Consider the following 72,089-nt stretch of genomic DNA (forward strand, 5'->3'; position numbering starts at 1 on the left):
AATATATAAAAGACCACACCAGGAGCACCGGACGCAGAATACCACACCGGCCGATTCACAGGTGAAGTGTCGCCTCACCTGGAAAGACTGTCTGGGGCCCTGAATGGTGGTGAGGGAGGAAGTGTAAGGGCAGGTGTAGCACTTGTTCCGTTGTGTGGTCTTTTATATATTGGTGAGACCTGACACAGACTGGGAGACCGTTTCGCTGAACACCTATGCTCGGTCCACCAGAGAAAGCAGGATCTCCCAGTGGCCACACATTTTAATTCCACGTCCCATTCTGATATGTCTATCCATGGCCTCCTCTACTATCAAGATGAAGCCACACTCAGGTTGGAGGAACAACACCTCATATATCAGCTGGGTAGCCTCCAACCTGATGGCATCAACATTGACTTCTCTAACTTCCGTTAATGCCCCTCCTCCCCTTCTTACCCCATCCCTCATATATTTAGTTGTTTGTTTTTTCTTCCCTCTCTCTCTGCCTATCATTCTGCCTGTTCTCCATCTCCCTCTGCTGCTCCCCCTTTCTTTCTCCTGACACCTCTCATCCCATGATCCTTTCCCTTCTCCAGCTCTGTATCACTTTCGCCAATCACCTTTCCAGCTTTTAGTTTCATCCCACCCCCTCCGGTCTTCTCCTATCATTTCACATTTCTCCCTTCCCCCACTACTTTCAAGTCTCTTAGTATCCTTCCTTTCAGTTAGTCCTGACGAAGGGTCTCATCCCAAAACGTCGACAGTGCTTCTCCTTGTAGATGCTGCCTGACCTGTTGTGTTCCACCAGCATTTTGTGTGTGTTGTTTGAATTTCCAGCATTTGCAGATTTCCTCGTGAGTACTAAAAGGTCACAGAGTCACAGTTCATGCACCGAGTGAGGAGGGAAACTGATGGAGGTTTTTCAAAGCCAATCATTTTTTGAGAATAGGAGTTCCTCAGGGCAAAATCTTACAGTTGATTTATACTTGTGCATATGTGCTGCGCCGTAACCCTGAATTTCACTTCTGCGTCGCTCTACGCCATAGTGAGCATGCGTTGATGTGTGCCAAAACACTAGTTGGCTGGGGTTTCTATGCCACTGTGTTGAGTTTCTGCGTGAGAGACATGGATGAGGAAATGCATTGCAAACATTTTTGCACGTCGGCAGGTAGATTTGACAATTTGGTTCATCTATTTCGCATCGATGTACAGACATGACAGAGAAGGAGCAACTGGAAATGCGTAGGAGGAAATGCGATGCTACCAAGCGGACCAATCACAGTTGTTGTGGTCTGTCTCGCCGCGACACGCAAGTAACTTTTCTGGAGAGGTGCACATCACCCTACGGTGTAGGTATGGTGTAGGGTACATAATACTTACGGCATAGATGCGACGCACAATTATAAATCAGTCTTCAGCCTCAACCACTTCTTGAATGACTTTACCGCTCACAAGCTGACCTTCAGAAGCACGGCCACTTTGGCAGTAGGATATGGGAATTTACCTTTGTAATCAGAGACTAGAAAACTTCTCAGAAAGAGCTTAAATGTTTAAGTATGCCTATGTGCAACAAGATCTGGATAAAGCTTCGGTTTGTGCTAATGAGTGGGAAAAGACATTGAATGAACACAAATCAGGCAGCTCCATTAACATTTTACTAGATTCCAATTTCAAATCTCCAGCTTGAACATTCTGGGGGAGGTGGAAGGGTTTCACAGAGAGATAACAGCACGGATATAAGCCCTTCATCCCATTCAATTTACATGGTATCCATGGTTACACAACATGCACAAAATGCTGGAGGAGCTCAGCATGTCAGGCAGCATCTATAGGAATGAATAAACTGTCAACACTTCTTCAGGACTGAGAGGGAAGGGGGAAGATGCCAGAATAAAAAGGCTGGGGGAAGGGGGAAGGAGGACAGGTTGGAAGGTGATAGGTGAAGCCAGGTGGGTGGGAAAGGTCAAGGGCTGGAGAAGGAGGAATCTGATAGGAGAGGAGAGTGGACCATGAGAGAAAGGGAAGGAGGAAATGACCTGGGGGGGGGGGGGGTGGAAGGTGATTGGCAGGTGAGGAGATGTAAAAGGTCACAGTGGGGAATACAGGAAGGGTGGAGGGAGGGGGAATTTTTTTTAAACCAGAAGGAGAAATCGATACTCATGCTGTCAGGATGGAGACGACCCAGACAGAATGAAAGCTGTTGCTCCTCCACCCTGAGGGGGGCCTCATTTGGCACAAGAGGAGGCCATGGATCAACATGGTGGAATGGGAATAAAAACATTTGGCCTCTGGGAAGGTGTTTGATGAAGTTGTTCCCCAATTTACAACAGATCTCACCAATGTAGGGAAGGCTGCTTCGGGAGCACCGGACATAATAGGCAGCTCCAGCAGATTCGCAGGCGAAATGTTGCCTCACCTAGAAGGACTGTTTGGGCCCCTGAATGGAGGTGAGAGAGGGGATGTATTGCCACATTGCCACTTGCAATGGGAGGGAGATTAGCAGAGAAGGATGAGCGGACAAGGAAATTGCAGAGGAAGCAGTCTCTGCGGAAAGCTGGGGGGTGGGGTGGGAGGTAAAAATATGTTTAGTGGTGGGATCCCTTGGGAGATGATGGATGGAGATGGAGAATGATGTGTTGGATGCAGAGGTCATGGGATGGAGGTCAAGGACAAGAGGAACTGTATTACTGTTAAGGCGGTGGAAAGATGGAGTGAACGTGGATGAATGGGAAATGAGATGCGGGTGAGGGCAGCATCAATGGTGGACAGAGGAGAATCCCCTTCTTTGAAGATGGTGGATATCTCCAATGTCCTGAAATGGAAAGCCACAACTGGCAAAAGGTGCAGCAGAGTAGAAGGAACTGAGAAAGTGAATAGCCCATCTTTTTTAAATATATGTAGGTGACAGGGTGGGAAGTCGTTAACCATGGGAATCAGTAAGTTTATAAAAGATGTCAGTTGACAGTTTGTCTCCAGAGATGGAGGCAGACAGATGGAGAAAGGAGAGGGAGGTGTCAGAGATGGACCAAGTGAATTTAAGCACAAACAAGGGAAAGTCTGCAGATGCTGGAAATCCAAGACACTTAATTTAATACAAGAAATGTAAGTGAATTTAAGAGAAGGGTGGAAGTTAGATGCAAAGTTGATGGAACTGCCATGGGTGTATGAAGTAGTACCAATGCATTATTCCTCCCGCAACTCATTTTATTCTCCCCACATTCTCAAATCCCCACCTCTCTCCACCAGACTCTACTGCTCACCAACATAAAACCACAAGACCAAAAGACATAGGATCAGAATTAGGCCACTCGGCCAATTTGAGTCTGCGCCCCTATTCCATCATATCCTTCTAACCCCATTCTCCTGCCTTCTTCCTGTAACCTTTGACACCCTTACTAATCACTACCGCTTTAAATGTACCACAGATTCACCACCCTCTTGCGAAAGAAATTCCTTCTCACCTCTGTTCTAAATGGACTTCCCTCTATTCAGAGGCTCACTTACTATAGGAAACATCCTCTCTGCATCCACGCTAACTAAGCCTTTCAATATGCAATAAGTTTCAATGAGATCTTCTCCCCCCCCCCCCCGCCACCATTCTTCTAAATTCCAGCAACTACAGGCCCAGAGTCATCAAATGCTCCTCATATGTTAACCCTTCCATTCCCAGAATCATTCTCATGAACATCTTCTGGGCCCTCTCCAAAGCCACCACACCTTTCATTTTTCTTAGATAAGGGACCCAAAACTGCTCCCAATATTCCAAATATGGTCTGACCAATGCTTCCAAAGCCTCAGCATCACATCCTTGCTCTTGTATTCTAGTCCTCTCGAAATGCATGCTGACATTGCATTTGCCTTCCTTACCACCAACCCAGCTTGCAAGTTAAACTTTAGGGAATCCTGCACAAGGACTCCCAAGTCCCTTTGCACCTCTGATTTTTGAATTTGCTCCCAGTTTAGAAAATAGTCTACACCTTTATTCCTTCTACCGAAGTGCCTGACCATACACTTTCCAACACTATATTCTATCTGCCACTTCTTTGCCTATTCTCCCAATCTATCTAGGTCCTTCTGTAGACACCCTGCTTTCTCAACACCGATCTTTGTATCGTTTGCAAACTCAGTCACAAAACCATCAATTCCGTCATCAAAATTGCTGACATATAACATGAAAAAAGCAGTCCCAGTACCAACCCCTGCGCACACCAGTAGTCCCTGGAAGCCAATCAGAATAGGCCCCCCTTTATTCCGACTCTGCCTCCTGCCAGTCAGCAAATCATCTATCCATTCTAATATCTGTCTTGTAATATCATGGGTTCTTATCTTGTTAAGCAGCCTCATGTGTGGCATCTTGTCAAAGGCCCTCTGAAAATCCAGGTAAACAATATTCACTGACTCTCCTTTGTCTATTCTGCCTGTTATTTCCTCAAAGGGTTCCAGCAGATTTGTCAGGCAAGATTTCCCCTTAAGGAAACCATGCCCTCTTTGACTTGCTTTATCATGTGCTTCAAATTACCCCAAAACCTCAATAACGCACGGCAACATTTTCCCAACCATGGACATCAGGCTAACTGGCCTATAATTTCCTTTCTTCTGCCTCCCTTCCTTAAAGAGTGCAGTGACATTTGCAATTTTCCAGTCCTCCAGAACTATTCCAAAATCAAGTCATTCTTGAAAGATCATTACTAATACCTCCACAATCTCGATTGACTTCTATCAGAACCTTGGGGTGTGGTCTATCAGGTCCTGATGACTTTTCTACCTTCAGACCTTTCAGCTTCTCAAGCAACTGCTCAATAATACTCATTTCTGCCTTCTAACACTCTTGATTATCTGGCATACTGCTAGTGTCTTCAACAGTGAAGACTGTAGTAGTCTTCTTAAACTTCATCTACCACTACTTTGTCCCTCATTATTAACTCTCCAGCATCATTTTTCAGTGGTTGAATATCCACTCTTGGCTCTCTTCATATTTCTGAAAGATCTTTTGGTAACCTCTTTGATAGTATTGGCTAACTTACCTTCATATTTCATCTCTTCTCTCCTATTGCATTCATATTGCTTTCATATATTATAATTTTTGCTATATTATATTCCCTCCCTTTTGTTTTTATCCTGTCTAAGACTTCTCTTGTCAGCGACAGTTACCTCATCCTCCCTTTAGAATACTTTCTTCGAAATGCATCTATCTGCACTTTCTGAGTTGCCTCCAGAAACTCCAGTTGTTGCTGTTCTACCATTAGCCCTGCTAATGTCCCCTTCCAATCAAATTTGACCAGCTCCTCTTTCATGCCTCTTTAATTCCCTTTATTCCACTACAATACTGATAGATCTGACTTTATCTTCTCTCTCAAACTGCAGGGTGAATTATGATCACTGCCTCCTATGTGTTCCTTTACATGGCTCCCTAATCAAACATAGTAAAAGAAATGTACAGTGCCAAGTAATTTGGGATGTGAAACAAAAAAAAGACTGGAGTACCTTGGGAAATGCATTACAGGGTCAGAGCGAGAATATGCAAATACCACACAATTAGCATGAGAGGTCAGGACTGAACCTGGGTCAATGGATCTGTGAGGCAGCATCTCTATTTTGTGCACCACTATGTCTCTCATGGGGGGGGTATATGGATGGAGAAGTGGGGGGGGGGGGAGTCGTCTTTTAGCAATAGCTTTACTGACCAGCTAAGTAAATAACGTGGCTACAACAAGTTAGAATTTGTGTATAATGTAGAGACCTTCTAAGTTTACCTTTTGACTCCCTGGATTAGCTGCAGATTAGTATATAGTGGATGACGATTTCACTTGCCTGGATAATTGCAGCTCTAGCAACATTCAAAAAGATCTTATTCATCAAGTATAGAAGAGTACCCACCCCCAGCCAACACCTCAAACATTGCCTGCTCCGGGACTGACTAGCTGCGTCTGCAGTCCATAACTTCGGCAAGACGGACCACAATTCACTGAGATTTCTTCATAAGTCCCACAACCTCGGCCACCCAAGTCAAGGTAAAAGGAACAGAACACTTCATAATTTCATAGCCACTTCCTTTTCCTGGATAACACACCACTCAGTTGCTGCTCCTTCACCATCGGCGGGTTAGGGTACTGAAGTTTACCCGCACCGTTGCAAATGGGGCACGTTCACATGGGCTGCAGCCGTTCCACAAGATGGCTTTCTACCTCTCTCAACATCAAATAGAATGGTCAATACAGCCTGGTTTTGCAAATCATAGGGAGACACGAGATAATTGTAGTCATTACAAAGAATTTTGTTCCTCTTGGCCAAACCTGTGGACTATCGGAATGCAGATAAACTTTTTACTTTCACCTACCTCCGAGCTGCGCGCAATCAGAAGGACCGTGAGGTATAACTGTACAGTGAACCCCTTCGCCAAGTACATTACACATTGGCACTAAGAGCGATTAACCGACAATAGCGAAAAGGTGCGGGGGACGGAATACGTTCGGCTAAATCAACTATTATCAGCCGGTTTCCAAGCAGCAGTATCGACAAGTCTGGGTTTGCCATGCAGTTATTTAACGATGTAATTAGGTTAGGAGACACACACCGACCAACCAGTTGTTCCAGAGAGCAGAGGGAATACATTTAAAGATGATATAAGAGCACGTCCCTGCGTCATTCTGGCGTGGCCGTCTATCTTCTGTTTGCCGATAGAGCGAGGGATTTAAAAAAACTCCCCCCCACACACACACACACACATACACCTAATATTCCCCCCCCCCCAACCTACCATTAGAGAGCGAAGGCTAGCTTTCGGCCGGCGGAAGGCGGTGAGATGATTCCTGTTCGTGTGGTTTTGCTGCTGTTGGCAGCGTGTTCCTTTCGGTGCAGACAAGTAAATGGTAAGTGACTCCATTATCTTGGAGCTGAGCGAGTGGTTACTGTAAAGACGCAGGTGGCAGTATCGTATCCACAGGAGAAGGAAAGAATAGTCTTTAGAAATTGGCATGAACGAGTGGATCTGAACGGTTCGTGCTGTTTTCATGTTCCCTTTTGAAGCTGTAATGTTGAGTGATTTGTGGTCGTGACGGACTGCACATCTGAAATGGTCTTTGTTGTAACAGTCTCGAGGGCTTGTACACATTTCTTGCGTTCGTTTACTTTTGGCTGACAATCGCTTGTTACTTTTTTTTAAAAACTACACATAATCGTGCGGGAAAGCTTTTAGAATGATTAAGATACTGATAACTGTTGGACTGAAATGGGCAACCGCGAGACCATATTAAATGTTAATTTTAAATACATTTATAAAACATTCTAAAATTTGCTGATTTCAATCCTAGATTAAGATGCCAGAATTTTAATGTATTTCTTAGTACCGTACACGTTATTGTAATGGTTCCCACCTGCTGACGTTTATACCACCTCTTTTAACTTGGAATTGTCTGTCCCGGTTATTTGGGAAACTTAGCAAGTCTGAAAGGCAAATCCGTGAGGTGTGCCTGCTCCCTAACCTGAGTGGTGTGATGCAAGCCCTCGCCAGCGTTGCGATCTCCAATGAATAGATTGGGTTCCTAATTAGTCACAGGTACAAGACGTGAATGAACCAGTGCACATGTTGAAGTTGCTACAGTGGACTTGATGTGGGTGTGTGTCATTGATCACATTCAGGTCTTTCTTCGCAGTAAGGCACAAGGGAGTAAATGAAACCTGTTCACTGGTTTGCCCCTCCACCTGCCTTTTCAGCAACTTCTGAGTGTAATTAATGTAAACGCTTGGGGTCTAGTTTTGCTTTGTGCATGGTTTGCTTTTTGATAACAACGCTCAATTGGAGCGTTAAACTTTTAAGTATTTGCCCTGAACTTGAGGCTTGCCTCACTTTTGACCTTGTAAGTGTAGCTTCAAACGCGTCGCGACTGTCTCTTGAAATAAAAGGTTTGAGGCCTTAGATTTCTTGGCTGGAGTGAGAATATGTGAAATATGGGTCAGTACAGGCTGGGAGGCGGAACATGCCATTCTAGTCTAGTGTCCCACTTGTGGTGTAGCAAACCGCTGCACCGTGAAGGTTACCGTGTTGGACTCGATTCCTGCTTCTGTTATTTGATGCCATGAACCGCAGACCCGCCTCGGAAAGCGATTGGTCAGTGAATTGTACTAACCGTCCAATGGTAACTCGCGGTGCCACACTTCCTCCAGGGATTTTTATTGAAGCATGGCCTGTGCATAAACTTCATGAGGGTGTTATCCCCTGAATTCCCATTTCGCGCGAAACGGCACTTAGTCAGAACTACATTTTAGATTTGCCAAAGATCATTAATGACATTCACTTTAATATTTTTGCACTCTGTACAAACAGACCCTCGGACACAACCCGCTCCCTGGGCAATTCTTTGTTGCGGAATACAATTGCTGTAGGTAAATTAGGCCATCTTCATTCCCTTTGACTGTTTCAGTGCCGGTTGCAAATAACGAGTACTTAACTCAGACCTCTACTTAGCAGGTAAATAAAAGTTCACTTGCTCAATTAACTATATTCCCACGTGATTGTCGGTATAAAGAAAGGCTGATTATTTGAAGTTGCTGAGGATTATAATGACACGAAAAAATCGGAGTTTTTATTGAACATGAACAATGCCGGCAACCTAAGGGCAATGGCTAAAGAATTGATAAAGACAAATGGAGGCTTTCCCTTGTACATCAAATGAATAATCATCTTGCAGGCAATGATTCTCCATGCACTTCACAAGAGAGCAGCTGCATAGCTTGCCAGAAATGTTTCCCATTCCCAGATTGTGGAAGGGGTTAAAGGTCAATGCTTGCTACTTTAGGGCAGTTCCTTCAGCCCTTCATATGGGACTTCATGAAGAGCTGAAGGTGTAGACCAGAAACTGAGGATTGAACAGCCCCAGGAATGTTGCAATGGGAATAAAGCTGGCAGCAAAGTGAAGGTGCTAGCCCCCCCCCCCCCCCCAAAACACTGCTGAGTGGGATAGATGACCAGGAAAATATGCAAGTGTTGGAGAAACAAATACAAGTCCTTCAAAATAGCAGGGTGAGGGGTACAGTTGGGATGGCCACGTTTGTAAATGAGAATCAGGTTTATTGTCACTGACACTGTAAAATTTGTTGTTCTGTGGCAGTAGTGAAGACAAAAATACAGTGAGTTGCCATTTAAAAACAGTGCAGAACAGAAATGTGGAGATGGTGTTCATGGACTGTTTAGAAATGTGATGGTGGTGTGTTAGCTGTTACAATGTTGAGTGTGGGTCTTCAGGCTGCTGTACCTTGCTGATGGTAGCAATGAGAAGAGGGCATTTCTTGAGCAGTGAGGCTCCTTAAGGGTGGATGCTGCCTTCTTGAGGCAGCACCTTTTGAAGATTTCATCTTTGGTAGGGAGGCGTGTGATCACAACAGAGGTGGCTGAGTCTGCGACTCTGCAGCCTCTTTCGATGCTGTGCGTTGAAGCCTCCATACAACCAGTCAGAACGCTGTCCACTGTGCACCTGTAGAAATTTGCTAACCAGATCCAGAATGGCCTGGCACGAGACAGTGAACCTGGTCAGGTGTCAGATCTCTCTGGGTGACTATATCAGAGACGGTGACCACAACTCTCTGACCTTTGCCATAGGAATAGACAACATGGGGACATTGTGATGCAATTAGACAGGAACTTGGGAGTGTGAATTGGGAATAGATGTACTGGGACAAATGGGGCATGCATGATGGAACTGTGCAGGTTATTTAGGGAATACTTGCATGGAATTCTGGAGAGACATTTTAAGGGGACAGGAGGCAAATCTGGCGGTGGGGGGGAGGTCAGTTTTTATGCTGTCAGGTGGAGGTGGGGACATTACAGACATTTACGACTCTTGGACACATGGGTGATAGGAAAATGAAGGTCTATGTGGGCGGAAAGAATTAGACCTTGGAGTAGGGTAAAGGGTTGGCAGAACATTATGGGCTGAAGGGCCTGTACTGTGCTGTAACATTCTATGCTGAAGCTGCTGACCTTTTTCACCCATTGAGGATTCTCGTGTTCTTCCGACTTCCTTGTCCTGAAATCCACAATCAGTTCCTTGCTCTTGCTGTCATTGAATGCAAGGTTGTTGTGACCCCACTCAACCAGCTGCTCCATCTCACCCCTGTACACCACCTAACTGAGATTCTACCAGCAGGGGTGGTGTCAACAGCAAATTTATAGCTGGTGTCTGAGCTTTGCCTAGCTTTACAGTAAGGTGCAGAATGGTAGATGAAGCACAGTCCTTGGCGTGTGCCTGTGATTATCAGTGAAGAGAAGTTATTACTAATCTGCACTGACTGCTCTCTGAGGAAGTCAAGCATCCAGTTGCAGGAGAGTGGGGCTGGTGGGGGGGGGGGGGGAATACAGAGGCCCAGATTTTGAAGCTTGTTGAGTACTGAGGGGGTGATGGTGTTGAATAGCAAACTGTAGTGGATTAAACAGCAGCCTAATGTAGATATTGTTGTCCAGATGATCCAAGGCTGAGTGGAGATCAAGTCAGATTTTTGTCTGCTATGGATCTGTTGTGGTGGCAGGCAAATGACAGCAGCTCCAGGTCCTTGCTCAGGTAGTAAATTTGAGCCATGACTACCCCTTAAAGTGCTTCATCACGGTAGATGTGAGCAATAGTTGAGGTAGCTCACCCTGGTCTTGCACAAATAACCATTATAATATGTCATGAAACTTGGAGGTCGTAAGGAGGTTTTGGGCGGAACACGTGAAAGTGAGCGACATGGAAAGGACCAACCAAGAAACGTCTCTGGTTAGGAAGTACAGGTTGAGAACCCATTATTTCTGAAATGCCTGGGGCCTACAGTGTTTCGGACTTAATTTTTTTTTTGGATTTTGGAATATATAATGAGATGAGTTGGGATCACCATGCACAACTCTGAATTTGCGTGCCACCAGTAAGTAGTCTTTGTCTGACACTTGTACATCGCGCAAGTGCTTAATGGTGAAAATTATTGTATACTGTTAATAAAGAAATTATAATGTGTGCAGGATAACAGCAGCAGCATTGAGAGAACACCTGAATCAGCTGTTGAACAACATCAGCAGGCTTCAGTCTCCACCTACAATGCTGTGTTTAGATTAAAAGATCACAGTATTTGTTTTACTTAGGTTTTGCAATATGTAAGGTATAAAAACAATTAGTTGTAGACTTGCAAGCACGGAAAATTCTGAAGATGTTGGAAATCTGAAGCAACACATAAAATACTGGAGGAACAGCATCTATGGAAATGAATAAACAGTTGATGTTTCAGGCTGAGACCCTTCAAGTCTGGATAGGAAGGGAGGAGGTGCCAGGATGGAAAAAGGTGGGGTGAGGGGAAGGAGGAAGGCTAGAAGGTGACAGGTGAAGCAAGGTGGTTAGGAAAGCTAAATGTCTGAAGAGGAAGGAATCTAATAAGAGAAGGGAAAGGGAAGGAGGGTGGGGACTTGGTAAGAAAAGTTAAGAGGCCAGGGAAGGAATGGAGGAAAAGGGGAAGGAGAGAGTAGGTGAAATCAATATTCATGCCATCAGGTTGGAAGCTATTCAGGTAGAATATAAGGTGTTGCTGCTTCACCCTGATGGTGGCTTCATCTTAGCACAAGGATGCCATGGGTTGACATGTCAGAAATGGAATTGGAATTAAAATGTTTGGCCAAGATATAGACAAGATAATTTGGCAGATGGAGCAGAGGTGCTTGACGAAGCAGTCCCCCAATTTACGACAGGTCTCACCAATGTATAGGAGGTCACACTGAGCACTGGACACAATAGATGATCTCAGCAGATTTGCAGGTGAAGTGTTGCCTCACCTGGAAGGACTGTTTGGTGCCCTGAATGGAGGTGAGGTAGGAGGTGAATGGGCAGATGTGGCACTTTGGCTACTTGCAGGGATAAGTCCCGGGAGGGGGATTAGTGAGGAGGGACAAATGGTCAAGGGAATCACAGAGGGAGCAATCTCTGGACAGTGGAAAGAGGGAGGAGATAAAGATGTTTGGTGGTAGGATCCCAATGGTGGAAGTTGAAGAGAATTGTGTGTTTGACGCAGAGGCTCATGGGATGGTAGGTAAAGACTGGAGGACCAGATTGGCAGAGATGCAGGAACTACGAAAAGGGAAAAGCATTTTACAGGAGACAGTGGGAAGAAGTGTAGTCAAGATAACTGTAGACTTGTTCTGGTGTTCAGTTTTAATCAGTGATGATGAGTTTGCCAAGATCAATGAATTTCTGTATCTTCATAATCAGCAGTGCTTTAGCTTAAAAAATTTTTTTTTTAAGATTTTTTAAAATCTTTAAAAAATTAATGTCATGTCTTAAATTTCTGCATTCAGCCTGCTGAATATTCATAATTACTTTCAATTTTCAGTTCATTGTGATAAACTTGCTCGTTTCTGATCAGCAGACTGTTAAGTGGCATATTTTCACCTCACTGTTAAATCCATACTTTCAATACACGATCAAGATCTAATTTTTTCATCTTGTGCAGTTTTGCTGAAAATGATTTCATTAACTTGTGTTCATTATACGTAAAGACGCTTCTCAGAGCTGTCTGATGAGATCTGCGCATTGGTGGTGAACCTTCCCAGTGCCGTGTGGTATTTTCCATGTCCAGCGCTCAAAAATTTCAGATTCCAGAGATTTTCAGATTGTGTAATTTTGGATGGGGGGGGGGTACTAAACCTGTAGTATCAATAGAAACCCCACTGGCAGGGGGTTTGGAACAGGTCTGAAACCAAAGTAGTGCTGTTTCTGAGAACACCTCAGTCTGCAAGGATAACTGCTTTAACTCTCCCTCTTCTCTGGCTTTAACCATCTTTCAGTATTCCAATGGACCCAATCCTTTGAAACACAGTACAGTTATTTAAACTATTTTAAGTAAAACTATTGAATATGGCTTTCCTAGGCTGAACCAGAACGAGCTGGCTTTTAAAGTTTTTAACAGCAACAGTTTGCTTTGACATAACCTGAGTTTCTATCACTGACTTAAGATATTTATTGTGCTATGTCTCAGTTCTGGTTTTCATCTTTTTTGTTTGCAGCTCCAGACAGTCGGTAGCTAATAACTTTGCCAATCTCCATTTTGAATTTCATTTGCCACAATTTCCAGATGCCCGTCTACCAGTTTATTTTCCTTCTATTGCCTTAAAGTGACCAAATCTATTGGCCGTCTGGCCTGGTCAAGCTGGACCCAACCCATGTCATGTTAACTTCTTACAGGATGTGTGTAGTGCTTCTCTTTGGGAACCGGGCTACAGTGCCTTGTTGGCCTTGCTCTGGCATATTTGGGGTGGTGTAGTGGGCAATCAATGACCAAACTGCTCGTGATGGCAGCATGGTCCCTGCTCCATTAACCTGATGGCTCGCTTTTCCATTATTTCCAAACATCTTCATTTGATAGGTGTAGCTGATACAACTGTATTTCTATGCTATATTGACTGTCCTGTTGTACATGCTATTTATTACAAATTACTATAGATTGCACATTTAGATGGAGACGAAACGTAAAGTTTTTTGCTCCTTGTGTAGGGGAAGGATGTAAGTAATAAGTCAATTCAATTCAAAACAAATTTACCTTAATTCATTATAACTTCTAATAGATTTAAGTACGCAGATGATACTAAGGTAGGTGGCATTGTGGATAGTGAAGTAGGTTTTCAAAGTTTGCAGAGAGATTTAGGCCAGTTAGAAGAATGGGCTGAAAGATGGCAGATGGAGTTTAATGCTGATAAGTGTGAGGTGCTACATTTTGGTAGGAATAATCCAAATAGGACATACATGGTAAATGGTTAGGGCATTGAAGAATGCAATAGAACAGAGTGATCTAGGAATAATGGTGCCTGGTTCCCTGAAGATGGAATCTCATGTGGATAGGATGGTGAAGAAAGCTTTTGGTATGCTGGCCTTTATAAATCAGAGCATTGAGCATAGGAGTTGGGATGTAATGTTAAAATTGTACAAGGCATTGGTAGGGCCGAATTTGGAGTATTGTGTACAGTTCTGGTCACTGTATTATGGGAAAGATGTCAACAAAATAGAGAGAGTACAGAGAAGATGTACTAGAATGTTACCTGGAATGAAACTTGGGTTTCAGCACCTAAGTTACAGGGAAAGATTGAACAAGTTAGGTCTTTATTCTTTGGAGCGTAGAAAGTTAAGGGGAAATTTGATAGAGGTATTTAAAATTGAGGGGGATGGATAGAGTTGATGTGGATCGGCTTTTTCCATTGAGAGTAGGGGAGATTCAAACAAGAGGACATGTTTTGAGAGTTAGAGGGCAAAAGTTTAAGGGTAACACAAGGGGGGATTTCTTTAATGAGAGAGTGGTAGCTGTGTGGAATGAGCTTCCAATAGAAGTGGTAGAGGCAGGTTCGGTATTGTCATTTAAAGTAAATTTGGATAGGTATATGGACAGGAAAGGAACAGAGGTTATGGGCTGAGTGTGGGTGAGTGGGACTAGGTGAGAGTAAGTGTTCGGCACGGACTAGAAGGACCGAGATGTCCTGTTTCCGTGCTGTAATTGTTACCTGGTTATATGATATAAAGTTGTCTACAAATGAGGGACTCCACTGATGCTAACACAAGAGGGATGAGGTCAGTGTTTCTGTCCCCATGGTATATTATGGAACTGACTGGCAAAGCTGCCATCTGATTACTTTATGGTGCTTGCAGCAAGTGGACCCCGATTTCCGGGGCGGTTAGGAGCTGTCAGCATGTTCCAGAGCCAGTTTGAGATTAATTACCAATTAATAAGAATTAATTTCCTTTCTCTACTTGCATTTGTTATATAGAGCATGTCTAAATGCAAATGTGCTTTTATCAGTGAACACACAAGTTTATGAATAATGCCTAGTTATTAAGAATTTAAGTGCATTAAAATGAGCAACATAAAGTGATCAAGTGGCCTGCGGTACAAAAAATAATGCTAAGGCCAGCACTTGTTTTCGTTGAATTAGATGTTTAATTATAGTGTGTACCTTCTTTCTTACAAGGCTCTAAAGTATCCTGTGAGTCATCTCAATTTCAGTGCAGAAATGGCCGTTGCATCCCCACAGTGTGGAAATGTGATGGTGATGAAGATTGTAGTGATGGAAGTGACGAAAGTTCCTGTGGTAAGTCTGTAAACGAGTGGTTCACTTTTTGTGCTGGGCATTGGATTGAGACTCTCAGTTTGAAGCTATTGATATTCTAGTGTTTGTTTCCAATTGATACTGTGAGATACTTCTATGCAAGCTGATCCTTTTAATACAAAACTAATACTGAAGTTCATAAGTATTATCATTCAACCCTATGCATGTATGACAACCAAACGAAATAATGTTCCTGTAGGACCAAGGTGCAAAACATGGTACATATAGTCACATGCAGCTCTTGTAGTTACAATCCACGACATGCGTCACAAAATAATATTAACAAAAGTGCGAGATGCGTGGCCAAAAGATTGACTGATATGAAATGCAAGGAGCACGTTGATATAAGGCAGTATAATGTTACTGGCACTAAGGCATAGCAGCAGAATTAGACTGTTCAACCCATTGTGTCTGCTCTGCTATTCCATCAAGACTCTATTATTCCTAATGAAGAACCTATTAACCTCCAGTTTAACAATGACTTGGCCTCCACGGCGGTCCGACAAAGAATTCTACAAATTAACCATTCTCTGGCTAAAGAAATTCCTCCTTGTTTTTGTTCTAATGGACGTCCCTCTATTCTGAGGCTGTCTTCTGGTCTCAGACTCCCCCGTATAGAAAACGTGCTCTCTGCGCCCACTCTATCTAGCCCTTTCAATATTCAATAAGGTTTAATTAGGTCCCCCTTGTTCTTCTAAATTCCAGCAAGTACAGGCCCAAAGCCATGAAACAGTCCTCATATGTTAACCCTTTCATTGCAGAATCACTCTCCTGAACTACCTCTGGACCCTCTCCAATGCCAGCACATCCTTTTTTTGGATAAAGGGCCCAACACTGCTCATAATGCTCCAAGAGCGATCAGACCAATGCCTTAAAGCCTCAGCATTTCGTCCTTGCTCTTGTATTTTAGTCCTCTTGGAATGAATGTTAACATTGCATTTGCCTTCCTCACCACTGACTGAAGCTGCAAGATAACCTTTAGGGAATCTTGTTCCAAGGACTCCATTGCTCCTCTGGATTTTACTTTCTCCCTGTTTAGAAATGGTCTACAACTTTGTGCTTTCTACCAAAGTGCATAACCCTACACTTCTCGACACTATTCTTTCTGCCACGTCTGCCCGTTCTCCCAATCCAAGTCCAAATTTAAGATGTTGTTGAGCTTCAGCAGCACAGACTTGCTGACAGCAAGCACAACTATTAAGTACTTCATTAATCACCCTTTTTCTTGAAAACGATCACTGCAATCAATAGCCTGTGTCTTCCCTTTTGGAGATGAGCTTTTGAACCACCTGTGCAACCTGGCACTTCTGCAGCGTGAACTGAAGTCTCAAAGTCGCAGGATGGTTGTACCGTGGCGTATATGGGCCAAACCACGGGTGCAGAGCCTGGGCCCGAGAATGGGGAATGAGCCAATGTTTGGCTGCAGGAGTGGACTTGGAGGTGACTCAAAGCAGTAGAGCTGGCGTGAGGCAGTGTTGAGGAGGTGGGGTTAGGCTTGAGTGAGGAATAAGCTGAAGTTTGACTGTTCTAAGCACTGGGCTGAATTGGGAAGATTGGGTATGAACCAAACTGAGGCAGCAGGTTCTGGACCTGAGAGCATATTGAAGTGGCAAGGCCCAGGTCTGAGAGTAAGGATCAACCTGCTGTTCAGCTGATTTAAACACCGGGCCAGATTGAAAAGGTCAGTGTTGAGGCTGAAGGCGAGGGATGGGCCGGAGTAGAGCTCGCTGCTCTGTGAGGTTTACTTGTCCCTGTGCTCAACTGAGGCCAATTTGAATTTTAAGCTCTTCTACACACTCCCTGCTTCCTGAACACTCCCTGCCCCTCCACTATCTTGGTATCATTAGCAAACTTTGTCAAAAAGCAATTAATTCTGTCATCCAAATCAGTAACATAATATGAAAACAAACTGTCCCAACAATGACTCCTGCAGAACACCAGTAGTCACTGGCATTCAACCAGAATAGGGTCCCCTTTATTCTGAAATTGTCTCCTGCCAGTCAGCCAACCTTCAATCATGGTGGTATTTTTCCCATAATATTACGGGCTCTTGTGTTATTAAGCAGCCTCATGTGCGGCACCTTGTCAAAGGCCTTCTGAAAATCCACAGACTTTCCTTTGTCTTTTCTGCCTGTTATTTTCTCAAAGAATTCATGTAGATTTGTTGGGCAAGATTTCACCTTAGCTTTCCTCTGCCTGTCTCCTTTCTTGAGGAGTGGAGTGACAGCTGCAATTTTCCAGTTTTCTGGAACAATTCTAGAATCTAGTGGTTCTTGAAAGATCGTTAATGTCTCCACAATCTCTTCAGCTACCTCTTTCAGAACCCTGGGGCATAGTCCACTTGTTGCAGGTGATTTACCTATGTTCAGACCTTTCAGCTTCCAAGCACCTTCACTTCAGTGATAATAATTACACTTGTCTCTGCTCCCTGACTCTGGAAATTTCTGGTATACTGCCATAAAATACTTAAGTTTATCCAACATTTCATTGTTTCCCATTACTACCCCCTCAGTGTAGTTTTCCAGCAGGATGATATCCACTTTCACCTCTTTTACTCTTATTTTTATTTCTATCTATCTATCTGGTGGGTGGGGGGGAAGAGAGAGCTTTTGATATCTTGGGGAACTTGCCTTCATATTTCATCTTTTCTGTTTTTTTTCTAGTTGCCTCTTCTTAGTTTTTTTTTAAAAAACATTCCATTCGTCTACCTTCCCACTAATTTTTGTTTTCTTATTTGCCCTCTGTCATCTCCTTTTAGAATACCTCTGAGATGTACCTACCCTGTGCCTTCAGAGTTGTTCCCAGAAATTCCAGCCATTGTTCTGCTCTCTTCCCTGCTAGCATCCCCTCAAACCAGCTTTGACCAGCTCTTCTCAGTCGCCTGTGTAGTCCCCTTGCTCTACTACAATACTGATACATCTAACTTTAGCTTCTCCCTCTCAAATCACAGGGTAAGTTCCGTCATGATCACTGCTTCCTAGTGGTTTCTTACCTTGAGCTGTCTAATAAAATCTGCTTCATTACACAACACCCAATCCAGAATTGCCTCTTCCGTGGCGCATTTATCTTTTTTTTACCTTAGCCGCACCTCTCACTCCACCTACCTTCTGTCCTTGTGATTATAAGGTGTATCCTTTTGATGTTAACTTCCCAACTATAATCGTCTTTCAGCCATTACTTAGTGATGCCCACAATGCCAATCTCTAACTGCTTTACAAGATCATCTACCTTATTCTGTGTACTATGTGCATTCAAATACATGCTGTATTCATCATCCTTTTCAATTTTACCCCATGTTATACTTCAACTCCTCCCACTGATGGCAATTTTGCCTTATCATCTGCCTGTTCTTCCTCAGTCTCACTGCACACTGCATCTACCTGTCGAGCAGTTGCTCCATCCTCAGCCTTGTCACTCCAGTTCCCATCCCCTGTCAAATTAGTTTCCACCCTCCCCAACAGCTCTAGCAAACCTGCCCATAAGAATGTTAGTGCCCCTTGAGTTCAGGTGTAACATGTCCTTTCTGTACAAGCCATACTTTCCCCAGAAGAGATCCCAATGATCCAGAAATCTGAAACCATGTCCCCTGCACCAGTTCCTCAGCCAACTCATCTTAATCATGCCCTCACTGGAATGTAGCACAGGCAGCAAGCCAGAGATTACCACCCTCGAGGTCTTGTTTTCACCATTTCTACCTAATTATATTTTCTCTTCAGGACCTCATCCCTTTTCCTTCCGATGTCTTAGCTACCAATATATACTACAACTTCCAGCGGTTCACCCTTGCCCTTTAGAATGCTTTGGACCCAATCTGAGACATCCCTGACCCTGGCATCTAGGTGTCTCTTTCACATTCACAGAATCTCCTGCCTCTCCTCTAACTATAGAATCCCTTATCACTACAGCATGCCTTCCCCACCCCCTTCCCTTGTGAGCCACAGAGTCAGACCCAGTACCGGAGGCCCGATTATTGCAGCTTCCCTGGTAGGTTGACCCCGCCCACCCCCCCCCCCATAAAGTAATCCAAAGCAGTATACAGGTTTCCCCCACTATCTGAAGGTCGAGTGTACCTATGAAATGGTTTGTAAGCCGGAATGTTGTAAAGTGAAGAAAAAATTACCATTTATTTATATGGGAAAAATTTGTGAGCATTCACAGACCTGAAAAATAACCTACCAAATCATGCCAAATAACACATAAAACCTAAGTTAACAGTAACATATAGTAAAAGCAGGAATGATATGATTAATATACAGCCTATATATAGTAGGAATACTTTTGTGCAATCATTGCAGCACTGTCCACCGTAGTGATAATCTCACGCAAGCGCTCTCGGCAGAAACACTCGGCGCAAGAGCTCTCAGCAGAAGCAATCTCTCCGGTAACCTTTAAGCTATGAAGCTGCCAAATCAAACCAAGTAACACACAAAAACACACAGCCTATATAAAGTAGAAATAATGTATGTACACTGTAGTTTCACTTACTGATATTGGGAAGATAGCGAGCACACTGGTGTGTTAGGCTGAGTCATCAGAGGTTGGGGTGGTGGGAGGTAGAGGAGACTGGGATGTCATCTCACCGTCGTCTGTTTCCATCAGGGCAGGCAGGTCACCTTCTTCTATGTCTGCATGCCTTGATGTCGAAGGTCGAGGTTTGTCGTCTGCTGTGGCTGATGTGGAAGGCTTGAAAAACGACAGTATGCTTGACTGCTTAGCCTCGCACATTTTTGTATCATACAGTTCTTTGTAAGCACTCAAAACATCCTGCAAATATGCCCTAAACATACGCACCCTTTCAAAATTAAAGTCGTACTTTTCTGCAATCATTGCAGCATTGTCAATTGTAGCGAAAATGTCACGCAATTGCTTCACGTTCAGTTCCTGAATGACTTCACTTTTGGGCCGTTCACTACTGCGTTCGGTTTCGATTGTTATCCTTTCCTCCTGCAATTGCATCAGCTCATCATCTGTCAGTTCTTGGTCAAAGGATGCCAAAAACTCTTCAACATCATCTTTGTCAACTTCCACAAACCTTTAGCCAAATTCTCTATGTACTTACTTCATTCACTATGATCGAAATGCTTAATTATGCCTAGTTTTACGCTAAGTGTAACACGCTTACACACTCTTTTAGGCCTTCCGATGTCTTAGAACTCATCTTGCTAGCGGATACACAAAATAAATCAACATAAAGCACAGATGCACACAGGCACGTGTTTACACAATGCAGGCTAGAATGCAGTTCCAGGGGAGGAACTTGGCTGCTCGGCGCGTGCTGCCTTTTTTCGTAACAGTGAAGACACCTTCTGTTAGCGGAAACAGGTAACTAATGTAGGCCTTTTGTAACAGAGAGGTGTCATAAAGCGAACGTTCAGTAAAACGGGGGACACCTGAACTTATCCAAAGCAGTGTACTTATTATTGAGGGTAATGGCCACAGGTACACTCTGCACTGACTGTCTATTCCCTTTCACTCTCCTAACTTTTACCCAGCTACCTGCCTCCTGCAACTTGTGGGGTGACAACCTCCCTGTAGCTCCTACCTATCACCTCATTCTCCTGTATGAGCCAAACGTCTTCCTTGGCACAATCTCCAAGGAGCATCAGCCTGATGCACTTTATGTATGTGTAGTATCAGGGAGACTGGCAGTCTCCCAGAGTCACCATGCCTCACGCAAAGAACATGCCATTAACCCTAGATCTACTCTTAGTGCATTAATTATATACTATTAGACAAAGGGAGAAAAGAAATACAAGAAACTTGGAGCCTCTGCCTGTTCTTGCTATAGCCCCCACTCGAACACTGGCCCACTCCCACAATAGCTGCTCCACTTATGCTTTGTTTCTTTTTATTGGCTTTTGCTAAGTTACTAATAAGCAAGTGTCTCCAACTCTATCTGTGATCTCCTACTCTGTTACAATAAAATAAACAGTAGTATAAATGTGTAAAAGAGTGGCAATAAATGATGAAAAGTGACCAGTACAGGATGAGTATCTGAAATGGTGATTTACAAATCTAGACCCTGCAGCTAGGAGTTGGTAACTTGCAGAAAGAACTGAAGGTGGGTTAAGATTAAAGGTGATTGTTGCAGTGGAAGGTCTGAATCTGAGAAGTTGTAAATAATTACTCTGACAAGGGTAGTGTGGTAAATTAATGAAATTATCATGGTTTGCACGAAACAATACCCTTAAAGGAGTAGGTAGTCACTATATCAAACAGATGACGGGGTCATCAACATGACAACTCCTGTTTTCTATAAGTCACTCCTGATTTTTCCATGTAAGGGTTATAATCTAATGCTGATTGGGGTAGTTTCTTTAAATGCCTAATTTTAATTGCTGATCTTGAATATCTTGATTGGTTTTACAAATCACCCACTGGTTTATTTAAGAACTTGCATATTTAACCTCTTAAATTTCATCAGAGGGTTACTTACAGAATCAGTAGTTTGCCTGCAGCTTTGTAATTTACTTAACACTGATTTGAGTACTAATTCAAAGAAATCTTTCCTAAAATTATCTGAAGTCAATGCACATGTTTCTTGTCGAATATGAAATGTTTTGTATTATTTGGAGTTCCCTTCAAGGTGCTACTGGTAGACAGTGAGCAGTATTGCATTGATAACTGATGCAAATGGATTGCAGTGAACAACAATTTCCACCCCCCCCCCCCCCCAACTGAAATCTAAGGCTATGTCCACACCAGACCGGATAATTTTCAGAACGCCAGTTTCATGTAAAAACGATAGGCGTCCACACTATGTGTTTTAAAAAATATCTCTGTCCACGTTAAAAACGGAGATTTCAGCGAATCTCCTCCTACTGGGCATGTGCAGGACACATCTCCTGAAAACAAGTGACATGTTTGGTGTCAAATCTCGCTGTGAAAGTGTACATTTGTGCAGTTACAGACTAGAAAATCTTAAACGACAGACTGCTGTTGGCTCTCATGCAGGAGGACTTAAAACTTAAAACTAATACTGGAGTGTATGGAGGCAACCAACAGGGAGTTCACGGACAGTATGACCCGGCTGACAACGAACATTGAGAAACTGACTAACTCTGTTGCATTAATAAAGTACCTTGTTAAATGTGTAAAACATGTCTGCATTAGTATTGTATTTCCATACAATGCTACATCAGGCTGTTACACATCTATTGTCAGAGAAGTACTTGCATATATAGGTAAACCACCTTCATACAAGCAAGGACAGAAAACAGGGCAAAGTGAGTATACTTATTTATTCAATAAGTTATGGGTCAAAGTATTTGGTGAGTACATTTCTAACTCTTCTGGCTTCAAGTCTCGTTGCCTCTGTTCTGAAATTGTTAGGTTGCATTTGAGAAAACAATAAAATGGTGTGCTGCCGTCACCATCTGTTCTGGCATGTCATGACAGCGTTTTTAGATTTCTCCGGTTACCCTGTCTATACTGCTGCAGCCAAGCGGCATTTTCAAAATTACACACCCTGGAGAGTGTTTCTGAAAAGCTCTGGTTTCAGGGGACAAAAATGCCGTTTTAGTGTGGACGGAGGGTAAAAACTAAGAGAAAAAGCTTCGGTTACAGATTTATCCTGTGTAGTGTGGAAGTAAAAGCAGCAACAGGCTAAATACTTTTAATTACACCTTTTAAAAATCTACCCCAAGGTGTGGAAACCTAGATTTTTACCAAACTTCCATAGAGTTCCATGTGTACAAACAGGTGGTTTTGACAGAATCCAGTTGCTTAAAGAACACTCATACGTTTAATCATCCTAGGGTTTTGTACTAATCTGGATTCTATTTTCTTAGCTAAAAAAACATGTGGTAGTTCTGACTTTGCATGCCGTGATGGACATTGTGTGCCTGGAAGATGGCAATGTGATGGGGATGCTGACTGTGAGGATGGATCAGACGAAAGTACAGAAGTGTGTCGTGAGTATTGAGCTGAATCTACTAGATCTGGGGATGTAGTCATAGTCAACTCTGGATTAAGACTCCAATTTCTGGTCTGGAATTTCAACTACTTGGGTTAGTGTTTCTGCTATAAATTGGTTCATGAAACACAGTTCTAATACATTTGGGGATTCTCAATTGGAACAGGATACTTTATTGCCAAAAATTAAATGTTGGCACTGCTTGTACACTTCTATCATTATGGGTGTTTAAAATTGGATTAGTTGCTAATGTGACCTTCTGCAGCATGTTTTGTGTGGGCCATTATACTGCAAATCAGGCTGCTGTGCAGATGTCATTAACTGTGTTTCCACCATAGCACAGAAGACCGTCTTGTACTGCAGTCCTGAAACCTGAAGGTGAGGGAGGGAGAGAATGAAAGAACATTACCAGTATAGAGCCACACCTCCAGCCAGGGTTCAATCTGACCTTTTCATGGAGTTTTACACCCTTGTGATTGCACAGATTAACTGGTGTGTAAATAAATGTAACATTCTAGGTAGGGCGATGGAAATGGGTGGAGAATAAAATTAGCTGGAATAGCTTTGGTGTTTAAAAACAACTGACTAAAAAGCCTGTTTCCAAGCTGTCACTGACTGTAAAGGTTTCTAAAAGATATTATACCAGCAATATCAAATTTTTCTCTGCAGGTGCTGCCTGACCAATGGAATGTTTTGCAAATCTTTTTAATTGAGGACTTAGTTAATAGTTGTTTGTATAACACACTTGTTTATTTTGCCTGCCCTTTTAAAATTTATTTCCTAATAATAGCTTTTTGTTTTAAAACTCTATAGACATGAGAACTTGCCATGTCAATGAAATCAGCTGCAACCCTGGATCTACTCAGTGTATCCCTGTGTCCTGGAGATGTGATGGTGAACAAGATTGTGATAATGGTGGAGACGAAGAGAACTGTGGTAGGTTGCAATGCCGATACAAGAGCTGGGCATTACTTTGTCCCTTTGGGTTGGCTTTGAAGTATTGACTGTCAGGCCATTCTGTTAGAATGGCTGTTCATGAGATGTTACAGCAGGTAGAGCTGTTGCCCTTCTGCCCCAAGGAACTGGGTTTGATTTTGATTATACTAAGGGCCATGCACACTTCACTCTGGTCATGTGAGATTCCTGCCATAATTTTGTAGATTAGTTGGCTACTGGAACCTTCCCTAATAGGTTCATGGCAAAGGTGATCAGGAGTTGATTGTATGTGAGAGTAAGTTCCTAGAAAATGTGAAAATGGATGTAATGGAGTTGCTCCCTGGGGAGACAGCACGGTCTGAGTGCTCTCCATTCAGTTGGGACTGACATTGATACGACACATCGATGTTGAGCAGCAATTGCTCTTCATGCTTCAAGTGGTGACAAAACATAAAGTGAGTGTAAATGCTAGCTGACTTCTACAATGTTAACGTTTCCTTCTGTTTTTAAAAGCTTCAGCCTGCTTCAATCAGAAGCTGGTAGACATTGATACAGCGATAACTGTGGTCAATTCCTGCGTCAGGGTTGGTCTTAAAAGTCATAGAGCACCACAGAACAGAAACAGGCCCATCTAGTCCATGCCAAACTATTATTGTGCCTAAACCCCGTCAATCTGATCCTGAACTTGAACCATAGCCCATCTATTTTATTTATCCAAGTTTCTTGAATGCTGAAATCAAACCCACATTCATTTCTGCTGAGAGCTGATTCAACACTGTCACCTCCCTCTGGGTGAAGTTCCCCTTAAATATTTCACCTTTCACCCTTAACTAATGACCTCTAGTTCCAGAATCAGTGGAAAAACCCCGTCTACGTTTACCTTATCTATACTCAGATTTTGTATACAGTCGGCCCTCCTTATCTGTGGGTTCCACATGCGCGGATTCAACCAACCGTGGATTGGGAAAACCCGGAAGCTGAACATTGTTCTCCTTGTATCTCGTTTGTTCGCTACTTGTGTTGTGAGCGAGAGGAAGGAGTTTTAAGGCTAGTAAGGAATGGCTGGCTAGCTATGTATAGTGCTACAGCCTCAAGAACTTAAAGAACACGGGAGAATCGGCATCGGCGTTCCCGGAAGAGCTACGATGGTTGTATCTGTACTGAGCATGTACAGGCTTTTTTTCTTGTTATTATTCCCTAAACAATACAGTATAACAACTATTTACATAGCATTTACATTAGGTATTATGTAATCAAGAGATGATTTAAAGCATACGGATGGATGTGTGTAGGTTATTTACAAGTACTATGCCATTTTATATAAGGGACTTGAGCATCTATGTTTTTTGGTATTCTCGGGGGGTCCTGGAACCAGTCCCCCACGGGTAAGGAGGGCCGACTGTACCTCCTGTCAAATCTCCCGTTGTTCTCCTATGCTCTAGGAAATAACTGGCAGCATCCTCGTAAGTTTTCCCTCTATGCTTTCAATCTTATTGTTGTATTTCCTGTATGTTGGTAACCAGAGCTGCACACAATATTCCAAGTTAGGACTCACCAATGTCTTGTACAACTTCCACTTAAATCCCAACTCCTGCACTCAATGTTATGGCAATTTGTCAAAAGCTCTCCTTTATAACCTTGTATACTGGCGGTTCCTTGGACTGTGCAGTAGTGAGATCCTATTTCATTTTGGTCACTTGTTCTTGAGGTTCAGTGGGGAAGTTGGGGGTGTGGTTTCTTTTCCTGGCTGAGAAATTGTGGTGCAGGGTCAGAATATCCACTTGAAATGTGATCTTGTCTAGTCTTTAAAGACAAAGCAAGGTGTTTGTTTAATTATTGAGCACTGAGTACGAGGTTTTTTTTGTTGTCCTACCTACCATGGAACTTTACTCTCCAAGGTCAATAAGACAGGCTTTCCAAATCTAGCTTGAGTTTGGGCAACACTATTTTGTAAAGCCTTAGAAGTATTTCATGGGGGGGGGGGGTGCATGATGGAAAACGAGAGGGAAGTCTTTGTTCTGTACAGCAGCAAGTCTTGCTGCTCTGACACTTGATCTTTCATGGAGATTGACCTTCTTGTGGATTAAATGATCCTAATTCCCTTGTTAAATAAGTCTCTCAGTAAACTGCTGCGAAAATTTGTCTTGTTTTAATTTATCATTTTGTCCCAATACAGCTTGCAATGCGGCCCATTTGACATTACTGCATTGCAGCCCTAATTAAGATCCACCTCCAACATGATTTTAATGTTGCATCTTCTCAGGTGCCCTTACTTGCAGTGTCCAGGAATTCACTTGCTCGAGCGGTAGATGTATCTCCCAGACTTTTGTATGTAACGGTGAAGATGATTGTGGTGATGGAAGTGATGAAAGGGGATGTGCTCCGCCCACCTGTGGCTCCCACGAGTTTCAGTGCAACAGCTCGGAATGTATCCCCCTTCAGTGGGTGTGTGACAGTGACATTGACTGTGCCGATCACTCCGATGAATCGACGGAGCGCTGTGGTCGTACTCTCCCTCCGCTGGTGATGTGCTCGGCTGCCGAACTCCAGTGTGATTCTGGTGAATGTATTCATCGCAGGTGGTACTGTGATGGTGATGCTGACTGCCGGGATGCAAGTGACGAAATCAACTGCCGTACGTTTAACTTTTAAGAATTGGCATTTGAATCTGAACTTTAGTAATTGTAAGAATGTTGAATTTTAGGCAACTTTATTAGTGGGTCAGATTCCATCACTTGGATGCTTTGTAATTTAAGACTGGGTGTATCCAAGTTAACTAAAGTTCACTTGAGAAAGATGTAGCAGGCATTTAGTCAGGTCTGCAGGTCTAGACTCGACCGCAGTATGTGAATAGCCAAGCTACTTTTCCCATCTATGTTCAGGGGAAGGGAGGGTTATAACCATTTATAGAGGATGCTGAGCACTTCATCAGTATAGCAATTAACTTGCAAGCAATTTAAAGATGTGGGTTTCAGACACTTGTGGAATCTTCGACGGTCAAACCTTCAAGTGTCAATGAGTGACTTCACATGGATTCTGCTATCAAAGGCAAACTGCTGTTGCTTCAAAGGCAGCTACATGGGGGATGTCTAACTGGCCACATTTTGTAGTCTATGAATGTTTAAGCAACTTCCATTTGGTGTTCTGATTAAACCAGATAACTTGCTATAGGCCCTACACTTGACCTCTTGCCTCCAATTTGCATTTTGTTTTTTTTTCCAGCACCCCTGACTTGTAGACCAGACAACTTCAGATGTGGTGATGGCAGCTGCATCCATGGTAGCAGACAATGTAATGGGTTTAGAGACTGTCCTGATGGCACTGATGAAATTAACTGTAGGAATGGTAAGTGTAGTAAATTTGACCACAAAATTCAAGAGTAGCTTAAGACCATAAGATATAGAAACAAAATTAGACCATTCAGTCCATCAAGCCTGCTTTGTCCTCGCCTCAGAATTTTTTTGGTTATGATAGACTGCTTGAAACTGACACAAATAATTTCAGACTACTTGTACCACATAGGAATTTTGAGAAACAAGAAACTAACTTTTATAGAATGTAATGTTTTAATTGTATCATGGTGCTGACAATTTGCAATAGTTCAAATAAGCTAAAACTACTTTGCTGATTTTTGTTTTAAAGAGTTGTGCTGTGTCCAAGGCTTCTGTCTTAAGTATCCAACGATAATTGGCCAGCATTGATGGATTCCAGTTGCCCTGATACTGTTTCTCCAAGACCCCGATGTCTTGGTGAAACCTTTCACCCTGTTTGTCACTGATAGCACCATGATTTGCAGGGAATGCAGAAATTGAATCTTTAGTGACATTTTGCACTTCGTTTTATATGAAGCATGTTGTCAATCAGCTGCATGTAGTTTGGTGCTCTGTAGTTGCCAAGAAAATTTTCAACATATTCCTCCAATGCCTTCCATGTGATTTTTCTCTGGTCCTACTAGAAGTTCTGAGAATCATCTGTCATTGATGACCTGTTTAATTTGTAGAGAAACAAAAATGTATTCCTTAGTCTTGGCATCAGTTATTCTGGGAAACATCTGTCTCAAATATCGAAATTCTTCACCATTTTGTTCATCGCTTTCACAGAACTTTTCATAAGCCCCACTTTTTACATGAAGGGGAGGCAAAAAGTATCTTTGGGTCTACAGTTGGCTTGTGTGCAATACTTTCCAGCCCTGGAACCAACTGTCAATCATTTTTAATGTAATGAGATTCTTTAGCAAGGCTATCCCATTTACAAATGAAGCAACAGCACTTATTGTATCTGAGCTGCATCCCTAGTAACAATGCTCCTACTTTCAGATGTTCCAGTTGTAGTTGGTGAGACCAAATTTGGAGTATTGTGTACAGTTCTGGTCACCGAATTATAGGAAAGATAGATTACAAAATAGATTACAGAGGAGATGTAATAGAATGTTACCTGGGTTTCAGCACCTAATTCACAGAGAAAGGTTGAACAAGTTAGGTCTTTATTCTTTGGAGCATAGAAGGTTGAGGGGGGACTTGATGGAGGTATTTAAAATAATGAGGGGGATAGATCGAGTTGACATGGATAGGCTTTTTCCACTGAGAGTAGGGGAGATTCAAACAAGAGGACGTGAGTTGAGAGTTAAGGGGCAAAAGTTTAGGGGTAACACGAGTGGGAACTTTACTCAGAGAGTGGTAGCTGTGTGGAACGAGCTTCCAGTAGAAGTGGTAGAGACAAATTCGATATTGTCATTTATTTTATATATAAAAAAAAATTGGATAGGTATATGGACAGGAAAGGAATGGAGGGTTATGGGCTGAGTGCAGGTCGGTGGGACTAGGTGAGAGTAAACGTTCAGCACGGACTAGAAGGGCCGAGATGGCCTGTTTCCGTGCTGTAATTGTTATATGGTTATAGTTGCTGTACTGTGTACGTTTCGACAAGACTTCCAAATTTCAGTAGCTTTCTTTCACAGACCAGCTTTCAGGCTTAACACTGGAGAATCAATAAAAAGACACCATTGTTGTGGGTTATGCTGGCAACCCAAGACATGTCCAGGCAAACCCAGACAAGATGGGAAACTTCTCAGCTTGCATTTTGGGCAACATTTTAATATACTTGAATTAAGAATTGAAATAACATATGTAGGCGATTCCAAAAAAAAATTGTATTATAGGAATTTTCATGATCAGCAGCCCAAAATTCATAAGTTACACCCAAAAATATTTTGGAAGTAAAGTCTTCATTTTCTAGTATTATACCTTGTCATCAAGGGCTTGTCAACCTCTGCTTTAAACATGCCCAATGTCTTGGCCTCCACAACCATGTGTAGCAGTGAGTTCCACAGATTCACCACCCTCTTGCTAAAGAAAGTCCAATGTTCATCCTTCATTTCCAAGGCTGTGTCCTCTGGTCCTAGACTCTCTCACAATTGGAAACCATTCTCTCCATGTCCACTGTAGGCATGTAATTCAGTATATTTCAATGAAATTCTCCTCTTTTCTTTCCCCCCCCCACCCCCAATCCATTCTTCTAAACTCCAGTAAGTACAAGCCCAGAGCTATCAAACACAGTATCCCTTTTAATTCTGGAATCATTCTTGTACACATGCTCTAGTCCCTCACCACTGCCAGTGCATCCTTGGATATGAGGCCCAAAATTGCTCTCAGTACTCCAAATGTGGTCTGACCAATGCCTTGAAGTCTCGGCATTACATCCTTTAATTTATTTTCTAGTCCCCTTGAAATGAATGTTAACGTTGCAATTGCTTTCCTTATTATAAACTCAACTTGCAAGCTAACCTTGGGAAATTCTCCAAGAGGACTCCTAAGACCCTTTGCACCTCGGCTTTCTGAATTCACTCCCTGTTTAAAAAATGGTCGTTGTCTTTATTCCATTGACTATCGTGCACAACGGTATACTTCCTTACACTGTGTTCCGCCTGCCTCTTTGCTCCTTCTCCTAAGCTGTCCAAGTCCTTCTACTGACTCCCTGCTTTCTAAACCCTACCTGCCCCTCCAATTATCTTTGTATCATCTGCACACTTGGCCACAAAGCCATCAATTCTGTCTTCCAGATCATTGACATAACATGAAAGATAGTAGAACCAACACCAACTCCTGCAGAACACCACTACTCACTGGCAGCCAAGAAGAATAAGGCCCTCTTTATTCCCACTCTTTGTTAGTTTCAGCCAATCTGCTGTCCATGCTAAAACCTCTCCTGTAATAACAGACTCATCTTGTTCAGCAGCCTCATTGCAACATCTTGTCAAAGGCTTTTTGAAAATGTAAGTAAACAGTGTCCACTGACTCTCCTCTGCTCTGCCTTGTGTCCACCATTGCAGTTTCAGATTGTTCTGGGCCAACTAACTTCAAGTGCCGCAGTGGAGAATGCATTGACATGACTCAAGTGTGTAATCAGCAGCAGAATTGCATGGACTGGAGTGATGAGCCTCTCAAAGAATGTGGTAAGTTGTCTCCCAGAGTTGTAATGGATGTAGCAGATTCTCAATAACTGGCGGAGCTAACTTTGCACCTCATCCTTCTACTTACCTGTGTAGCAGATCTTTGCCATGAACTGCATTAGGTTCCCATGTTTTTTTCAAACTGGGCAAAGTACAGTTTGCAGCACAGTTCCACAAGTCAACTTTTCTTGCAGCAGCTGCATAGTAACAACTTCATAAACAAGTGACTGAACCCTGGGTCGGAAAGCCTTTCCAGAAGGACCATATCCAGAAAACTAGTCCACGAGCTCACGCTCTTTCATTTTGACTCTTACTATTTCAATAAATGTTTTATGGGAAACATAAATACCAAAGGATTCTGCTTGTGCTTTGTAGAATTTTGTGATTACCAGATTTTTGGCAATCATGTCGTATGTCAAAATATATTCGATGTGACAGTTTCACCTCACCGATCAATGTTTTGAAGTTTGAGTCTTTTAACTTTTTTAAAAGCACTATAAATTTCCAGCAACCTGAGCTGATTTAACCTGGTGTATGTTAATGACTTCCATGCAAACAATATCGCCTCTTAAACTAACATATTTTCAATCGCATGTTGACGTTTTCTTGAGGCAGGAATGGCTGTTAAAGTAGTGCATTTCATATTTTTATCTAGGTTTGAATGAATGCTTGGTGAACAATGGTGGTTGCTCCCATATCTGCAGAGATCTTGTCATTGGCTATGAATGTGACTGCCCTGCTGGCTTTGAGTTGGTTGACCAAAAGACATGTGGCGGTAAGTGACTATTGTTTTAGTAATAAGATTCCTGCACTTAAAAAAACAGTTGTTGACTCTTGTACTCCTGCTTGACCCCCTACAGATGTTGATGAATGCCAGAACCCTGGGATTTGTAGTCAAATTTGCATTAATTTGAAAGGAGGCTATAAATGTGAATGTTATAATGGGTATCAAATGGATCCAGCCAATGGTGTTTGCAAGGCAATAGGTAAGCATGGTACTTATTTGAGGCCAATTTCATTTAAATAACATAATCTTCATTGGAGATGGTCTAAGGTCTTAACCCAGACTTCTCACTGTTTTAATGAAGTGCTGGACAGCCTGTTTCTAGATGACCAAAGTTTAAACTGACTTTTACACTGAAGGTGCTAATAAACTGATCAGCACTATATGCATATGGCTGTGTTTTGGCAAAATTCAATAGCATGAAGCTATCACCAATACATTAGTCTGATTTACATCTTCAAAAAAAAAGAGTAATGATGAAAACTACCCTTGCAGGATGTAATTGAAATTACTTTAGCAATTCTATTGCAAACATGCATTCAATTACTTCTTTACCTGTTTTTCCTTTGTTTCTATTCCCTTTGGATGTTAAAGTGCAACTTTTGGCATGTTACTGATTGCAAACTACGTCAAACCTAGGTAAAGAGCCTCATCTAATGTTCACTAATCGCCGTGATATCAGGCGAATAGGATTGGAGCACAAAGAGTATACCCAAGCTGTTGAACAGCTGAGAAATGCAATAGCTTTGGATGCTGATATGGCGGAGCAGAGAATCTTCTGGGCTGACTTGGGCCGGCGGGCCATCTTCAGGCAAGTTGCAATGCATTAAACCAATGGTCAACTTGACATAATCTCTACACTCTTATCAACATGGCCACTAAACACTGAAGCAGTGGGTCATATGCTCTTTTCAAATATCTCCAGAGCTAATAGCTTTTTAAAATTAGTAGAGCAATTTCTAAAATGAAGATTTCATCTACTCTGTGGGTGGCCATCTTATTGTGACATAAGAGATGAGAACATAAATGAGTTGGATGGATATGGGAGTGAGATGCACTAAAGGTGACTGAATACTATACAGTAGAGTGTGGTGCTATTACAGCTTCGGGCATCAGAGTTTGGAGTTCAATCCCAACGTCTTTCGTAAGGAGTGCCTGTATGTCCTCCGCGTGGGTTTCCCCCGGGTGCTCTGGTTTTCCTCAGTAAAAAGATGTACCAGATAGATTAATTGGACATTGTAAATTGCCCCATGATTGGGTTAGGATTAAATCTGGGCTTTTGGGCGTTGCTGGTCAGTGTGACTCGAAGGGCCTCTTCCACACTGTATCTTTAAACAAAATATAATAAAACATCAGATGAAAGCAACCTGTATAAAATTTTGGGTGGTTTGGGTTATACATTGTACTTCAATGAGAACCTTTAGCAGCAGGTTTTGTAATCCTCAATGAATCTCTTAAATAACAGAACCAGAATAAGTATTAATAGCATAGGAGTCTTATGGGGTTGTATGGCATTAAAATGTGAAAGGATCTAGGTAATGTTGATCTACGGTAGAGACTTGTGGTTTAAGATGTGCCTGGTCTGATGGACAGGTGCCAATCTCCCAACTAGTGAATCTGAGTAATAAACTGCATGACCATTGATCAATATTCAAGGTTGAAGATAACTCCAGACTAGCTAATGGTTGATTCTTGATGTCCTCTATCAGCTTGTTTGATCAACCGAGAACAGCAGCAATTGCTCTCTAGGGCTGTGCTGCCTCTGAGTGAATCTGGGCGAAACATTCTCCCAGTTTAAGAGCAGTCGACTTGATGAACAGACTAATTTAAACAAGTTTTAGCTTGATGCTTTGTGCTCGGCTGAATTACCCCAATTTGTCTTTCAGCACTTTGGTGGACCAACAGACGTCATCTGGCCATTCCAGAATTGTCAGTGATGTGCAAATTCCTGTGGGAATTGCTGTGGACTGGATTTACAAGAACATCTACTGGACTGATCTAGGGTTCAAAACATTGTCTGTGGCGAACTTTGATGGGACCAAAAAGATAACCCTCTTTAACACAGATCTAAGGGAGCCAGCTTCGATAGCTGTTGATCCTCTCTCTGGGTATTTAATTCTATACTCTTCTGCAGAACTTGCAGTAATGAACTCTGGCTATCAATTGGGTTGAGTTAAAACCAGCACTAGCATGAACATGGCAGTTTTGCATTTGGACTAATGCTATGGCTGCCATTAATCTAATGATTTCTAAAATTTTCTCTGCAGATTTGTCTATTGGTCAGATTGGGGTGAACCAGCAAAGATAGAGAAAGCTGGAATGAATGGCGTTGATCGCCAGATCTTGGTTAGCAATGATATTCAGTGGCCAAATGGAATTGCAATTGGTATGTATTGCAACTTTCCCCTTTGCTTTGGGCACTCTGGCCTAGCCTGACTTTCCTTGTCTGTTTGCAGATCTCGTGAAAAAACGCCTCTATTGGGTGGATTCAAAGATTCACATGTTATCCAGTGTGGACCTGAGTGGACAGGACAGAAGGAGAGTGCTCTTGTCAGCAGAGTTCCTTGCTCATCCATTTGCTGTTGCTGTGTTTGAAGTAAGACTTCCTAGTGTTTTTAAAAGGCAAATTTAATCTTGGAAATGTGTGCCAAAACAAACAAAGTGTGTTGAATGAGTCCTCCTTTAAAGATGGAGGCAGCATTGTAAATTGTGCCCGTCAGTGCTACTTGAATTCCTTTTATGTAATTGGCAATTTGCATAGCTCAGGTCATATCAGGGTGTGTAACTCGACAATTTCCAGGGATTGTTTGGCTGCAACAGCTGAATCAGTGGCATTCCTTTCAGGATCGTGTGTTCTGGACTGATGGAGAGAACGATGCTATCTATGCGGCCAACAAGTTTACAGGAATAGATGTAGTCCTGTTGGCCTCAAACCTGAATGAACCTCAAGATATCATAGTCTATCATGAACTTGTACAGCCTTCAGGTATGAATTTAGTGTAGTTCCTTTACCTGTGCACAGCACTTCTGTAAGAAATTCTAGGCAATGTAATGCACTTTATCTGTGTAGCACAACTGTTATAAATTACTTGTTCAATTCTGGTCTTTAGACACCATCTACTCTACTGGTCACTTAACAACATCTAATACTGTAGAAAACTATTCCAAGCCAAAAGCTTGCACTACATGCAGGAGTTTTACCATATTAGATTCCTGATTGAACATGAAAACTTTATTGAATAGAGGGCACACAGTGAAGTATTTCACCTGAGTTTTATTTGGGGTGGTGTTGGTGTATGTTTGAAATTTGGTTTTTTTAGGCTGTTATCTCTAATTAGACACAACTTGATCTTCAGGAAGAAACTGGTGCAGTGGGCAACTGAAGAATGGAGGGTGTGAATACATGTGTCTGCCTGCTCCTCAAATCAATAGTCACTCAGCAAAATACACGTGCATGTGTCCAAATGGAATGGAGCTAGCTCAAAATGGCCGCCAGTGCAGGATGGGTATGTATGACTTGTGGCAAATCATTGTTTCCATTAATTTTGGTCTAGAAGGACCTGGCACTTCACTCCTTTGGCTTACGTTTGAGCAGGATTAGATGCAGCAAGTCCAATACTGGGCAGTTAGATGTTCTGTGGCCTTGCCTATAGCAACCCAGAGTCGGTCCTAACTTGTGTGGTGTTTACAAGTGTCGAGGACTGTAATGGGTCTCGATGTTCGTCTGTTTGCGCCTCAAGGACTTGCAGGTCTGCAAATTCACCTTGGCTGAGGGCTAGGATCTTGGCAATTGATAGGTATGTCAGAATGGGTTACTAGAAAAATTGGGAATGAGACTGAGTTCACAGACCTGACGTTCTAAAATTATTTGTCAGAAATACCTGGATGGTTGGCAGGTTAGTTAGTGTTTAAAAGCCTCAAAGCCACTCCCTGATTTTATTTGAAATCTGCTTAAGTTTTGGACTGGTCCTCTTCTTAGTCCCTTAGCTCCGAGTGGGGAATAGGCCATTGATGACCTCCAGTCTCCATCGTCCAGAGTCAGTGGTATGGTTGGCGTTCATCAATGCTTCTGTAATCCATTGTAGCCACAGTATAGGTGATTAGCCTATACAGGTTCACCAGAGCTCAGTTGGCCAGCCTGATCTGTTTCTAACTCTCATGACGGGAACATAGGGTTAGACTTTGAGAGGCGGACTGGTCCAGTACTAGATTATCTTCAGGGTAAATAATCCACTTTGACATCCTTAATGTTCAATTGAATTCACCTGGAACTGATCCATAACTTTGGGTTGGGAGAGGGAGGTGAAATCATGGGAGGTGCCCATGATGCAGCTTTGATCGCTATTAACTTCCACATTCTAACACTGCTTTACTGAAGTGTCATATTCTTGAGTGTGTTTGAAACTGTACTTTTCTTAAAGGAACTGCAACTACTGGACATGCTCACATACTGCCTTCTGCATCTCAAGCACTTTATGCTCCCCACATAACAATGCCAACTCCCTTGCCTGGCTCTAAAGGTAATTTAACTTTTGTGGTTCACTCGAAAACAAGATTTAATTTGTCTTTTCTGTTAGTCTGCAAATTAATCCCGTTATCACTAATCACTTCAAGCAGAAGTGCAGCCAACTCAACTAGTCTATTCCAGTCTCATTTCTGAATGCTAATTTATAAATGTTGCACATACTTCTATGTTGAATCCTAACTCTGGAATCCATGGATGTAACAGATCTGGTCCATATCCTTTCCACCCTGCAAGAGACTTCAAATAGTACATAACTTCTGAAGTTGAGGCAATTACAACTGACTTGAGTCTTTTGAATTGCGCGATGCCAATGAGTTTTCGTTTGGATTTGATCCTAGAATGAGCTTTAGTTGACCTGAATTGCTCTTTGTGTTTTCAGATAAAAATTCAAGCATTCAACTTCAACTGAACCAGCTTGGGAAAGGATCAACAGCTGTTTGGATTGTCCTTCCTATTGGTAAGTTCCTCTTTAGTGCTTGGATGGAGCATAACATGAAAACAATTATCCTCAGAGCCCTGATGTGTTAATCGCAAGTTTGCTCCTCCCTGTTAGACTTCAGCTTCTAACTCTGAGATTATTAAATAGTTTTTGCATGTCGGGGCAAACAGTGTTTAACTTGAGTTGTAGTATAGTTTGGTTTACAGTATTGGTCTGACTTTTAAATTGGTGATTTTGGGGACACTTCAATTGCAGTCCTTCTGGCAATCACTGGTTTGGCTGTTTTCATTGGACTACGCAACTGGCAGAACAGGAACACCAAAAGTATGAACTTTGATAATCCAGTCTACTTGAAAACCACTGAAGATGATTTGAACATTGACCTCAACAGGCAAAGTCAGTCAGTTGGCCATACCTATCCTGCAGTAAGTAACATTTTTCTCCTCTTCATAAAAGGGACTTCAATCAGTCTAATTTTTTTTTAGAAATCCTCTATTTTACATTTTGAAGTAACTTGGTCTGATCTTGTAACCTGGTTAGTAATGGAAACTTTCAACCCGTTACCCTTTTCTAGGAATTTTGTGGATTAAATGAGCACAAGTTCTAAACTGCAATCTTTCACTCTTTAGATTTCAATTGTCAAGACAGAAGATGATACAGCCTGATCTTCAAGATTATTTTAATTGCTTCAACCAGCTGCCAGCTCAGTGATAGTAGTTTGCAGACAAGTGTTTTCTACATGTAAATATTTATTTAAGGTAAAATGTCACTGATTTGGTACCATTCCTCAATCTTGAGGTATTTAGATTAACTATGCAAGCTCTGGCACAAGGCCATGAAATTGCAGATAATCTAAATAAATTGTATAACTGTAAATAAGTGAGCCATTTAAAAGCTCTGTAAATAACAAATATCAGTAACACTTTTTCCAAATGGTTGAAAGACAAGACTGACAACTGCCAAGGATTTGTATTAATTTTTATGTGCCAAATGTAATTTTTTTGCCTGATTGTTTACAGATTTACCCATGTTTGGGAAAGCAATACTAATGTATAATAAATTTCGTAATTGCATTTAACTTCAAGTGGTTGTATTTTCCACTTCCAAATGGTTAGGTTGAAACAGTTATCCCAATATTGGTTTCTGTATGGAAACTGCTGTGGCTTCCCTAACTAATCATCCAATTTGTCCTGCCCATGCCTAATTGTCATAGCTCTGCTTGACATTGGTTATAGTTTGGAGCAGTGATCAAGGGATATATAATTGGTAAATATTTAAATAGGTCTACTTCATGGCCATGTTTCTGTTCACAAGGCACCGTGGTTCTTTTGATCAAAGTCTACTGTTTTTACCTTGTACCATCTTTGCCTGTCCTTCATGCAGGACTTGGTGCTAGCTGCTTATTCATTGATGGCAAAATTGTTAACGGTTTATACAAACTCCTTTTGGTTTAGTTATCCTCCTGTCATAGGCTTAAGAGTTGAACTGCATGTGCATGTAACGAGAGCTGTATAACTCATCTCCTTCTACCTTAGGCCACAAACTTATCAATCACCACTTGGAGGTCCAGGACCACCTTGTTACATGCATGTGCAGGTCGACTCTTTGAGTAATAATGCAGAAAGTTTGAAGTTAATAACTTATCTCCTTCTACCTACGGCCACAAACTTGTTAATCACCCCTGCAGTGGATCACTTCTACAAAGAAGGGATCCGTATGCTCCACGACTGCTGGACTAAGTGTGTAAATGTAGGAGGGTTGGCGGGCTCTGCGGCCGGGCCTGGACTGGTTTGCTGCCGGGAGCGTGGCTGGGAGATCTGTGCGATGGACGCCCCGCTCACCTTTTTGCCGTTCCACAGCAAGTCCGCCCGGGCTGCCACCTTCCGGGGGTCACTGAAATCCGCGTCGGACAGCAGCAGGCGTATGTCCTCAGGCAGCTGCTCCAGGAATGCCTGCTCAAACATGAGGGAGGGCTTGTGTCCTCCGGTCAGAGACAACATCTCATTCATTAAAGCCGATGGAGGTCTGTCTCCCAAGCCATCCAGGTGCAGTAGACGGGCAGCTCGCTCGCGCCGTGTGAGTCCAAAAGTCCTGAGGAGCAGGGCTTTGAATTCCGTGTACTTGCCGTCTGCCGGGGGCGACTGTACGAACTCCGCGACCTGGGCCCCTGTGTCCTGGTCGAGGGAGCTCACCACGTAGTAGTAGCGGGTGTCTTCTGAGGTGATCTGGCGAACGTGGAATTGGGCTTCGGCTTGCTGGAACCATAGGTTCGGTCGCTGTGTCCAGAAACCCGGCAGTTTCAACGAAACCGCATGAACAGAGGTGGCGTCGGTCATTTCTGGTCCAAAAATCGTTTGGACTGTCGGGGTCACCAATTGTAGCGGTGTGCTACACGCAGCGCTAAAATTACGACACGGAGTCGGTAACTTCAGTCGAAGGAAAAAACTTCATTCAAAATCTTCAGTCTCACTTTTTAAGCCTCCCTCAACCTACCCCCCATGGCGCAGAGGCTCCAAAGCTCTGTGCTCGCAAACCCCTGTAGGCTATCTAATTGTGAGTCGGTTCGGATGTGCCAGGAAATGGGTCGCCACAGTGCTAGGTTTTCTAAAATTGACTCCTTCTACCTTAGGCCATGAGCTTATCAATCACGCCTTGTAAATTACCAGGATAAACATTTAAAATTGGGATGCTTTTTTTAAAATGGCTGTTGGAAAATTCTCAGAAATTAAAAGTGAACTTGTACTGGCTGGTGGTTCAAATCTGGGATTTGTCCTTCCGTAGGAGGCAAACCCATCACCTCTGTGAGGACTGAATGTACGATGTGGGTGTTTTTGCCTTGTGTGCAAAGAATAACCCAAGTATTAAAGACTTGAATTTTTTTTTCCAATGCCTTTCAACTCCTTCCTTTAAAACCAATGAAATGTTTTATGTAACAACACACACAAAATGCTGGTGGAACACAGCAGGCCAGGCAGCATCTATAAGTAGAAGCACTGTTGACGTTTCAGGCCGAGACCCTTAGTCAGGATTTATGTTTTATGTAGTCATTTGCACACTAAGGTTCTATGACAGCAATGAAATGACATTCATTGAATGGCCTTCATTTTCAACTGGGAGACCAGGCAGCTCTTCCTTTGAACACTTAAACAGAAAAGTTTATCTTGATCTTCACATTGATAGAGTTCCTGGACACCTTTCAAACCAGAAGATCTGATTTGAGCAGCAATGCAATACACACTGGAAGATTTCTGAAGTTAAGAGTGTCATACAGGTAATGCATGCTAGACACAAGTTTGAATAGAAGTGACCCTTGTACCAGAGCCTACATCCAGATGCTAAATGAGTAACAAGTCGGGTGGAGGGGATGACTTGTAAACTGGACAAGACTGCATTTTTAAAATGTACTTCCTCCTTTATGTTTAACATGCCCCAATTCCAATATTATTTGTATAAAGATCATTGCAAACAATCGCATTCAGTGAAATGATTGCAAATGTGGGATAAGATTTTATCTATTAAATGAGAGGAAAGTTAAATATATTATTTTAAAGTACTTTAAATCTGAAATGCTTTCAACATAGTAACTTCAAATATGAAATATAGCTGACCTGCACCCCCCCCCACCCCACCCCACCACACCACATTACACCCATTCTGGTTATAAATTTTCCCCTTTGCAGAATTCACTGATCAATGCACAAGTTTGAGATGCAATACAAAATTGACTCCGAATTTAATAAAAAGGATGAATACCACATTATGATGACATGTTTCTTGATGTATGCCCAGGTAACTAGAAATCACAGAAAATCACAACATAGACTGTCTTTTTTACTTCTTGTAACACAACTGCCCCATGGCAGGTGGTTGCCAGAATTGGAAAATAATTAATGTCACTGAGTTCAATGCAATTAATTGAGCTCTTTGATCTATCAGATTGTGTTCCATTTGGGTTGGTACCAGTTTTAAATTTCACAATTGGTAAATTACTTGGATCTCAGCATGCACATCACACCAATTTGTACTTTGAGGCTCCTTTTAAGGATAAGATGATATTGAATAATTTCACTTTTTTTTACATGGTGATTTGAAGATTCTGTACTGTTTTATAACATGGAGGTCTATGCCAGTGAAGCTTTGCTTTCTTAAAATAAGCCTTTCAGTCAATCCATATTGAATCAGATTTGGCTGTAACAGGACAAATGTGCTGCAGAATTTTCTATTAAGGATAGTCACATGACCTGAGCTCGGGTGATTCTGGCACTGCAGATTTTTGGTAGCCATAAACTTGAATAATTGCCATCTCCCTAATATTTTCTGGTGGCAATTTTATGGTCTTTAAAGGATTATGGTTCATTGATTAAATCCTATTCTCTTCACACAGGTATTTATATCTGTTTTGTGGCTGGTATAATTTTAATTGATAGTACACTGTATGGGTATACAGTACATTCTGCTGTATTGTCACTGAAGAATCAGCCTGCAAATCCCAGGGTTCAGGCAGCTACCCTCTTGCCCGTATTGGGCAAGGTGCAATAGCCTGTTAATGAGCTGTGAATTTCATTTCATCATAGCCTGCAAATGAGATGTTAATTTCAATGTACATTAGCAGACAAGTGGCATTGATTTTCCACCAGTTGGTCACCTTGCGCACAAGTCAGTGATTCTCCAAGTTGGACACACCACTAGAAGTGTGCAAGACAACTGCACAAAAATGGAAATTTAGTGCCTTCTACTATAATTCAGATTCAGTTTTGTCATTTAGTTCAAATTTCAGAATAGCATTCTAGAACTTAAAAGTATGTTACTTAATCCTAATGCTTTATTTCATAAAGGCTAGTTATCTTCATTTGTATGCACTGTCAAATCAGAAATAACTTTCACTAGTGTCTATAGCTTAAAATGTAAATTAGCAGTAAATTTCTGATTTAATATGCGGAGAAAATACTATTGATCTAAAATAGTTTAATTTATTGTAATAGCATGACACTTGCATTCAAAAATGTCTTTATTTCAGAAATTTTTTCAGTATTCCATAGTATTATTAAACAAACTTTGATATGAAATTACAAAGAAGTGGGCTGAAGAGATTTTAAGCATTGTAAAGAAAATGTAGAAATTGTGAAGGGGTTTCTGAATTTGAAGCATAAATAGCTGAGGACATGAATTTTGACATAGTGATCAAAATCTGGAAAGCCGATGATCCCAGAATTGCTACAGTACAGAGCTTGAACTATAAATACAGTTAATATAGGAAACCAAATCTTGCCAAAGGCATCTATTGGTTTCTCCATGTATATTATATTAAAGGGGTGGGAAATACTTTGCAGAACACATACAGTGACGGTAGACTTGTTCTAATGGTTAGTTTCTGTATTTATAACTTAATTCTATTTGTGAATATCTTTTAAATATGAAAAGAGAAACTGAATTACATTTTCTTTTAAAAATCTAAGCGGTAAGGTAATCTGAGTAAAAATGGAAGATGTGGGTATAGCATTAAATGAATATGTTCACATGCATCAATGATAGATACAAAGAAAGATGTGATCTGTTGATTGTATTCAATAAGAGATCATATTGAGTTTCAAAAGATGTATCACCAGTTCTAGGAGGCTCTGACCATTGTTTTCCAGGTCTTTGGTTCAAGTATGTTGCCAGCGAAGTGAATGAAGGAATGACTGAGCAACAAACAGGCCTCACATTAACTGTACCTTTTCTAAATCATGATTAATCAAGTAGGTCAGAACTATAAAGACAAGGTCCTGACTATCCAACATCGAAAAGCCTTACAAAAGGGTCAATGAAAGCAGCACATTTGTATCAACGTAGTCTGCAGTGGTGCTACGAAGTTTGTGAACCCTATAGAATATTCTCCATTTCTGCATAAATATGACCTAAAATGTGATCGGAGCTTCACACAATTCCTAAAACTAGATGGAGAACCCAATCAAATAAATAATGAAAAAATATACTTTTATTGAAGGGAAAGATTATCCGATATTACATGTATTTGTCAGAAAAGGTATGGGAGCCTCTAGGGTCATGCCTTCCTACAAAAGCTATTCGGAGTCAGGTGCTGGAATCAGAGTTAAGATTGGAGGTGTGGGTTGTGGAGGTGCCCTTCCCAATACATATTTTAAAAAAGAAAACATTGTCCGTTTACAGACAGAGCCTGCTGTTCTCAAAGATCTGCTTATGTGCACTATGCCTCAATCAAAACAACTTTCAGAGGACCCTGGATAAAGAATTGTAGAGATGCATGAAGCTGGAAAAAGCTACAAGAGCATTTCTAAAGGCCTGAGTGTTCATCAGTCCACAGGAGCAGATTGTCTAGAAATGGAGGAAACTCTGTATTGTTGCTCCTCTCCCTAGGAGTGGGCATCCTACAAAGACTACACCAAGAGCACAATGTGCAATGCTGAAGGAGGTGAAAAAGAACCCAAGGGTAACAGCAAAAGAACTGCAGAAATCTCTAGAACTTGCTAAAGTCTCTGTTCATGAGTCCACTGAACAAGAATGGTGTTCATGGAAGGAAGCCACTGCTCTCAAAAACCAACATTGCTGCATTTCTCAAGTTTGTAAGAGACCACCCTAGATGTTCCACAATGTTCTGTGGACAGATGAGACCAAAGTTGAACTTTTTGGCAGGAATGCACATTGCTATGTTTGGAGGAAAAAAGGCACTGCACACCAACATCAAAACCTCATCCCAACTGAGGAGCATGGTGGAAGGAGCATCATGTATTGGGGCTGCTTTGCTGCCTCAGGACCCGGACAGATTGCTATTGTTGAGGGAACAATGAATTCAAAAGATATTTTACAGGAGGACGTCAGGGTAGCAGTCCATCACCTGAAGCTGAATAGAAGTTGGATAATGCAACAAGACGATGATTCTAAATCAACAATTGTTTTAAAAAGAGAATTCGTTTTTTGGAATGGTTGAGTCAAAGTCCTGACCTTAATCCTAAAGAAATGTTGTGGAAGGACCGGAAGCAAGCAGTTCATGAAGGGAAGCCACCACCATCCCAGAGTTGAAGCAGCTTTGTAAGGAGGAATGGCCTAAAATTGCTCAAGCAGATGTGCAGGAATGATCAACAGTTACTGGAAACATTTGGTTGAAGTTATTGCTGTACAAGGGGGTCACACCAGTTTACTGAAAGCAAAACTTCGCATAGTTTTTCCAACAAATATTTATTAATAAATAAATGAACAAGTATAATGTTTTGTGTTATTAACTGGGTTCCCTTTATCTAGTTTTAGGACATTCGTGTGAAGATCTGATCATATTTTAGGTGATATTTATGTAGGAAATAGAGAAAATTCTACAGGGTTCACAAGCTTTCTAGTACCACTCTATATAGCTTTCACCAAGGTTTGGCACAGTTCCAGGTTCTTGGAAACAGGTTGACAAACATCAAGCCTCCAGTGTAAGTTCATTCATTTTTCAGGTGCAGACTTGCTAGTGCCCTGTGAAGTTGCATCAAACATTTCTAATCTTGTTTCCTCTATCTCTGGAAGGAGGTTTGGAGGGAAGTTGTCAAAATAAAATAAGTGTTTTGTGATTGCTGATCTGTGCCTGAAAGGATGGTGGCAATGAAGATCTTTGCCCTGTTTTTTTTTAAAGTAGAGAGACTTGGAATGGGGGAGTAGTCAAATAACTCTGTCTAGCATGCACACAATGGGAACAGGTCTTCTCATCCACTTTTGTCGTTTCTCCAATTATTGACCCAGTCCTGTGAGCAGAAACTGGTTTCTTTTATAATTGGGTCAGTATCATACAGAAAGTATGATACAGAATTACCTGTGAGTCACCCAAGCTGCCTGGAGAAAACCAGCCAAATTCATCCTAATTCAAATTTTGCAACTAAATTAGTTTGGCCGGATCTGTGGACTAGCTCGTTAAATTCACTCAGTGAAGGCGAATGCTTGCTTCTCTAACTCTTAACCATTTTTAGTATCAGAACAGCTTTTATAAGTTGCTCTTCCTTGAGGCACCAGTTTAGTTCTACAGAGATCAGTCAAACATTAAGAGGTTTACCTTTTGTAGTCTTGTATTTCAGACTCCAGCATTTAAATTAGGAATTTGAGTCATTTAGCTAAACAATATGACAAAATGCAGATGGCAATCATTTTACCTTCATAACGTCACAACGCATCAATGCACATCAAAGTGAGATATTTTAATTAAAAAAAAATCTCAGCATTAACTCAAAAAAAATTACATAGAGGGCAATTAGGCGGGAGAGAGAAATGCTTAATACTCAGCAATGAAAAGAACAATTTTCTTAAAATCCATAGATGGAAGCATTTCTATTATTCACATAATGATGAAACCTGCATAGGTATTAATAATGCAGTGAAAAATCTTATAAGCATTCATATTCCATTCTTGCCCCAAAATGGTTTGTGTTTATCTTGAACCCTCATCTTGAAGGCCACAGTAACTTGGTTGGGGTGAGCAAAGGTAGATGGGGCCAATCAAGCAGAATCCAGGTGCATTTGTATCTATCTGTTTGAACTTGCCCCAGGTTCTTTAACCTCCAGCTTGGCTCTTGGTTTTAACTGAACTCTTGCTGTTATTTTTAAATGCTCACCCAGCTGCCTGTGTTTCTCCTTCCATTCCACTTCACACTCCAGAACGTCTGCCTTTGTTTCTATTCTGTTTAATCCTGCTCTGAAGTATTGGTCTGTTGGCAATTTGCATTTGTTAGATGGTGCACGTTTTTGACTGGGGGTGATATCAGTGGACTAACATTGCAGGAGATTGGCTGTCTTAAAGGAGAGCATTGTAGCTGGAGCAATTAATGTAAAATTGCACTAATCCTAAAGAATGTAAAGCAAGAGACAGTAGGATCTAAGGTGTGGGACACTGGTCTCAAGGTATTAACATTTAATTCACAATGCCATATTCTGTTAGTTTGGCATTATTGAATACACCACACTCACTTAGTCACCTACCTCTATTCTTCAGGCCTTGCCTCTTAACGTTCATGTGTTCCAGATCCCTCACTGCATGGTATTACCGTATGCAATACTTATAGCTCACAGCTTGCAAACTGTGTTGAAGAAAAACAACTCTAAAAACCAGACTTCAAGCAGTGATACCTTTTATTCAGCACAATAGCATGGACAACAGACAATAGGTGCAGAAGTAGACCATTCGGCCCTTCAAGCCTGCACTGCCATTTTGAGATCATGGCTGATCATCTACTATCGATACCTGGTTCCTGCCTTGTCCCCATATCCCTTGATTCCCCTATCCATAAGATACCTATCTAGCTCCTTCTTGAAAGCATCCAGTGAATTGGCCTCCACTACCTTCCAAGGCAGTGCATTCCAGACCACCACAACTCTCTGGGAGAAGAAGTTTTTCCTTAACTCTGTCCAAAATGACCTACCCCTTATTCTCAAACCATGCCCTCTGGTACTGGACTCTCCCAGCATCTAGAACATATTTCCTGCCTCTATCTTGTCCAATCCCTTAATAATCTTGTGTTTCAATCAGATCCCCTCTCAAACTCCTTAATTCCAGCGTGTACAAGCCCAGTCTCTCTAACCTCTCTGCGTCAGACAGTCCAGACATCCCAGGAATCTACACTGCACTTCCTCTACAGCCAGGATGTCCTTCCTTAACCCTGGAGACCAAAACTCTGCATAATACTCCAGGTGTGGTCTCACCAGGGCTCTGTACAAATGCAAGAGAATTTCCTTGCTCTTGTACTCAATATCCTTTGTAATAAAGGCCAACATTCCATTAGCCTTCTTCTCTGCCTGCTGCACTTGCTCATTCACCTTCAGTGACTGATAAACAAGGACTCCTAGATCTCTTTGTATTTCTCCCTTACCTAACTCTACACCGTTCAGATAATAATCTGCCTTCCTGTTCTTACTCCCAAAGTGGATAACCTCACTCTTATTCACATTAAACGTCATCTGCCAAGTATCTGCCCACTCACCCAGCCTATCCAAGTCACCCTGAATTCTCCTAACATCCTCATCACATGTCACACTGCCACCCAGCTTAGTATCATCTTCCCTGGGCTTTGTTCCAGGGAAGGTGAGATCTGTTCCGAAGGGACAGTTTACACCTGAACTGGAGCAGTACTTAACACTCTTGCAGGGAAGTTTGCTAGTGCTTCTTTGGGGGGGGGGGGCTTAAACTAAATTTGCAGGGGGCGGGGATCCAGAATGTGAGAGAGGATAGCGAGATGAAGAATAAAGGACAGGTGGGGACTACACAGTTCCAGAATATTAAGTGTGTAGTAGAGAAAGGTGAGGCGGAACAAGTGATAAGGAGGAAACATGTACAGAGGGATGGTCTGACAGAACATGGAGTTAAATGTGTTGAAAAAATAAGTAAATTTAGGAAGGACAACAAAATTCTAGGGGTGTATAGCCCGATGGGAGTTTGGGGAGCTGGGTTAAGCACAATAGGCAGCGATTCAAACAGAGAGAGGAGAAATGGGCTAAAAATTCTATATCTGAATGCATGAAGTGTCAGAAATAAGGCGGATGAGCTTGAAGCTCAGGTGCGAATGGGTAAATATGATGTTGGGATAACGGAGACACGGCTGCAGGGAGATCAGACCTGGGAAATGAATGTACAAGGGTATACGTGCTATCGTAGGGACAGAAATGTGGGCAGAGGGGGTGGGGTGGCCCTGTTGGTGATGAATGAGATTCAGTCCTTTGCAAGGGGGGACATAGAGTTAGGAGAAGTAGAGTCTGTGTGGATAGAACTGAGGAACAGTAAGGGCGAAAGGACCCAAATCGGTGTTGTCTACAGGCCACCAAACAGTAGCATGGATATTGGGTGCAAGTTGAATAGGGAGTTAACATTGGCATGTGGCAAAGGTAATGTCGCAGTAGTTATGGGGGTTTTCAACATGCAGGTGAACTGGGAGAATCAGGTTGGTGCTGTACCACAGGATAGGGAGTCTGTAGAGTGCCTACGGGATGCATTCTTGGAACAGCTTGTACGAGAGCCGACCATGGACAAGAATATTCTGGATTTAGTGTTATGTAATGAACAGGATTTGATAAGCAATCTTGCAGTAAAGGAGCCATTAGGAGGTAGTGATCATAATATGATAAGTTTTTATCTGCAATTTGAGAAGGATAAGGGCAGCTCGGAGGTGTCACTGTTGCAGTTGAACAAAGGAGACTATGGAGCCATGAGGGAGGAGCTGGCCAAAGTTGACTGGACAGATATCCTAGCAGAAAAGACAATGGAACAGCAATGGCAGGTATTGTTGGGAATAATGCACAAGGAGCAAAATCAGTTCATCCCCCCAGAGAAGGAAGGATTCAAAGGGGGGAAAGGGGCCACAGTGGTTGACAAAGGAAGTCAGAGATTGCATAGCATTAAAAAAAAGGAAGTATGACAGAGCTAAGGTGAGTGGGAGGACAGATGATTGGGAAGTTTTTAAGGAACAACAGAACTTAACTAAAAAGGCAATATGGGGAGATGAGGTACGAACGCAAACAAGCCAGGAATATAAAGGAAGATAGCAAAAGCTTTTTTAGGTATGTGAAGAGATCCTGTAGAAGAGTGCAAGGCACTTTCTGCATATATTTATACTGATGAACAGGCAAATACTGGCATGCAAGTGCATCTGTTACACAAGCAGATATACATAACCAGGATGAAACAATGACTGCCATAGCACAAGATATTTATAATCATACAACAGACAAGCTACTGAATCATATGAGTGCGCATTCCTCTTTTTGGCTATCTGCACTGAGTGCAGCATCCTCGTTATGAACGACTGGCTGCAGGCCCAAACTTTGGACAATGGGTTACAAATTTCAAATAGTAAAATGCAAGTTAGCTATTTAGTTTATTAACCCTTTTGCTGACCCTTCTTCCACACTAAGAGCTCTTCAAAGTTAATACTGCTTTAGCTAGACTCATTTTGTAATATTCTGTGATGTACAGTTCACCTCTTTCTTGCAGGATTGGTGATGAACAGCTAAATGTAACAACAACTAATCAGAGGGGACAGGTGCACTGGGGTATGCTAAACAAAATGGACAGTAGTTCTAACCATGGGACACCTATTGCAAAGATCGTGGACGGTACCTGGATTGGAAACCTCAAAGTTAACAGCATCCTTCTCTTACCCCATCTGGCCCACAAGCCACAGTCTCTTCTGATGTTCAAAATGCAAATTTATACAGATGCTGTTCAGAATGTTGCCTCTTCCCAGCCCAGAGAATAACTTGGTGATGAGATCAGGAAAAGGGAAGTAAGGCCTGAGATGGGGGAAAAATATACTGGAATGCTTTGTGTATTAACAGGCCTGCATGTATCAGGGACGATGGAGTAGTCCAGCTGCAGCCTTGCACGGGTCTTTACGCAGCTGTTGTTGACCATTCTCCTAGCACAGAAATGTGGCCAACTTCATTAGCGCAATTACGGATCCAACCATGATAGCCTAACCCAAGTGCTCAGCTTCCATCGTGCAGAAATCATTGCTTCAAACAGCTCACTGTCAAAGTGAGAGCTCAGAGCATCATCCAAGTTTAATTTGCTATTGTGCAGACTCAGACAGTGCTGTTGTGTCTGTGGGTTTACAAGGTGCCACAGCACCAAAGAGACTAGCCTTCAGCTGTTTACCCCTGCAATCTTTGCATGCACCAAAGGTACAATCTTGCAGCAAGAATTAGTTTTCTGTTTTCTAAATTAATATGTGCCTTTAATTGCTCTTTTCATATTTCAAAATATTCCTTATTTGTAAATATTCCAAAATATATACACACAGGACATTGAAGGCAACGTTTTCATAACAAGTAATGTTATTACCATTAGATAAAACTTAGCATACATTGCTTATCACTTAATCACGAACTGCAAATAGTTAGATGTTGTCTTCAATCTTTATTAACTAATTTTGGTGCAATGGCAGGTGGACCCTGAACTGTGACCCTTCTTATTTACTCATGTAGATTAAAATGTGAGCATGTATGTTTGCTCAGCAGTAGAGCAGGCTGTCAGCTCGGACGGCCCACCCCAGCAGCCTGTTGTTTGTGAGTGGCTAAAGCCAGACCAATGTGGAGGTTCCCCCGATCAATTCAACCACTCCACACCCGGTACCCAAAGCTCTGGAACGCGGGGAATGAAGCGCAAGCAGGGTTTGAGGTGTTAAACCTTTCAAATATTCAAGGCATGCAGGTGTATCAACATGGAACATTGGCTCCATAGTGGGGAAATGAGAGGAGGCCTAGGAGTCCGCGAACCAGTCTGAGAAATCTTTGCACAGGACTACTCTACTCCAGGACTCTCCAGTTGGGACCCCTGTTACTGCCATATACCAGAATGGACAGCCACAACGTGTCCAGATAGCAGACGTGAATCATACAAATTGATTTCTCTAACTTCCGTTAATGCCCCTCCTCCCCTTCTTACCCCATCCTTTTATTTATTTATTCCCCCCTCCCCCCCATTCGCTCTCTTTTTCTCTCTCTCTGCCCCTCTCAATCACTCCTTGCCTGTTCTCCATCTCCCTCTGGTGCTCCCTTCCCCCTTTCTTTCTCCCTAGGCCTCCTGTCCCATGATCCTTTCCCTTCTCCAGCTCTGTATCCCTTTTGCCAATCACTTTTCTAGCTCTTAGCTTCACCCCTCCCCCTCTGGTCCTCTCCTATCATTTCGGATCTCCCCCTCCCCCTCCTACTTTCAAATCTCTTACTATCTTTTCTTTCAGTTAGTCCTGACGAAGGGTCTTGGCCCGAAACGTCGACAATGCTTCTTCCTATTGATGCTGCCTGGCCTGCTGCGTTTCACCAACATTTTGTGTGTGTTGATGTGAATCATATTCAGGTTTATTATCACTGACATATGCAATGATATTTGTTGTTCTGTAGTAGTAGTACAGTGCAAGACATTTTAAAAAAAACTATGAGTCACAATAAAATATAAAACAAATAGTGTAAAAGTGGTAGAGTTCATTCGTTGTTGGAGCATTCAGAAATCTGATGTCAGAGGGGAAGAAGCTGTTCCAGAATCATTGAGTTTGTTTCTTCAGGCTTCTGTACCTCCTTCCTGATGGTAGTAATGAGAAAAGGGTATGTCCCAAATAGTGGGGAATCCTTAATAATGGCTACTGCCTTCTCTCCACTCCAAAGGACATATGCAAAAGTCAGTGACTCGAGGCTTGTGCCCATGAAGGAGATGGTTGAGTATAAAACTCTCTGCAGCCCCGTGCAAATTTGTACATTGGAGGCACTGTACCAGGCTGTGATGAAACCACGCAGAATGCTCTCTATAGTACATCTGGAGAGATTTCTGTGAGTATTTGTTGATTTATCAAATCTTCTCAAACTCTTAATGGAAATACACCACCTGATGTGCATTCTTCATAATAGTATCAAATTGTTGAGCCCAGGGTAGATCATCAGATGTTGAGGCCCAAGAATGGGAAGCTGAACACCCTTTTCATTGTGCTTTCCTAGCATCCCATTCCTGAAGTCCACAATCAATTCCTTGGTCTTGCTGATGTTGAGTGCAAGGTTGTTGTTGTGACACCACTCAACCAGCTGATCTACCTGACTCTGCGTACCTCCTTGTCGCCAAGGCAACTGGCGAATGTGGAGCAGCCAGTACAGGAAACGATTCCATGTAATGTGGAATGGCACAGAGGGCATGCCTGAGAGATGGCTCTTGCTTAGTGGGGCTGGCCCCCCAGAAAAACCTTGCACTCAACAAGATCTTCATGCTGGGCAAGTGTGAAATCAACCCCATCAATCTCTGAAGAAGACAACAAGGATCTGCACAGATAAAATGTATAGAAATAACGGGATCAAGTGATTTGTTGTTGTTGGCTTCCGGTCAGAATTGACCATGGATATTGCATCCTAGCTGTCCAGATATGCAAGCCTGGGCAGTGCAATATGAAGAGCAAGCTATTGCCCATGTAGCAAGCTCCACCTCTCTATGGGTTCACTGATGAACCCAAAGACACAGCAGAGACCGATACAGTTTGGTACCAGAAGCATCACAGGACTTGCCAGTAGGAGTTGAACTCAATGTAGTTCTACCTTAAGGACTCCAGATCCTGATTTTTTTTTCCTCTGGGATTACTCCCAAAGCCTTCCCCATGTATAGGTATAGCCGCAAATCAGCGAAGGTTTGAGATCAGAGTTTTCCTTCTCCTAGATGAACTGCCAACCACAGCTGATGAACCCCATCTGCCTGAAGCAACTTGCTTTAAGGCACCAGTAATCCACCTTTGCCCCGTCTCCTGTCAGTAGAAAGAGTTCCACTGGACTTAGTAGCTAAGCCACACGTGAAAGCCAGGAGATGACCTTGGTTGTCAGAGGCTATTTGAAGCACACACCATTGGGAGCATTTAATAGCTAGTGGGAGAGGGTCCCCATTACCACCCCTGGTTATAACAACCCTCAGAAACTGGCTTCTTAAACTATTATTAAGTCAGGAAATATAGATCTTTGGAAAATGACAATCTAGAAATGGCGCCAGTTAAAAATCTGCTTACCTTTGTAAACATGCAAGTCTGTGACTCCCCACGAGCATTTATAAGTGCAAAGGTCTAAACTTGTGCTTTGCTAATTGTTGCTGGCAGGTCCTCTGTATTCCACTGGAGTCTGGCTGTGCAACATGAACTTATGTAATTTTCTGGCAGTTTCTTTGGGAATCAGTTCGATGACCTGATAAAGAACAGTGAGCCCATTCACTTGTACCATTGGGAACAGCCGCAAAGGAGCTCTGTGATTTTCCCCAGCTTGCGATGGGGGAGTCCACAAGAAGCACAGTCTGTAGGTGGAACTGAATCACTGACAATATCTCAGAGGTTACTTTGTTGAACTGCAGAGGTGCTCTGATATCTTCAAAAACGCAGCATGTATCTTCAAAGATAGTGATTCACTTACAGGACAGCTAACAGCTAACACATTTTAGGCCTTTAATCATTGGTACAAACAATATTCCAGAATGGGAAACTGTGACATTGTTGAGTAGCAGGTATATCATATGACTGTTGTATCACTCGAGAATAATGCAAATACACAAGACTGAAATTCAGAGAATAACACGTTCCAAGCCCAAGGAAAAGTTGCATGTGCAAAGTGGTATTATTAGTTTCACTGTTATTCATGTAGTCGAATCTGACCATAATGGTTAGTTGTGGCACAAGGCTGATTTCCTTGAGTAATGCATAATAATACAGTGTTAATACAAGGCAGGCAAAGTAAAACAGGATTAAGTTCCCAAAGCAATCAGGATCACCCTTATTTTGTGCAACATAATACAATGCTCTTGTTATTTCTCATCAGTTGGCTGAGAAAAAAGAAAAGGACTGTTACTGCTTTTATGATCTTGTAACCATGGCGGCTGCTGCTTATTCCATTTGTACTGAATGACCTAATTTCAGAGTTGCTCTTTCAAGGATGCATATTTACTTTGTAAGCATTACAGAAAGCATATTTGGACAATCCAGGATATTACAGCTCAGTGTAATCACAACATCTATTATTAATTCTAGGCAAACTTTTTGATACCAATAAACCTAATATGATCTGGTACCTTATTATTAAGTTAATAGCATAAGGTGAGGTAGAATACCTAATGATGGTACAATTAGTAATAGCTTATGGATGAGAAACTTAATTTGGAAAGCTAATGATTCTAAAGTATTCCTTCTCCATTACACCCTCTGTCTGCTTCCTAACTTTTGCATTACAAAATAATTAGATTTGTCAGGGATTAGCAAAGAAAGACGTCAAAGTTGGTGGGCGGAAGCTGCCGAAATGGGATAATATCTAAATAGCCAGATAAGCTTTTAGATCCCGACTGTCAGCAAGTTAATGGGGTCAGTGGCAACTCTCAAGCAAGACAAAGACACTCCTTAGTTTATTAAACAATGCAGTTCAGTTTGTTCATTGCTTTGACTGAACAGACAGGTTCTTTTTAAAGAAGAAGAATCGGCAAGTAGAAATGATAAAACTTAAAAAAAGACGTCAAAGTCTGTTTGCAAATTACAAACAAGGACAGAGTTTAAATGCAGTTCAACAACAACAAAGTGATTTGGCATCGGTGAAAAAAAAGGCTGTAAAACGATGGAGTTCCATGCAAGAACTTGGGTCCGATATCTATGAAATTAAATATGACGACGAAACGGATTCTGAAGAAGAGTTACCAACTGTCCTTCAGAACAAAGCGGTTTCTTCCTTTAAAGACTACAAGTTGAATATCAACGTAGGAGGCAAGATATTCCAAATCAACTACCGTGCTGCTGCTCGATTTCCCAAGACCAGAATTGGAAAACTGGCCACTTACACCAATCCCACAAGAAAATTGGATCTGTGTGATGACTACAGTGTAAAAGATAATGAATACTACTTTGATCGAGATCCTGCCATCTTTCGTCACATCTTCAACTTTTACAGGACAGGAGTCTTGTGGATTAAGAATGAGCTTTGCCCCAGAAACTTCCTCGAGGAGATCCACTACTGGGGTATACGAATAAAGAACACTAACAGGTGTTGCAGGATCTCGTTCGAGGAGAGGCAAGATGAGTTGAATGAGCAGCTAAAGGTGCAACGAGAGCTGCAAGCTGAACTTGAAGTGGAAGAAGATGAAGAGCATTTCAGAGATTTAATGTATGGTCATCAGAGAAGAGTAATCTGGAACCTGGTGGAAAAACCTTTCTCTTCAGTTACAGCCAAGCTGATGGCAGTTGCTTCCAGTATGTTTGTGCTAATCTCAATTGTAGCCATGGCCTTGAACACAGTCGAAGAAATGCAGTACAAGAGTCCTGCTGGCCAACTGAGTGGCCATACCTACATGGAGCACGTGGAAACCATCTGCATCATTTTCTTTACTATAGAGTACCTGCTAAGAATAATGTCCACTCCTGACATTGAGAAGTTTGCGCAAAGTGCTCTGAATGCCGTTGACCTCATTGCGATCCTCCCCTTCTATCTCCAGATCATCCTGGAATGTTTTGAGGATGAAGACTACGGGAGGCATGATCAGGATATTGAGAAGGTGGGCAGAGTGGGGAAAGTTGGCCAGGTGCTGAGGATAATGAGACTGATGAGAATTTTCCGCATTTTAAAGCTTGCCCGGCATTCCACTGGACTGAGGGCATTTGGTTTCACGTTGAAGCAATGTTACCAGCAGGTTGGCTGTCTTTTCCTCTTCATAGCAATGGGCATATTTTCCTTTTCTGCTCTGGTTTTCTCTGTTGAACATGATGTACCAGGAACTAACTTCACGTCCATACCCCATGCCTGGTGGTGGGCTGCAGTAAGTACAACATCAAAATCTTAAGCTATTGGACAATGGTTATTTGATTACACAGTGTTTATTCTCAGGCCTAAAAAAGAGTGCAACGCATGCTGTAAAGAAGTGGTGAAATTATCTAAATAAATAAATATTATTAGTGTCTCATATTATTATTATTATTATTATTATTATTATTATTATTATTATTATTATTATTATTATTATTATGTGCATGGCTCCCTGGTTATACCCTCCAAAATGTTAATTCTGAACAATGAAGTACTGTATTTGACCCTTCATAAAATTCTATGGATTACATCTTCTTTCTTCTTCAGCTGTCCATCGATTTTTGATGATGACTGAGGCCTGGGCAAGGCCTCATACAGTTTAGGACCCATACAGCTTGGCACTGGTGTCGTCGCAGAGCAATGTGTGGTTAAGTGCCTTGCTCAAGGACACAACACGCTGCCTCAGTGAAGGCTCGAACTAGCGACCTTCAGACCACTAGACCGACGTCTTAACCACTTGGCCACATGCCACACACATGGATTACATATTGGATCAAACAAGATATTTCCCCTTGGCACATTCCTCAACTTGCATAGGGTGAACTTTCAGGCTGTTCAGTTTTGAAATAGCTTTTCTAGTCCTTCTCAGTCTATGATAGGCGAAGAGTGGAATGGAGAGGGATAAAAGGAAATTTTATGAAAGTTTTTTTTTAGTGGACAGGTAAAGACTGCGAAAAACCACTTAATTATTTTAATATAGTTTGTTATGATATAATTTTAACACAATTAAGCTCCCAATCTATCCACATAATATATCCTGGCAGGTTGTATATACTTAATTTTCTTAAATGCTTCTAACAACTTGTTCAATTTCTCTGCATCTTTGAAGTAAATAATATCATCTTTTTAATCCTAATTTAGGTTTTGTTCTCGTAGGCTGTCTCTAAACTTTACCAATGACACTATATAATTTATTATCCAAGATTAATCCTGGTTTCAACAATTTCAAACATTATACCGAAAAAGTTTTTCTTTAAATTATATCCCTTGATATATTTAAGGTTGTTATTTTTTAAACAGTATGATTAACACATCTGAGTGTAGACTAGTCATGGTAGAAACAGTATTTCAAATCAGATTTTCAGTCCACTGAGTTTGAGTGAACTGAGTTTAAAATGCTTAAAATAGTTTTAAATATACAAACAGATTTCCAGATACAGTATATTGTAACACTGTAATAAGTTATTTCAAAATCTTTTAAAAAAATGTTATTTTTAACATCAGTGTCTTTGGCTCTTGGACCTTTTGGAACAGTCTGGATGATGGTAAAGTATAAATTGTTGTACCTCCCAGGAGTGATAATTCACCTTACGTGCTGAGCTAGCTTGATGGGTTAGCCTGCTTTGGATATGATATGTATTTTAAGACTAGCACAAAATATTGGAAAAATTCAATCTTGGCAAGGGCAAATTGCATTTAAAGTTATTATTTTTTGCTCCAGTTTTGCCAATATCTGGGGAACTCTGCAAGCAACAGAGAAATTCTGTTTTGATCTCTTTTGCAAAGATTGTGTTGATTTAATGGTATAGCTATACTTGTGTTTCATATTTAACTTTACTTTTCGTTTCACAAACTAACTCCTTCATAGCAACACACACAAAATGCTGGAGGAACTTGGCAGGTCAGGCAGCATCTACGGAAAAGAATGAACAGTTGACATTTCAGGCCGAGACCCTTCTTCAGGATTGAGAAGGAAGGGGGAGGATGCTGGAATAAAATGGTTGGGGGAGGAGAAAGAGGCAAGCTGGAACATGACAGGTGAAGCCAAGTGGGTAAGAAAGGTCAAGAGCTGGAGAAGAAGGAATCTGATGGGAGAGGAGAGTGGACAGTAGGAGAAAGGGGAGGAGGAGGGGACCCGGGGGCGGGAGGAGCACAACAGCCTTAGTTCTATTTTATGTTCAGTTCCATTGTTACGTTTGATACAGATTTTATTTTTGCCTAAGTCCATTTTATATTTAATTTTCTCTAATGCAAAAGGATTCTACATCAGTTCCTGCCCAGGGTTTCCCTTGCTTTTATTTTCTAGGATTAGGCTGCCTCTGCAGTTCCCATTCATAGATCAATCATTCTGCACTTAATTTTCCCACTTGTCTTTCATTTTCATTTAATTCTCAGTATTAATTCATCAGTAGCCAACATTTTTACGTCCTGCTGTTCGCGTGTGGTCAGATGCTGGTGCGTTGCTCTACTAACCATTCCAGTTACCGTCATGATTTCAGTATTTTTTTCCACACATTGAATCTGAACTCCACACTTTGTGATTTCCTCTTGAATGCTGAAGGAAGAATATGTTTTTAAAGTCAAAGTCGCCCCTGACTCTAAGCTTTATTGAACATAACAGTGGAACTTAAATACTCACTGCAAATTTCTGGCCTGAACAAGCACATTATAGAGGGACAGAAGCTATCCACTCAGCCAGGCCAGACCACGTCAACTATCCTATCAAACATGCCATTATTTTGATCTGTAAATTGTTCCTGTTATTGTTTGGCCTCGCATAACAAAAGGAGAAAGTCTGAATTCACCATAGTCTTTTTTTTTTGCTAAATTGTCAAGAGTGTATGATCAACACTATGTAGAAAATGAGCAAACATTTTTCTTGCTAATTATCGGGAAGATAAAGGCACTATCTTCAGTTTGTATCACAATGTTTACCTGAGCCAGTTACTCCATCCTTTGCACCTGCAGGTGCCTGAAACTGAAATGTAATATTGGTGTCTTATTTGAACCTGAGATAAGCTGTTCAGCACCAGGTTTATTACCATTGACTTGTGTGACGTGAAATTTGATTATGGCAGCAGTAAGGTGTAAAGACATAAAGATATTACTATAAGTTACAAAATAAATAGTGGAAAGGAAAGAAATACTGAGGCAATATTCGTGGGTTCATGGACTATTCAGGGATATGATGGAGGAAAAAGCTGTCCCTATAAAATTGAGTGTGGGTCTTATCCCTGATGGTAGTAAGGAAAGGAGGTGTGCCGGATGGTAAGAGTTCTTAATGATGGATGTCTTGACAATGGAAAGTTTTGTGCTTGTGACTAAGCATTACTGTACTTATATCAACACCACCTTTATTATTATTTCCACAGGATTCTTTATTCATTATTTTACCTCCATTCAGGGCCCCAAACAGTCCTTCCAGGTGAGGTAACACTTCACCTGTGGATCTGCTGGGCTCGTCTTTTGTGTCCGGTGCCCCCGATGCGATCTCCTCCTTTCTGGTGAGACCCTTCGTAATTCGGGGGGGGCTGCTTCGTCGAGCACCTCTGCTCCATCGGCCGGAAGTGGAACTTCCTGGTGGCCAAATGTTTTAATTGCAATTCCCGTTCCTGTTCCAACATGTCACTCCACGGGGCTACTCTTATGCCAAGAAAAGGTGACCCCCAGGGTGGATGAGCAACACCTTGTCTTCCCTCTGGGTAGCCTCCAACCTGATGGCATGAATATCGATTTCTCCTTCCGGTTTTAAAAAAATTCTCCCTCCCCCTCCCCTCTTCCTGTATTCCCCACTCTAGCCTCTTAACTCTTTACACCTGCCCATCACCTCCCACTAGGCGCCTTCCTCCTTCCCTTTCTCCTATGGTCCACTCTCTTCTCCTATCAGATTCCTCCTTCTAGCCACCTGGCTTCACTGAACACCTTCCAACTATCTTCCATCTCCTCCCCCCATCTTTTTATTCTGGCTTCTTCCTTTCCAGTCCTGAAGAAGGGTCTCACCCTGAAATGTTGACTGTTTATTCATTTCCGTTGATGCAGCCTGACCTGCTGAGTTCCTCCAGCATTTGACGCATGTTGCTTTGGGTTTCCAACGTCTGCAGACTTTCTCGTGTTTATTATTATTTCCACCTCTGCAATGTCTCCCGTATTTTCCCGTACCTCCGAGATTCTCATCCTTGCCTTCGCTATCTCAAGACTTGACCATTCTAATATATCCTGGTTAGATTTTCCTGTGCCCTAACTTACAGATCTACATTGCTCTTCACCCCTGTGATTGGTGATCAGACTGGCTCTGAAATTATGCTTAATGTTAAAATCCTTCTTCAACCATCAGAAATGCTGGGGGAGCTCAGCAGGACAGACAGCATCTTGGGAGGAAAATGAACAGTCGACATTTCAGGCCTAGACCATCACAGCTGGAAAGGAAGGGTGAAGAAGCCAAAATAAGATGGTGGGGGAGAAGGAAAGGAGTACAAGCTAGCAGACAGGTGAAATCAGGTGATGAGCAAGGTAGGCCAGATGGGTGACAGGGATGAAGTCAGAAGCTGAGAGGTGATAGGTGGAAAAGGTAAAGGCATGAAGTGGTAGTACTCTGACAGGAGAGGAGAGTGGACCATGGGAGAAAGGGGCACTGGAGGGAAGGAATAGGCAGGTGAGAAAGGTAACAGTGGAGCTAGAATGGGGCATGGAAAAAGAGAAGAAGAGGGGGGAGAAATTACCAGAAAGTTGGAGAAATTGGTGTTCATGCCCCCAGGTTGGGGGCTACCCAGATGTAATATAAAGTGTTGCTCCTCCAACCTGAGAGTGGCCATTGTGGCAGTTGAGGAAGCCTGGGACACGCATGTCAGAATGGGATCGGGGAATGTAATTAAAATGGATAACGACGGGAAATTCCTTCCTGTTGCAGATGGAGTGAAGATGCTTGACAAAGTGATCCCTCAATCTACGTTGGGATTTCTCTAACATAGAAATTTCTCCCCATTCTCTCTCTTTCCCTTTCCACATTCTAGCTCCCTTCTTACCCCTTCTCTTCTTCTCACCTGCTAACTCTTCCTCCTAGTGACCCTCCTTCCCTTTCTCCCATGGTCTGCTCTCCTCTCCTATCAGACTGCTTCTTCTTCAGCCCTTTACCATTTCCACCTATCACCTCCTAGCTTCTTACTTCATTCTCCCCCTCCCATCACCTGCTAACTTGTACTCCTTCCTCGCTCTGCACCTTGTTATTCTGGCTTCTTCCCTCTTCCTTTCCAGTCCTGATGAAGGGTCTCAGCCCAGAATGGTTTATTCCACACCATAGATACTGCCTGACCTGCTGTGTTTAATGTGTGTTCCTCTGGATTTCCAGCATCTACGGAATCTTGTGTGTTCTCTACTAGGTATTTGTGTTCCTCCAGTTCAGTCCCCAGTCTAATCCAACATTACCCAACATTAGCAGCTATGCCTGGAACTGTCAGGGCTTAAACTCTGGAATTCTCCCCACAAATATTACTGTGCCTTCTACCTCTCTTTCCTCCTATACCATTCTTTAAAATCCACTTGTCTGACTCTGGATTTTACCAATTAGCTTCAATTTATGGCATCTGAACTGAGTTATTGCTCCTGTGAGTTGTCCTGGAATGTTCATGATACAAGGGGAAACTGTTGCAAAAAACAAGTATACTTGAGCAAGCATACTGTACACTCTGCCTTTGAATTTACATTGATATAGTATTCATTTGGGAAGCCAGAATGACTCTTCAGATTGAGGGTTCATTATCCTTCAATGGCAATTTCATCCCAACAAAAACTAACTGGCCGCAGCATAGCTGACTGGTGTGAGCCATATGGTATTGACACTTCCGAAAAGATCGCAAGACCACAGAACGAGAGATTTAGAAAGAGGGATAAACGTCTTTAGTTAGAGGGGATACAAGAATAGCTGGGACTGGTCTCAGGACAGAGATGATTCGAACAGTTTTATTATTTCTATTTTGATTGAGAAGTATTTTACAGAAGGGCTGGTAATAATATAGTGATCAGTAGAAGAAGCATTCTTTTGTCATTTGTAGTGTGCAATTTGAAATAGTGATTTTCAGAAGTAAGAATACATGAAGGGAAATAAATTAGAAGACCGCATGAGAAGTGTGTCTTGGCACCCATTAGATAGGTCTAACAAAAAGCCGATGTGTGCAAAGGCCAAGTGGCTGATCTACGATTCTAATTCTAGCACAAGCACTTTACTTTCATTATTCGTTCTGTACACAAAAATTCACAGAGTGTTATCTGTCCTTTGTCACAGAATGTCTTGTTCTGTCTTTTACAAATAACCATGTTGTCTACGTGCATTCTAAAAGGGGAATTTATCTGATTTCAGGTTAGCATTTCCACTGTAGGCTACGGAGACGTCTGTCCAGAAACAATCCTTGGGAGGACTTTTGCTTTCGGTTGCATTGCTTTTGGGATCATTTTAAATGGGATGCCAATCTCCATCCTGTATAATAAATTCTCAGACTATTATTCGCAGCTCAAAAGCTATGAATATACAACTGCATCAAAGCAAAGAGGGGAAATTAACTTTCCAGCAAGACTAAGACAAAGGATAGCGGAATGCTGTGGAGGAGTCCCTCACCATCATCTGCCCAGAGAGCAATAACATTTCTTCAACAAATGGACTTCCTTGTTTTGGGAAATAAATGCTTTCTTGTCTTTTTTTCTTTTAAAGATCTAACACTGTTTTGAAGAAATATCTCACTGTTGCAATGCAGAGAACAGATTAGCTTGTTCTCAGAAAAATGAAGGATTTTTAGAAAAACAGCTGGAAGTATTCTGTATTTAGCTTTCAAGGTTGAACTATTTGGCATTCAACATATCATGATATTACTCCCTAGCTTTGGACCATAACAAAAAGGTTTGTTTCACAAACCAATAGGCCCAAGTTAAATACTTATCGTGCAGCTCAAAACAGATAAAATGTGTTTTTGTGCACAAGTGAAAGTACAATAGAAGAATGATCTAGATTTAGAAATTACAAGCATTGTGTCAAAAATTGTAGATGGTATCAAATTAGGATTAATTATAAGAAAGAAACTGAGCAGCAAATAGCAAACTAAATTCAATTTGGTGATGTGTAAGGAGACATAAACATTTGAAAATGCTGGAATCTGGAGCAACATGCAATCTGCTGGAGGAATTCAACAGGAAGAAGGAAATTATCAAATGTTTTGGATCACAGCCCTGCATCAGGGCTGAAAGTGGAGAAGGGAGTTGGCTGATATAAAGAGAGCTCAAGGTGGTGGCTGGACTAAAGAGGGGTGAAAGATGAGAAGGGGGAGAAGATGAGATCTGTAGCGATAGGGGATTCATTAATTAGGGGAACAGACAGGAGGTTCTGTAGTTGGGGATGAGATTCCAGAATGCTATGTTGTCTCCCAGGTGCTTGGATCGGGAACATCCCAAATTGAATCCACAGCATTTGTAAGTGGGAGAGTGAGCAGCCAGAGGTCATAGTCCAGATCAGTATCAATGACTCAGGTAGGAAGGCTAATGAGGTCCTGCATAGTGGGTTCATAGACTTAGGTGCTAAGTTAAAGCACAGGACCTCCAGGGTTGTGATCTCAGGATTGCTACTCGTGCCACATGTTAGTGAGGTCAGAAATAGGAAGATCATACAGTTAAACATCTGGCTAAAGAGATGGTGCAGGAGGGAGGGCTTCAGATTTTGCGTTATTGGGCTCTCTTTCAGGGAAGGTGGAACCTGTACAGAAGAGACGGTTTGCATCTGAACTGGAGGCAGACTGATATCCTTGTGGGGTATGCTAGTACTGCTTGTGGGGTGGGGGGGTGGTTCATGGTTTAAATCAGAGTTGCAGTGGGATGCAAACCAGACATTGGAGTTGCAGCTAGGCCTACATACAAAGTCAGGAACTGCAAGATTGAGCATAATGGGACTAATGATCTGAGTGGTGTACACTTCAATGCAAGGAGCATTGCAAGAAAGGCAGATGAGCCTAGGCAATGAATCAGCACATGGAATTACAACATTTGTACCCATTAATGAGACTTGGTTGCAGGAGGGGCAGAACTGGCAGCTCAATCTTCCAGGATTCCGTTGCCTTAGATGTGATAGAGTGGGAGGGCTTAAAGGTGGAAGGGTGGCATTGCTACTCAGGGAAAATGTGTCAACTGTGCCCGGACAGGACAGACTGGAAATCTTGTTCACTGAGGCTATATGGGTGGAAATGAGGAATAAGAAAGGATAACTACATTAATGAGATTATATTATAAATCACCCAACAGTCTGCGGGATTTAGAGGAGATTACAGGCTGCTGCAAAAAACATAAGGTGCGATAATCAGTGATTTTAACTTGATGCACATTAACTGGGACTTGCACACTGTAAGAGGGCTGGATGGGTTAGAATTTGTTAAATGTTTTAAGGAAAGTTGCCTTAATCAGTACATCGAGATCCCAGCTAGAGAGTGAGTTACTAGGGAATGAGACAGGGTAGGCGACAGAACTTTGTATCTATTGATCATAATGCCACAAGTTCCAAGATAATTATGGAAAAGGATGGGTCTGGTCCTTGGGTTGAGATTCTAAATTGGAGGCTGTTTGCTGGCAAAAGTGTACTTTGGTAAGTGGGAGGCCTTCAAAAATGAAATTTTGAGAGCACAGAGTTTGTATGTTCCTGTCAGAATAAAAGGCAAAGATAACAGTTGTAGGGAACCTTAGTCTTCAAGAGATATTGAGGCCCTAGTTAAGAAAAAAGAGGAGGTGCATAGCAGTATAGGCAGGAAGGAGCGAATGAGGTACTTGAGTATAAGAAATTCAAGAAAACACTCAAGAAAGGAATCAGAAGGCATGAGGTTGCACTAGCGGACAAGGTGAAGGAGAATCCCAAGGGCTTCCATAGATATATTAAGAGCAAAAGGATAGATTTCAATTGGTACATTTAATATCAGAGAAATGTATACAGTATACATCCTGAAATTCTTTTTCTTCGCAAACATCCACAAAGAATGACAGTTAAATGTTAGAACCACAAAGCCCACCCCCCCCCCCGCAATTCACCTCTCCCATGCATAAGCAGCAGCAAAGCAATGACCCCCTCTCCCCCACCAGCAAAATAAGCATCGGCACCCCCCACCGAGCACTCAATGCAGTAAAGCATTAATAATGACACACACTTGCAGTACCCCAAAGACTAATCGTCCAGCCGATATTTGACATAGCACAGATTCTATCTCTCCCTAATAAGGGAAAAAGAGGTGTCCCGTTTCACAACGAGAGGGGAGGTGTAACAAAACAATTCACGAATTTATGGTATTAAAAGAACAGCGGAGTGGACTGTGAAAGCTGGAGACAGTTGTTGCAGGTGATAAGGAGAAACACAAAGGGCTAACTGCTGGCATCTGCTAAGTAAAGGAAGTGATATTCGAAACCATGGTGGGGGGGGGGGAAGTGCATGGCAGAATCAAATCAGGCTGGGATGGGGGAAGCCTGTGGATGAACTACGTGTGTAATGGAACCAGGAGGGGAGGGAGTGATACAAAGATGGGTGAGGGGGGATGCTGGAGGATAGGAGTGAACAAACATCAGAGGACTTGTTGAGGGTCAGGAGGAAAAGGGGCAAAGGAAGCCCTGCAGGAGGGGTGAACTAGCTAAAATTGTAAACCATGTCGGTGCCATCGGGTTGTGGACCACCCAGGCAGAATGGGAAGCTCAGTTCCACTAGTTTGTGTCAGCATCACCCTGGTATTGGAAAAGGTCGAGGATAAACAGGACAGCAGGGGAATGAACAACTTCTCTTTTGACTGCTCTCACATCTTACAGGTCAGCAGTGTCATCTGAATGGACCCTGGCTATGTCTTTCTGAAATGGAACAATCCCTTTCCAAACCTCTTGTACTGCACAGCTCCTTCTCCATTATGTTGAAGATTACATTGGTATTGCTCCCTGCAACCAGGCGGAACGCATTAATTTTAGCACCTTTGACACAAATTTCCACTCAAGTCTCAAATTCACATGGACCATTTCTAACTCTTTGATAGATTTCTCTGGCTACATCTCAGGAGACAAACTATCCACCGAACAACACCTCATATACCACTTGCACAGTCTACAACCAAATGACACAAACATGTATTTCCAATCTTATGTAATCTCTGCCCCAGTAAGGTTTATTCTGCCCTACTTCTTTCCTTCTGATCCTCTGCTTCCAAATTTTGCCCCCCCCCCCAACTCCTGGTTCCATCTACTCACTATGCACATAGTTCACACAAAGGCTGCCCCCACTCCCTCCATCTGGTTCTGGGTCCCTCTGTCATTCATCTCTTCCCTAATGGTCCTATTGTAATCTCCTTATTAGATTCTAGCACAAGTAGCCTTTGTGTTCCTGCTTGTCACCACTCAGCAATGGTCTTTAACTAGCACCCTCCTCTCCCCTCGTGTTCCCTTCCCACCCCCTCTGCTTTCCTTCATCTGCTTCTCATTTCATTTCACTCCATCTGCCCCATCTTTCATGCACCTGTCTCTGTCTCCCAACCTCATCACTCGTCCACCACCAGGCGCAACCTACCCATCATCTTTCACACCACTTCGGGACTCCTGTCTCATCACTCCTCCTCTACTCTTTATGTTGACAATCTCCCTCCTTGGTCTCTGTCCCGACGTAGGCTTTTGATCCGAAATGCTGACAATTCCTTTCTCCTCACAGAAGCTGCTCGACTTGAGTTCCTCCAGCAGACTGGTCTTTGTATAATAAAATGTAAGTTGGTTCATGTTAGTAGGAGGGAGGAGACTTGTCAGATAATATATAAAAACATAGAAGGATAGAGGAGTTCAGGAATGCAAATATATATGTTAATAAAGCTGACACAGCAAATTAAATCTATTGACAGCAAATGAAGCATTGTGCGCATTTCTAAAGAAAGAAATAATACAGATGTTAAATTTATAAAGAGTTTTGATTATAAATAAATTGCTTACTTTGTACAGTCATGACCTCTATCCTACAGAAAGGATGCTGCAGCACTCAGCAAAGTACAGAAAAGATTCTTCATGAAAATCTGTTGTTTTTATGATCTTATTAAAATTCAGAAGACGGGACTACCAAGAGAGACTGAGCAAAAAATGGATTTTTCCTCAGGATTAAAAAAAAATGCGGAGATTCTACAGTGTTGCAATAATGACAATACTCCCATTTTTGGGGTTGTGTGTAAACAAAGGAGCATAGAAGTAATATAATACAAAGAATTTAGGAGGACGTTCTTTGCCTGGATTGTTGCATAACTTGGAAACCCATCCCTGTATAGATAATTGAAGCAAACAGCATTGATGCATTTAAAGAGTGGTTTGATCTGTAGATAATAGAAAAGGAAGAAATGCGTGTGGTTTGAATACTTTCATCATTCAATTCTAGAGAGTGGCTTTTCCCTAGCTGTAGAATTAAATGCTAGTTTTAACGAGTAAATTCAGTCAACAAAGAGACAGATAAATGGCTGTCAACTCCATTTATTGAAACGATTCTTCATTAGACTATCAGCTGAATGGTGTTGTAGAATTTAAGGAAAAGACCTGAGTATTCTGAACCAGCCATTCCACGTGTGTTTCTCAGGATATGACAGGGCTGTAATTTCTGGAATCAGCAGTCAGTGAATGGTAGCTGTCCAGTGTCTACAAGGCAATCTCAGTTGAAGTCACCATCCTGTCCTAGAGTGAGAGCCTAGTGCCTGGGAGGAGCAATGAAGTGCACAATGCATTTATTTCCCTGTAATTCAACATAGAAGTTATTGTGCTTCATTTGCAATACTTATAAACATTTTGCAAGTTCAATAAAAGTTTGCAGTGACTCTTTGTGAATCTCATTAATTTGTGCCTGGAGATCTTTATGCATTCACACTTTTATGTGCAGCAGTAGTGAGAGTTACTGTTGGCATAGTTTCCAGTTGACACCTGATAGGCAAGTTAAATTTATGGAATTCCTTGGCCTAAATGGACATGCAAGACTATAAATAGATCCCTATTGTCCATTTCGAGCAGAGTCCAATTCAAACTAAATTAGGTGGAAGATTCCATCTTAATTAATTCTCCAAGGTATTAGCATCTGTGCAATGACAAACAAGCAACAGGATTCTGATCACAGAAGCAACATAAGACTAACATAAACATCCTGAATTTGGAGGTGATTCCTGCAGTATCCATGCAGGATCTATAATCACAGCCGTGACAAGTGAATCCAATTTAATATACTGAAAAGAAATGAACAAAAACAAGCCAGTGCTGCTCAATATTCTTTGTATTGGGCTGACATCGTAAAAGCATTTGAGAAAATTGATGATATTTTTGTTATTTAATCAGAAGACAATAATGCAGACCAGAAAAATTATGTTTTTAAAATCTTTCATTACCCTAAGGAATCTTTTTAAAATACATGCAATAAACTCTAACGTTAAATTGCTCTCCAATCTGCTTAAAATGGCCCAAATTTCCAAAATGAAGGCAGGCTATACCTCATAAACTTTAGTATAACCTAACTCTCATGCAGCATTCACTGAAAGATCAATAATGTGAAATAATCATGCCTTTGACATTCTGTACCAAGTCAGAGCAATGAAATTTTACCCACAACAGTAAATCAATTTGTCGGTGCTAATGGAGCAATGCTTGATATGATTTTCATTTGTGTTATTAACTGCTAAATTATATAAACAAGAACCTCCTCAGACTCCAACAATCCTCAGGTTGTTGTTTTTCTTCTCAGCTGTTTGTGAGATATTGCATCTGCAGGGGAAAAACATACTGCAGATTGTCATATCATCAGTCCAGTTGTGCAAAGACACAACAATCTAATCTATCAGCTGTGTGATCACTGGGTTTTGGCCAAGATGCAGGCAGGCAGGCAGGCAAAAAATTAGACATCAGAACAGCTCATAAATCTGGGGGAATGCAAAGGTGATAATGAAGGCCTTTGAAGTTTCCAGTGACTAATAAAGTCTGCACAGCTGCCGCATGAAGAAGCAAATAAAGATTAAGATTTGCTTTCGGAGTTTAGCATTCAAGTTTCAGGATGTAATAAGGTGACAGGAAACAGCTGGTAGATGGGATAATTTGCCCATCTGCTTTAAGTATTGAACTGCTATCCAGTGCTATATTGGAAGGTGTCCGGAGAGTATTTCCTTTAAGTACCTCTTCTACCAAGTGCTTTATATACTGAACACTGTACATTATTATTTGCACCTACTGTCAAGTAGTTATAGTCATACAGAGACACAGTACTGAAACAGACCTACTAGCCATCAAGTCTTTGCCAGTAATCAACCATCCATTTTACACTAATCCTACTTTACTGCATTTTCTTTATTCTCCCCATATTCTTTTACACTCCCCTGCCCCCTGATTCTACCCCTGATCTATACCCTGGACCGTTGCCCAATTAACTAACCAATCCACTCTTCTTTGGGCTGTGGGAGGGAACCAGAAACCTGTGGGGGTGCCAGTCCTCAGAGCTTCATTCCATGACTGTTACTGCCCAATACCACAAACAAAGTGGGCAGGAAATACCATAAATCGCAAATATGAGTTAGAAAGTCAAATTAACCTCATTATCAGGCTTCTGGTTATAAGCCAATTTGAGTCAGCAGCTCACCATGTATGAATAAAGATAAAATGTCATCCCTAACAATCAGGTGAGTGATCAATTCAGTAATATGATCCTGTTGTTTCAGGTCCAGAACATATTTGTCATTCACATCACCAAGGAAAGAGGTGGTGGCCATTCATTGACTTCACACAAGTATTTAAAGCAGAAGAGATGAGATTAAGCAACTGAAAATTTTTGGGAACATCGCGGTGAACATATATTCTGTTCATTTTTCTAAAAGATTGAAATTGGAATTCAGAGTGTAAAAAATTAAATGCATTGTTCATATTTGGAACACTGCCTAAATAAATAATGCACCTTGACTGTTTTAAGGATGACAGATTCAATACCTAAATGCTGCCTACAAATCTATTAAGGTCTGACTGTTCAGGTGAATTAATGAATTCCATTCCCGGCAAACATTAATTTTGCATCAAAAATTTTTAATCTCTCCCCTCAATATCTATAAATAATCTAAGAACATTGACAAAGCAGATTGACAAAATTAATTTAAAATCAAATCAAGATGAAAGAAACACGAATGAACAGAACTTGTCACAGACTCAACCAGCTAGCACCTTTCTCAAAGTGGTGGATTTGTTGAACGTACATTATAATCGGCCCGGATAGACAGAGGAACACAGCTAACGGTACGAGCTAATGGTTTAAAAAAGTTTGTGTGTTTGACAAGGTAAATGGATGAGTAGACTTCTTTTTCCTTGTTTCATTCCTGTAGAATTAGGTAGCATGTCTGCAGGGTTAGTGCTTTGTTCAGGATGTCAGATGTGGGAGTCCTGGGAGACCTCCCACCTCCCTGATGGCCACATCTGCGGCAGGTGCACTGAGATGCAGCTCCTCAGAGACCGGAGCTGCAGCTTGATGACCTACTGCTTATTAGGGCAAGTGAAGAGGTGATAGACAGGAGCTACAGGGAGGTAGTCAAGCCTCGGCTACATGGGTCAGAAAACTGGGTGACTGTCTGGAGAGAGAAGGGAAATGCCCAGATAGTGGAGGGAATCCCTGTGGCTACCCTCCTCAGCAACAAGTATACTGTTTTGGATGCTGTTGAGGGGATGACCTGACAGGGGACGGCCACGGTGTTCGGGTCTCTGGCACTGAGCCTGGCGCTGTTGTGCAGGAGGGAACAAGGGAGAAGAGGAATGTGGTAGTCATGGGGGATTCTGTAGTCGGGGGAACAGATAGGAGATTCTGTGAGCCTGATAGAGATACCCGCATGCTGTGTTACCTCCCAGGTTCCAGGGTACAGGATGTCTCGGATCATGTCCAGAATATTCTGAAGGGAGAGGACAAGCAGCCAGCTGTCTTGGTACATGTTGGTACCAACAACATAGATAGGAAAAGGGAGGAGGTCCTGAAGAGAGATTTCCGGGAGTTAGGAAGGAAGCTGAGAAGCAGGACCTCCAGGGTAGTAATCTCAGGATTGCTACCTGTGCCACGTGCTAGTGAGGGCAAGAATAGAAGGATCAGGCAGATGAATGCGTGGCTGAGAGACTGGTGCAGGGGGGCAGGGCTTCAGATTTTTGGATCATTGGGATCTTTTCTGGGGGAAGTATGACCTGTTCAAAAAGGACGGGTTACACCTGAACCTGAAGGGGACCAATATCCTGGCAGGAAGGTTTAATAGAGCTGTTAAGGAGGGTTTGAACTAAATTGGCAGGGGGATGGGAACCGGAATGATAGAGCAGAGGAGGGGAAAAACATAAATAAATCTAAGATAGTGAGCAGTAAATATGTCAGGAAGGACAGGCAGGTGATGGGACAAATTTGCAGCCATTGGGATAAGTGGCAGTGCAATCAATGCAAAAAATGCCAAATACTGGACTTAAGGTGCTATACTTAAATGCACACAGCATAAAGAATAAGGTGGATGATCTTGTCGTACAGCTACAGATTGGCAGGTATGATATTGTGGCCGTCACTGAGATGTGGCTAAAGAATGCATGTCTCTGAGAGCTGAATATCCAAGGATACATGGTGTATTGGAAGGATAGGCATGTAAGGCAGAGGGGGTGGCGTGGCTTTAATGGTAAGAAATGATATTAAATCATAGAAAGAGCTGACATAGGATTGGAAGGTATAGAATCTTTATAGCTATGAAATTGCAGGGGTAAAAGGACCCTGATGGCAGTTATCTACAGGCCTCCAAACAGCTGCAGTGATGTGGACTACAAATTACAACAGGAAATAGAAAAGGCTTGCCAGAAGGGCAGTGTTATGATAATTGTAGGGGATTTTAACATGCGAATGGATTGGGAAAATCAGGTCGGCACTGGATCTCAAGAGAGAGAATTTGTAGAATGTCTACGAGATGGATTTTTAGAACAGCTTGTTGTTGAACCCACTAGGGGATCGTCTGTACTGGGTTGGGTATTGTGTAATGAACCTGAGGTAATTAGAGAGATGGAAGTGAAGGAACCCTTAGGAGGCAGTGATCACAACATGATTGAGTTCACTGTGAAATTTGAGAAAGAAAAGCCGAAATCTGATGTTTCAGTATTTCAGTGGAGTAAAGGAAATTACAGTGTCATGAGAGAGGAACTGGCCAAGGTTGACTGGAAAGGGACACTAGCGGGAAGGACGGCAGAGCAGCAGTGGCTGGAGTTTATGCAAGAAGTGAGGAAGGTGCAAGACAGATATATTCCGAAAAAGAAGAAATTTTCGAACGGGAAAAGGATGCAACCGTGGCTGACAAGAGAAGTCAAAGCCAGAGTAAAAGCAAAGGAGAGGGCATTCAAGGAAGCAAAAATTAGTGGGAAGACAGAGGATTGGGAAGTTTTTAAAAGTTTACAAAAGGAAACTAAGAAGGTCATTAAGAGGGAAAAGATGAACTATGAAAGGAAGCTAGCAAATAATATCAAAGAGGATACTAAAAGCTTTTCAAGTATATAAAGAGTAAAAAACAGGTGAGAGTAGATATAGGACCAATGGAAACTGAAGCTGGAGAAATTGTAATGGGAGATAAGGAGATGGCGGAGGAACTGAAAAAGTATTTTGCATCAGTCTTCACTGAGGAAGACATCAGCAATATACCGGACACTCAAGGGTGTCAGGGAAGAGAAGTGTGCGCAGTCACAATTACGACAGAGAAAGTACTCAGGAAGCTGAATAGTCTAAGGGTAGATAAATCTCCTGGACCAGATGGAATGCACCCTCGTGCTCTGGAGGAAGTAGCTGAGGAGATTGTGGAGACATTAGCAAAGATCTGTCAAAAGTCGATAGATTCTGGCCTGGTTCCAGAGGACTGGAAGATTGCAAATGTCACTCCGTTATTTGAGAGGGGGGCAAGGAAACAAAAAGGAAATTATAGACCTGTTAGCTTGACATTGGTGGTTGGGAAGTTGTTGGAGTCGATTGTCAAGGATGAGGTTATGTAGTACCTGGAGGCATATGACAAGATAAGCAGAACTCAGCATGGTTTCCTTAAAGGAAAATCCTGCCTGACAAACCTATTGCAATTTTTTGAGGAAATTACAAGTTAGCTAGACAAGGGAGATGCAGTGGATGTTGTGTATTTGGATTTTCAGAAGACCTTTGACAAGGTGCTGCATATGAGGCTGTTAAACAAGGTAAGAGCCCATGGAATTACGGGGAAGTTACTAGCATGGGTGGAGCCTTGGCTGATCAGCAGGAAACAGTGAGTGGGAATAAAGGGATCCTATTCTGGCTGGTTGCCAGTTACCAGTGGAGTTCCACAGGGACCGCTGCTTTTTACAATGTATGTCAATGATTTGGATTATGGTATTAATAGATTTGTGGCTAAATTTGCCGATGATACAAAGATAGGTAGAGGAGTGGGTCATGTTGTGGAAACAGAGGGCCTGCGGAGAGACTTAGATAGTTTAGGGGAATGGGCAAAGAAGTGGTAAATGAAATACAATGTTGGAAAGTGTACGGTCATGCACTTTAGTGGAAGAATAAACTGGCAGACTATTATTTAGATGGGGAGAGAACTCAAAATGCAGAGATGCAAAGGGAATTGTCCTTGTGCAGGATACAGTAAAGGTTGCGTTGATGGTGAAGAAGGCGAATGCAATGTTGCCATTCATTTTAGAGGTATAGAATACAAGAGCAGGGATTTGATGTTGATGCTTTATAAGGCACTCGTGAGACCACACAGAGTATTGTGCGCAGTTTTTGGCTCCTTATTTTAGAAAGGATATACTTTGGACAGGGTTCAGAGAAGATTCACAAGAATGATTCTAGGAATGAAAGGGTTACTGTATGAGGAACATCTGGCAGTTCTTGGACTGTATTCTCTGGAGTTCAGGAGAATGGGGGGGGG

The 72,089-nt window shown here is 42.0% G+C and overlaps 2 protein-coding genes across 3 annotated transcripts; both read left to right on the plus strand.

The window, feature by feature from the left end:
• Positions 1 to 6,718: 6,718 nt before the first annotated feature.
• Positions 6,719 to 37,150, plus strand: vldlr (very low density lipoprotein receptor). Of its 2 annotated transcripts, XM_059969963.1 has the most exons (19): positions 6,719 to 6,848; positions 14,945 to 15,064; positions 22,873 to 22,995; positions 23,811 to 23,933; positions 26,197 to 26,568; positions 27,156 to 27,278; positions 30,262 to 30,384; positions 31,037 to 31,156; positions 31,242 to 31,367; positions 31,805 to 31,976; positions 33,052 to 33,273; positions 33,433 to 33,551; positions 33,622 to 33,761; positions 34,010 to 34,151; positions 34,522 to 34,671; positions 35,587 to 35,685; positions 36,070 to 36,147; positions 36,385 to 36,554; positions 36,759 to 37,149. In XM_059969963.1, exons 1-19 carry the CDS (start codon positions 6,782 to 6,784, stop codon positions 36,792 to 36,794), a joined length of 2,625 nt encoding a protein of 874 aa, XP_059825946.1. In that variant the 5' UTR covers positions 6,719 to 6,781; the 3' UTR covers positions 36,795 to 37,149. The 2 variants fall into 2 exon arrangements, with proteins under 2 accessions (XP_059825946.1, XP_059825947.1); XM_059969964.1 differs by lacking the exon at positions 35,587 to 35,685 and having other exon boundaries at positions 36,759 to 37,150.
• Positions 37,151 to 53,086: 15,936 nt separating this feature from the next.
• Positions 53,087 to 64,079, plus strand: kcnv2a (potassium channel, subfamily V, member 2a). Its single transcript, XM_059969096.1, has 3 exons — positions 53,087 to 54,400; positions 60,521 to 60,766; positions 63,764 to 64,079. Exons 1-3 carry the CDS (start codon positions 53,087 to 53,089, stop codon positions 63,878 to 63,880), a joined length of 1,677 nt encoding a protein of 558 aa, XP_059825079.1. The 3' UTR covers positions 63,881 to 64,079.
• The last annotated feature ends 8,010 nt before the right edge of the window (positions 64,080 to 72,089 follow it).

This window comes from Hypanus sabinus, chromosome 5 (assembly GCF_030144855.1).
Source record: "Hypanus sabinus isolate sHypSab1 chromosome 5, sHypSab1.hap1, whole genome shotgun sequence".
In the NCBI taxonomy this organism is placed as follows: Eukaryota; Metazoa; Chordata; class Chondrichthyes; order Myliobatiformes; family Dasyatidae; genus Hypanus; species Hypanus sabinus.

Bases quoted from the DNA above. Each gene is read 5' to 3' on its own strand.
- vldlr (XM_059969963.1), top strand. From the start codon at position 6,782: ATGATTCCTGTTCGTGTGGTTTTGCTGCTGTTGGCAGCGTGTTCCTTT. The intron at 34,672-35,586 runs GTATGTATGACT...CTTTTCTTAAAG, and splicing joins TGGCCGCCAGTGCAGGATGG to GAACTGCAACTACTGGACAT. The intron at 36,555-36,758 runs GTAAGTAACATT...TTCACTCTTTAG, and splicing joins TTGGCCATACCTATCCTGCA to ATTTCAATTGTCAAGACAGA.
- kcnv2a (XM_059969096.1), top strand. From the start codon at position 53,087: ATGATAAAACTTAAAAAAAGACGTCAAAGTCTGTTTGCAAATTACAAA. The intron at 54,401-60,520 runs GTAAGTACAACA...ATCTGATTTCAG, and splicing joins ATGCCTGGTGGTGGGCTGCA to GTTAGCATTTCCACTGTAGG. The intron at 60,767-63,763 runs GTCCCTCACCAT...GTTGAGGGTCAG, and splicing joins TAGCGGAATGCTGTGGAGGA to GAGGAAAAGGGGCAAAGGAA.